This window comes from Momordica charantia (genome assembly GCF_013281855.1).
Source record: "Momordica charantia cultivar OHB3-1 chromosome 1 unlocalized genomic scaffold, Mcharantia_2.0 BLBB01000001.1, whole genome shotgun sequence".
Classification (NCBI taxonomy): Eukaryota; Viridiplantae; Streptophyta; class Magnoliopsida; order Cucurbitales; family Cucurbitaceae; genus Momordica; species Momordica charantia.
Window position 1 is genome coordinate 8,713,131 of NW_028275157.1, and position 71,831 is coordinate 8,784,961.

Sequence of the window (71,831 nt, forward strand, 5' to 3'; positions counted from 1 at the left end):
TTCGTAGAGATTAATTTTGTAGGTCTACAATTTACTTGAAAGATAGATAATTAAATTAGATTTGCAATATTATATTTGAAAAAAAAATTGATTTTGTTATTCCAAAATTATTTTTAAGGTTGGTAAAGTTTAGAAACAATAATACTAAAATAAAACATAATAATAAAACATGGATGCATTCGAGTAAAAATAATAATCTATATCTATATCTATAGTCTATATCTATAGTATATATAAAACGGGCTATGGGGAGAAACTTTTTCTCCTGCCCTTTTAATTTCAACATTCCTATAGATATTTTGAGGGCAATTTTATCTTTCAAATATAAAATTTTCTCTCTCACTCCCCCATTTCTCTCCCTCTCACGCCACTTCCCCTTTTTTTTCATTTCTTTTAAAACATTTAATCTCCATGTTACAAATTTTACATTTCTCAAATTAATTTTCTCTTTCTAATAACTCTCTCTCTTAAAGGTTAGAATGTAAATAGTTAAAATATTGAGGGTTTTGTCTCTTTATTTCTAAGTTAAAAAGTTATAACTTATTTTGAATTATAAATAATAAGGAATTTCAAAATTTTCGTAACTTTTTATTTTCTACAACCATATAAAGAATTTTTTCTTACTCTTTCTCCCAACATTTTCTTCATCAAAACTTGAGTTTCTTTTCTCTCTCGGTATGTAAATTTTCTCTTTTAGTCAATGTTTGTATTTTCTTATATTTAGTTAGATTGTTTGATTGAATATTCAACTTTTTTAGTTATTTTTTTTCCAAACGACTCAATCAACTGGAAAAAGGAAATTGAAAATGAGTGATAAGATCGAATCACCTTGGACGGATGCACTTTAGGATGACACTTGGTAACCGTGAGGACTCTCTCAATGACCTTCTCCTTGGTAAGATGATCATCGTGTGATGAAAATAGCCGGAGCAATCCATCGGAACATGACTGCGGTTGGCATTCCCAGCGAGCTAGGGCAAGGAATTGGACCGGAACTCAAACATGGCAAAGAATGGCTGCGCTGAACGCATCTCTATCTCTCACTTTTTTTTTTGTCATTTTATTTTTCAATGACTCAAATAAGAAATTGAAACAGAGTTGTATTTACTTTTATGTATTGTTATGTTTAGGGAAAAAAAAGATGAAAAATCCATGAATATGTGTTTTTTTTAGAAAAAAAATTTAAGTAATTGAAGAATAATACTTTTAGTCACACTAACCACATCAGTGGGTGATGAGAATTATTGAGATGTTGTTTTATGAGATAAACATTGAAAATATGAAAAAACTTGGTGAGGTAAACATTTAGAGATAAAAAGACCAAATTATATTATAAATTTTAACTATTTAATTAAATTTTATATTTTTAAACATTGAAATAAAAACTATGAAATTTCACGTGTACCACACGTGTTTCTTACTAGTAATAAATAAGTTAGAACAAAATGAATGAATGCATCAAGCAAATCTAAAATAGAAAAAGAAAAATCTGTAATGAGTAGTTATAGTCTGTTTATTTCAGTCAAAATTATCATGGAATGAGAATTTGGACTGAGCAGATTTTTACTCTATTTGAAAAAATTTAGGTTTTCTACTTATACCTATTTCATTTTTATGTAAAATTATTTTTTAGTACAACATGTGGGGACGAGGGATCGAACTCACAAACTCTACCAATTACGATAAAAATCATTGCCTTTGATCGTTTATATGTAAAATTCACATTGCCTTTCCTCTTATTTTTCTCTTTCTTCCTCTTGCCATTATTCTTCCTCCTTCCCTCCATTTTTTTAGTATGCCGCCACTTTTTTATAACAATAAGAATCAAGTGTCGATCTCTGTATCTCTAGCTGTTGGTTAGATCTCGCTCTCGCACTCGACCAGATCTCGATCTCTCTGTCTTAGATCTCTTTAACTTTGGTTCAGATCTCTTTCGCTCTAGGTCTTAGCTGAAGACTCTATACACTCAATGCCGATGAGGACTTGTAACGCTGATAGTGGTGATAGCAGCACCCAAGATTTTGCAGCAGTTGGAAGAAAAAAGAAGACTACACAGTGCTTCAAAAACCAGAAACTATTTTTTCTCAATCTCAAGGAAAAAACTGAAAGAAAAAGTTATGCTCGTGTTTTAGTTCACAAATTATACACATTAAATAAAAAAAATAACTACTATTTTTTAGGTGCCCCTCGACAATCAAAGTAGGATTTCGCAATTTTTCACCATAAATGGAAGCATAATTTTTTGTAAATTCAATTTTTAGTCGATTTAGAAACCCCACTATAATATGAAAAAATTTCTTTGTTGGAAAAATTCTCCTTGTAAATGGAATTTGCTACTAAAATGAATTGTCACATTAATTTTATACTTTTTTTTAATCAATTTGAAAAAACCAAACGAGAGAATAAGAGATTTTTGTTGGAAAATTAACGGTTCTGCATAATTTCTCTTAAAATATCCAAACACAACAAAAAAAATATGTAAATAGGAAGAAAGTTGTAAAAGCACAAGAATAATAACATAGCAAATTTATTGGTTCACCACTAAGGGCTACGTCCAGTCTTCCACCGATGTCGGCAATTCACTAATAATTGTTTAATGATTTGAATACAAAACTCTCCCAAAAAATATCTCATAGAGGTTCTAACAAAAGCCCCCTAGTTCTAAGTATTTTAACACAATTAATACTTAGGAACAGGAATGAAAACTCACCAGAATCAAGATACAATTACCCCGAATATGTTAATCTTGATCAATCTCAAAACCTCTGCCAATGCCCGAGCCTCTCCCTTCAAACTGCCACCAAAACCCTCTGAAAATCGGCTGAAACGACTCCAATTTCGACTGGGAAAACCCTAAATCTCGAGAACACGAATATATAAGCATCGACACAGCACCATGACACTACGGGCAGAGCACAAAGGTGCAACTGCGCGCACCCTCATCTGGACAGCGCCACGGCCCTGCCTTCTTGGCCCGTGTGGCCTGTAGCTCTCAACTTCTCTGTTTTCATCCCCACTTCGATCCTGATGCGACCCGACTTGATCCCAAATCATCCCTAGCTCGTTCTGACGTCGTTTTGGTTCCACCAATCTTAACGTTTTAGCATTTTCATGGAAAAAAATTGAGGACGGAGGGAGAGAGAAGGAAAATGAAGAATGGGAAGAAAGAGAAGATGAGAGATGGAATTCTTTTTAGAGTTGTGGGAAGAGATAAGAATAGAGAGAAACCAAAGAAAAAAAATGTAACATGTGATGTGTAACATAGGTAAAAATGTAGAAAACTTGAGTTTTCATAGGTAAGAAAAATCATTTTTTCACTGAAAAAAAACTGTCTTGCCGCTAGAGTGAACTCTTTATTTTATTTATTATTTATATATTTTTACCGACAGAAGAGAGTTAAACATGAGGAATTAGTTTAAATTCTTTTACCCTTGATCATTTAAAAGATGTGAAATAATACTTATTGGTGGGGAAATGAGCATGGATAGTCTTTTTTGGCACACAAGATTTGTGCCCAATTTTTTAGAACAAAAGTATTCTATACATGCTTGTCTTTGCGAGGGAAACTATGACTTTTACCCTTCTTCAAATTACTATTCTTTCTTCTAGGACTTGGTCTACTGTTGCTTGTTGCTTGCCATTGTTAAGGTATACACCGCAAGTCGTTGGAAGGATACGTCCTCTAGTGAACGACACAATGGATCTGCTCATTGATGTAATTGTGCTTACTACAAAATGAGTATCTCTCGCTACACCACTTTACGTGTCATAAGAGAGGGAGGGTAAGAGAGAAGGTGAGCGAGAGAGAGAGAAAGAGGGAGAGCGGGGAGCAGGATAAGATAAAGAGTAAGAGCGAGGAGCAGGAGCTAGAGCGAGAGCAAGATTAAGAGAGAGATTTAGGAAAACTGAAAAGATCAAGATTTCATTATTCCCCAAATTTTGTTTCAGAGGGTCGAATAGGATTTAATAAGACTCTTATAAACTTTTGAATAAATTTGGACCCAATTAAACAAATTAAAACACTGCGTTGGAACATGCAATTTGATGACCAATCAACGACCTATTTGGTTGACCATCGTGTTTTTAAATTAACATTTTAAAGTTAGAATTAATTTTTTCATTCGGAATGAGAATCAAAGGGTGGACTCACCCGCTTTTTTCATTCTCATTTTCTAAAATAGGCAATCTCATTCTTCTCCTACACCTCCATCAATCTTATTCTCATTCCTTATTTCGTGGGCCTACATATTTATTACTATTACTTTTCTACTTTTACTCTTTCTCTCCCATGCTTAATGATTAATGAGACCCATAATTTTTTATTTAATTGTTTTATACTTTTTTATTTCGTTTTCATTTATACTACTAATAATTTTTCTTTCAGTAAAAATTTATATAACTTTTATTAGTGGATGTAATTTCATTATAAAATATCATAAATTTATATTATTTGTTAATATTAGTATTAAATAATTTGTTATGGTAAAAAAATATTTATTATCAATAATATAGTAATAAAATCAATTATTATTGTAATTAAAAAAATTAGCACGACAATGTATTTGTAATTAACTAGAAAGAATAAAGGGGTATACTAGTAATTGTTATATATCTTATTTCGATTTCAATTTCAGTTTTAGTAAACAACATCAAATTAGTTTTAATTTCGATTCCATAAAATTTTTGGTAAACAGCATCGAAGGAATAACATTCACATTCCGATTGATTTTCATTTCTGATTCATTCTCATTCCGATGGCAATGTTTTCAAATTCTAAATTTGAAACTTTAAAATGTAGAATTATATTAAAAAAAGGTAAAAACTTTTATAAATATATTATTTCATGTTATAAACTCATTTTATTTTCGTTAAAATTAAAATATAATATATTATAGATTATATGCAATTGTAAAATAATAATTATACAAAATTTAAATAAATTAATTGATATTATTGTAAATTAAACTAGTAACTACTATTAGTTTATAAATATATTTCTAAATACAATTTTTAACTTGAAATTCAATTTTTAAATTTGCTACTAAAAATATATTTGAAAATACTGAAATCGAAAAATACAATTTTGTCTTTTATTATATTCATTATTTTGAGATATTGTTTTCTGGTCACCAACCAAACCAACCCTAAAACAATTGCCGCATAACAATTTTACATTTCCAAATCAAAATTGAATAAAAAATTGCTATTGTTCTAAAATTGGTATCCACTGATAGACCAGACACATAGAAGTACGCACGTAAAGGACGGCGGAGGTGACGTGTCGAGCATCGGCGGTGGAAGCGGCGGCGGAAAGGCGGAAAGGGGACGACAACTGAAACACATGATCGCACAACTTTCACGTTCCAATTAGGAGAAATTTGAGATAATTCAATTTAATTAAATTTTTGGCTTGACTAACGGAAAAATAACATACCATCTAAGGCGTCGATTTAAAATTAAAAAATAATAATAATAAAAGTCAACTAAACCTAAATTAATAAAAATTATCACCGCATCTAAAAATTGACTCAGGGGCTAAAGTATCGTTTTTTGAACAACCAAATTTACACCTAGCTAAAAATTTAAGGACTAAAATATATGTTACCCTAAATTTTATGTTCAACATTTCTTGTTCTTTTCTACTTCCCGCTTTGTTTATGGAAATTCTTTGAAATAATTTCAACATTTTCTCGATTTTATCTTTTATTTTTTAACATAATGATAATATATTTTCTAAATTAAGAGAGTTGGGATAGAAGGAGTGATTTTGAATAAAGAGATCTAGATATAAGTGATTTTTCAAAATCACAGTAATTCTAGCAAACTCCTAAACACATTCTAAAGTCTATTGTTTGTGATTTTTAAAATATAAAATTTAATAGATATACCTTAGGAATCATTAATAGGATGGGACGTAGGAACGGGTGTGTTTGGTTGGATTCAACCCAAAAAAACATACTCGTATTCGCATTTTAACCATTTTCATATGAGTTTGATAGTTGATTTGAAAATTAAATCTCAAATTTAAAATTTGTTTAAATATGTTTAGTAATATATTATGTTTAAATATGTTCAGTAATATATTTGTAAAAGTAGTATAGTTATTAACTAATTAAATATTTAGTTCGTTCTCAAATATTATTTGTTAATTTATAAATTTTGTATAATTATTATTTTACAATAATTATATAATTTATAATATTTTATATTTGAAATGTTTTAGTTTTTTTAAAAAATGATGGGTTATAATTATGAAAGTTATTACATAATTCTATATTTAAAAAATTCAATATTTAAAATATGAAAATATAAAGATATAAAAATATTGTTTTAGAATGGTCAATTACATAATCTAAAAATTATTTTCAAAAACAAATATGTCAAATAATAAATTAACAGAATATGTATTGCAAGAACTTTCATATTAGGAAAGAAAAAGAAAATTAGGATAAATACATAAAACTATTACTTATCTTTTTTAAAAAATATTAAATCTACAAATTTTGTTACTCAAGTCTAGAAAGTTTAACTCAATTATTGTTTTATTAATATTTTTAGATACGTGAATATATTACTGAGTAAAAACCTAAATTGTAACTGTGTGACTAGGGGTGTTCACTCGACCAGGTGGGACCAAGAAAAACTTTTAAGAGATGTTTGGTTCCCTCTTTTTAAAACGGTATAGAGTTAGTTAAGTCAAACTCATGTTTAGTTCACAATTTTATAAATCCATATTTGTTATGGTAACTACTATTCTATCCCTCAAGAATTCTGGTGAGAGCCATCAACGAGATGAGAGGGAGGGCTCAAACGACGATTGTCATCCGAGAAAGAGGGTGAATCGAGACTGAAGAAGTTCTAGGTGAACTGAGTCAACAAGTTTTAGAACGAAAGGAACAACATGTTCGGGAACGAGAACAACAAGGAAGCAAGTTTGCTGCTCTGAAAGAGAGAGTTGAAGGAATGCATCAAAACTTATCTCTCATTATGAATAGATTAAAGTAGCAGGATTCGAGACAACCTATATTGGTTCGAGATCCATGAAAAGACAAAGCCTCGATGATCGACGATGTTTTTTGGAGTCCACGACCAAATTATTAATATATATATCAGTATTCTTTGTTTTGTAAGTCAACATCAACCTCTATGGTGCAATATTTGCATCAATAATGGTATTTTTTTTCTTTTGAGTAAAGGCCATGGGAGGGACTATAGAGATAGACATAAACCGACCAAACTAATTGCTCGAAACCAACAGTGGTTGGTCAATTTGTAAGAAGAGAAAAAAAATATCATCGACCAATCGACAACCAAAGGGTCGATGGTCGGTGTCAGTTTTGGCAAAAACCCAACATCGACCCACTGATTTACACCCCTATTCCAAAGAAGGTGGAGAGAAGAGACATCAACAAAAAAAAAAATGCAAAATATATATTTTTGCTATGTCAAAAGCTAAGTTTACTTTCGGTCTCTATAATTCCGTTAGTGGAGATATTTATTAAACCTATTTCTAAAAATTTAGAGCTTAAAATTGACCAAAATGATTCATAAATAAAAATTAGACTTTTCCATAAATACAAGCATTGGTAGTTTGTAAATTTGATGATAGTTTAGTGGAAAAGACGCCTATTACCATTAAAGTCAATGGTTGGATTGCTACCCTAAAATTTTTGAACTAACCAAGCTTAAGTTTAACTTGATTAATTAACACATAATCATAAAAATGGGAGGCTCAAATCTTCATCCACTCAATCAGAGTGGTTCATTGATGCAAAAGGACTATGGTAAAGAAGGAGGGAACGAGTTCAAACCGATCATCTATTTTAAGAATTAATTAATTGCTCAAGCGGTAATATCAATCCATTGACCCAAAGCATTTATCAATTCTTTCCCTTTCATGGAACATAGCTTTCATGTGGTGGCATCAAGAGGTAGCATTCAAAATCCCAACGAAACCCCACGCCATGGGAGAAACAGTTGAAACACTCGCCCCATTTCCCCCTTTTTCAAAAATCCAATCTCCTCCTCTCACGAACTCAGATGGGCGAATCAAAATTCGACCCTATTCCCTCAGATGTAACGAATTAACCCCACAGATGCTCTTCAGGACCCACTGATTCCTCCAATCCTCTGTTTCTTCTGCGTCTTCGTCTTGTTTTCTCCCTCCTCTCACGTTTTTCTTCGATCCCTCTTTTTCTGGAGGGAAGAAGAAGAAGAAAAAAGGAGAAATGGAAAGCGTGGCGGCGTGGCAAGCGGTGGCTTTATCTGGGTTCCTCTCGTGGATTGGTTTAGCCTCCTACATTAACATTACCCAGAAGCTCAGATCCTTGCTTCAGCCTTGGGCGGCTCGACATGTCGTCAATGGCGCTCCTCTCGTCCTCCGAATCCAGGTTTGCGATTATCGAGAACCGATTGTGTCGTTTTTCTGTTCTCGTTTGTGGTTGGATTTGTTGTGTAACGGTTTTGTGGTGTGCAGAAATATCAGAATTGGTTCTTGGATGCGCTGTTTTCTGGGTTGTCTTGCATTGTTTCTGTGCCCTTCTACACTGCTTTTCTTCCTCTGCTATTTTGGGTATGCTTTAAGTCTCTTTTTAATTGTTATTTGTTGATCCCTGGCTTAGTTTTTTGATGGGCTAATCTTTTGTATGGAAAATGTAGAGTGGGCATGGAAAATTGGCTCGGCAGATGACCCTTTTGATGGCTTTCTGTGATTACTTAGGGAATTGCATTAAGGTAAATAGCCTTGTCCTTTTTGTTTTTCTTTTTTTAATATCTCATGAGTTTCTCCTCTTCCATCCAACATGTGGAGTGCTTTTGTATTTTTTAGGATGTAGTATCAGCTCCTAGACCCAGTTGCCCACCTGTTAGGAGAATAACTGCCACGAAAGATGAGGAAGAAAATGCCATGGAATATGGATTGCCCTCTTCTCACACGTTAAATACAGCCTGTTTATCTGGGTTCGTGGTTCCTATCCTTCAACATGGTTCATTGGCTTGCTATTTCCTTTCTGTTATCATATTGCTTGCTGGGGTGTTATTTAGCTAAAATCTTTTCTATGAAGAGTTATGAGACCCGATCCTCCACTCAGATTTTGACATGGGTGGTACTGATGCTTATAGTGACATGCTGCCTTTTGAGCTTCAGTTAAGTTTGTGTTCTGAGCTTATAAAGGTGATTGACCTGAAGGACATATCTTTAGGCTTTCTCAAGAATACCAAGACGATTGGCAGACAGGTTTAGCCCCTTTTGTGAGGGAGACATAGGAAAGATAAAGCAGAGTTGTGCCTGCCTTCTTTTTCTTATTGTGGATTATTTGGATGCAAAGTGTTTCTTTCTCTTCCATTGAAACATAGGTTTGGTTAGCTAGGATGCTCCTGAAGGTGGTTTACCTGTGAGAGTAGTTATATGCTTACATGAAACCTTTAGAAGAATTTCTCCAAAGAACATAAGGAAATGGAGAATAAAGTAAAGGGTGATCGATATCCACTAAAGCCTTTTAACGAAGGATGCATTATTTAGGTTGGAGACTTTTTGAAAGGCTTCTCATATCATCATGATCATCAAATCAACTGTAGTAACCTTGTTATGAACTTCAACTTTTCAAATATGCTTAAATGTGTGGGCAAATAATGGATGGATGTAAAGTTAGTCAAGTATCAAAAGAACTTGCAAGTAGCAAGTGGATTTGAAATGAGTTCAGACACTAGACGCTTTTATCATGGAAAATAGATCTAGATAGTTGAGGAGAGAAGTTATGTCTTGTCTTTGGCTTCTCTGTCATTGAGGTTTCGCTTAAAGATGAGAATGGAAGGGTTTGTAGTTCCAAAATTCATGTAGTGGAATTTTGCAACCAAGGAAAAGAGAAGAGAAAGAAGAATCTCCTCATGATCTATGTTACCCAAAATGAATTCTCCCCTGATTCCTTTTTTTATTATTATTATTAATTATGAGAAGTTGAGCTTTCATTGAAAAAATTGAAAGAATACAAAGGGACATACAAAAAATCAGCCAAACAAAAGGATCCAAACTAAAATAATGTACTCCAACCAAGCAAGATCAAACATAAGGATTTGATCATTGAAAGCCTAAAGGGAGACATGAAACCGAATGATGGCCCACACCTCCTCCCTCGATCTCTCTACCCCTCTAAAAGTCCCATGGTTCCTTTCATACCACAATCTCCATAGTACAACAAAGAAACCTGTCTGCCACAGAAATCAACCAACTGAGGGTAATGAGAGCCTCCTTGAACCTCAAACTACAACCTCTGGCGCGAGCAAGGTGAACCTCAAAAGTCTGAAACAAACAATCCCACACCGACGTAGCAAACTGGTAGATCTAAAGGAGGTGATCAGGACCCTCAGCTGCTCCCCTGCAAAGAATAGTGTTGAGGCCCACTCAGAAAAGAAGAGTGCCTCATAAGTCATAATCCGATCCAAAATATTAACCCTATCATGTAAGACCTGCAAGACAAAATCTAGTCTTCTTTGAAATCTTGACCTTCCGGAGCGAAGAAAAAACGAAGAGGCGAAAGGGGAGGGGTAACTCTCCCCCATTGTTGAAAGTGAAATAAATATACAGAATTGGCTAAACAAATAAAAATGAAAAGAAATAAATAAATAGATATAATTGAACTGTGAACGCCTTCAACAATAAACTTCCAATTACAAGATATAATTCTCACGCCAAATTAGACCTCCATCTGGTAAGCTTTTGGTTTGGAGCCCGTTTCTTTAGGGGTTTCCTGTTACTGGGCTGTCTTTTTGTATGTCCTTTGTTTGTTGTTTTTATTCATTTATCTCAATGAAAGTGCAGTTTCTTATAAAAAAAAAAAAGAAAAGAAAATTAAGAAATTAATTATCTCCCAGTTTCCTTCTTCTCAAGAGATTGTCATCCACTTTGTTCGTTGGCTAGAAACGGTACAATTTCTTCTTTTTCCTGTTGGCAACCCAATTGAAAAAGTTGATGTTACCAATTGCTCTAACCCATTTAAACTTGGATTTTGTCTCTGATTAGTTTCCATAAGGTGATTTACTTCCAACTAGGTTTGATAAGAAATAATTTCTTTGATAAATGAAATGTAAAAATAGAGAAAAGCCCCACCAGCTGGGATCATTAGAAGCTGCCCAATTCAAGATAATAAAGAAAATAGAGTAGTATTTCTCAAAATAATATAACTTGATAATAGACAAAAAAAAAAAAAAAGTGTATGTATTTACTCAAAAGGTGGAATAAGTGGGGTACTTTGACTTTCTACATAGTTGTGGTTTTTTTTAACATGATACGAACTTCTCTGATGTAATGGAAGGAAAAACAAATGTTCTAAAGAGACAAACTCCTAGGAGTGAAAAATCGAAAAGAGAAAAATAAAAACAAAGCTCTAGAAATATTACAAATCTTTCAAACCCAAGGCCTTGGAAATATATATAAATAAGCACGGGTGATCCAAACAAAAATCTTCCATGACTTGCTATTTTGAAAAAAATCTATATACACTAGAGAGTGACAAAAATGGGGGTACTTATTATACTATACTCTTCTCCTGGTAAAATGATACCAAAGACATACTACAAGAGAACGAGATTGATGAGAGAAAGGGGTAAAGACATACTACAAGAGAACAAGATTGATGAGAGAAAAGACCCCTGTCCTGGGATTTCCATTAAATAATGAGCAACTACACACATCTAGTATAACCATCATGGGATGACCTAGTGGTCAATGAGAGCCAATGTAAATAGCAAAGAACTTAGAGGGAATGGGTTCAAACTATGGTGGCCATCTACCTAAGATTTAATATCGTACGAGTTTCCTTGTCAACCAAATGTAGTAGGGCCAAGCGGTTGGCCCGTGAATAGTCGAGGTGCGCGCAAGCTGGCCCAGACACACGTATATCAAAAAAAAAAAAACTACACATCTACTATAAAAGTACTGGTGTCACTCAGTGCATTTGTTTTACTACAACAGAGTCTACACCAAGAAGAGGCAATCTAAACTCTTTAAGGGCCCCAAGCTCACCCCTTTGCTTCTCTATCCCTTCGAATGCTCTCTATTCCTCTCAATCCTAATAAGTTGAAGCATACTGTACACCATTCTCTTCCAGCTAATTTCTAAGATTTCTTCATTCCAACTTCGGCTTGTTCATCAAGACCATTAGTTTCTTTCACCTGTCAAATAACATTGTGCTGTAGATCTTCAGCTTTTCTATTCAAAGGCCCCTAAAGCTCCTGGCCATCAACTTGTCCTCCTGAAAGCTGACTTTCTTGTGATCCCCAAACCCTTTGATGAAAAGAACATGGAAGAAATTCTCCTTGTTTCATGTGTACAAGAGATTATTGCAACCTTACGAGAAACACTTTCATTCATATATGAGACTAGAGATACAAAAGGGAGAACAAAAGGGTGAAAAACACTTTCATTGATATATGAGATTAGAGATACAAAAGGGAGAGCAAAAGGGTGAAAAACACTTTCATTGATATATGAGATTAGAGATACCAACTTCTTTCATAGATGGACTTCCTCTCGCAAAAACAGACTCTGCCATTGAAAATGGAGATGGTTGTCTCCTTACCAATCAGAAAGAGATTGAAACAGAGATTCTTGATTATTTTGAAAAGCTTTACACTGTTAGAGTTGAAGAGGGCTTGATTTTTTAGAATATTGAGTGGGCTCCTTTGAATGAGGCCTCCAAAGGTTAGACAGAAGCACCTTTTACAGTCGATGAAATTAACAAAGCAGTAAATGATCTCGGGTGTTTGAAATCGCCGGGGCCAAATGGGATGACCAATGATTTCTTTAAAAAGGCTTGGAACAACTTTAAATCGGATTTAGTTAACGTGTTCCAAGATTTTTTCGAGAAAGGTATCATCAACAAGTGCACAAACGAGACCTATATTTGCCTTATACCTAAGAAAACATCCCCAACGAGAGTTAAGGATTTTAGGCCTATAAGTCTTGTCTCCTCCTTATTAATATAAGATCATAGTGAAGGTGTTGTCTACAAGACTTAAGAAAGTCCTCCCCTCGATTATAAGTGATGCTAGTGGAAGGCCACCAAATCCTAGATGCAATTATTACAGCCAACGAAGCGGTGGGCAGCTGGAGAAAAGATAAGAAGAAAGATTTTCTACTGAAACTTGATTTTGAGAAAGCCCATGATAAGGTTGACTGGTCTTTCCTTGACGCGGTGTTGGAAAACAAAGGCTTCGGGAGTCGTTGTAGAATGTGGATAAAAGGCTGTATGTCCAAGACAAACTTCTCGCTCATAAACAGAAGGCCTCGAGGTAAGATTATAGCTCAGCATGGGCTTAGGCAGGGAGATCCTCTGTCTCCTTTTCTCTTTACATTAATCAGTGATGCTCTCAGCCGCTTAATCCATTTCTGTATGGAGAGGAACATTCTTAGAGGTTTCAACTTTGGTTGTAACGATGTGGAGTTGACTCACCTTCAATATGCAGATGACGTTCTAGTTTTTTGCCCTGATCACCTGAATATGTTGGGAAATTGGTGAAGGCTCCTAAGACTGTGGTTATGGCTCTGGAGAAATTATTGAGGGTTTCATCTGGAAAGGAGGTTCTGGCAAGAAAGGATGTCACCTTGTCAATTGGGAAACGACTTCTTTGCCATAGAAACAGGGAGGTCTCGGGATTGGCTCTCTTAAACAGAGGAATCAGTCCCTTCTTTACAAATGGCATTGGAGATTTGCTCACGAAGAGAATAGTTTGTGGAGGTGGGTCATTGGAGCCATTTATGGGGTTGAAGGTCATGGCTGGTTTACTAAGCCCACTTCTTTATCACCTAGAGGTCGCCCATGGGTTGATATAGCTAGAATCAGAGGTTTTTTGAAACTCATCATTTTCAAAGTTCCAAAAGGGGAGAAGGTGAGATTTCGGGAAGATCCTTGGGCTGACTCCTCCCCATTGTCAGTCACTTTCCTCGAGTTCTACAAGCTCTCGAGCAAGCAAGGGTGTTCAGTTGCAGAGTGTTGGGTTGCAGCTTCTTTAACTTGGGACTTGGGGTTGAGGTGGAACCTTTTTGATAGAGAACTCATAAGATGGGCTAGCTTTACAGAGAAGATTGAATTTTGGCAACCAGGTAATGGGAAAGACGTGGAAGGGGGATGGCAGTGGGGTGTTTTCGACGAAATCAGCTTTCATACTTCTTTCAAATCCCTCCCCTAAGATGGAAGGGTCTGTGGCTTCTTTTACTTGGACTTTCAAGGTCCCAAAGAAGGTGAAATTCTTTCTCTGGTCCCTTTTCTACAGAAGCTTAAACACTGCCGAGAGACTTCAGAGACGTTTTCCCTTTTGGTGTCTTTCTCCATCAGCATGTCAGCTTTGTTTGCGTGCAGCGGGGTCGACTGACCACCTTTTTCTCCATTGCCCTTTTGCTTCTATGGCCTGAATTGTGCGAGATCAGAATTTGGTATTATGTTCTGCATTCCTAGAAGGATCGATGATTTGTTTTTGGAAAATTTTGGGGGGTCGGGGGGCGGGGGGGTTGCCCAAAGGCAGAGCTTTTGTGTTATGGAATTGTGTAGTGAGGGCGACCCTCTGGTTGATTTGGAAAAGCAGAAACAGCAGGATTTTTTAAGACAAACAGCCCTTCAGGAGGTTTTTAGAAGCAATGTACAGCACTATTCTTCGTGGTGGTCTTTAAACCACACCAATTCTTTTGTAATTATAGCCTACACATGTTAGTTAGAGATTGGAAGGCTGCCATTGTATAGTCTTTTTGGGGGAGGTTTTTTTCAACCATCTACCTTTAGGTGTCCTTTTTGGATAGATCAATGAATTCCTTGTTTCTTACCAAGAAAAAAAAAAAGAAATCCCTATCCACGGGAGTTACAAAAAACATCTCGATATCAAATCAGTAAAATATAATGCTGAAAAGGAGAAGATTTACACCATGAGGCAACCAAATAAACAATGGATTCAAAAACACGATTAAAGGGGGGCTCCTTTTCCATGGAAAATCATATGATTTCTCCCATCCAAATAGACCAAAAGCCCGCTCAAACAAAGTGCGTCCAAGGGAGCTTTTTCTCCTTTGTGAAAGGGTGGCCCGTGAGAAGGAATGTCAGAGCACTGTTTTCTTCAAAGGGCAGAGGAGTCTACCATCCAAAAGATGAGAGGATTTTGTTCCAAAATTTCGTAGAGTAGGAGCATCTTGTAAATAAGTGGCCTTGTAATTCTCCCTTTTCTTTACAGAGAATACACCAACGAGGAGAGATTTGAATATATGACACTCTCCTTTGCAATTTGTCTTGTGTATTTGTGGCATTTAAACTAACCTCCCAACGTAATAACTTAATCTTTTTAGGGTAGTGATCACTCCAAATAGACTTGTATAAGGGGGCTGCTTCATTCAGCAAGGCAGTAGAAAGATCACTGGTCAATGAGCTGGTTGTGAAGAGTCCCGAAGATTCCAAGTTCCATATAAAGATGTCTTTGTGAGCAGTGGGCTGTTTATTGTTCAAAAGTTGTAGGAGGGAAACAAATTCAGCGAATTCGGAATCTTCTCCAAAACATAAGATCCCAAGAAGTCCTCTGTTCATCCCACAATTTTTCTACTGAGATCGACTGATTATTGCAGCCTTAACACAGAAACAGCTGTACGAGGAAAGAACCTTGAATGGAGAAGAGGCAGCTTTATAGAGAGATAAAAGGAAGGGAAGGGAAAAAGAGAGAGCGAGAGGGAAAACAAAGGAAAGGAAAGTCTAATCTGGTGATACAAGGAATAAACAAATAAAGAGGAAATAAAGAATGAGTATTAAGTAACATGAATGTTTAAGGGGTGACAACAGCCTCATGCTTAAAACCTAAACGGGTCAAATTTAGAGGGGCTGGCTCCATCTAAAATTTTGGAGTCAACTATCATTGATTTGTCCTGAGATGGGGGTTTGGTAAATATTAATTTAGTGTTAGGGAATGTATTCTCCAATTCCTTCAACCTATTATCTATCTAATCTACCACAAACTGTGGCTAGACCGGGTGATCACCCAATCTTAACTCTTAATAGGATATTTCAAGAGATAATAATACATCATTGAAGCTGTTGGAGTCCTCTATTTTTGTGTACCATACGATGGTACATTTTTCATGAGCAATGCAATTGACACGGAAATACCCTTCCGGGCACCATGCATAGGCTGACTAGCTCTCCTTGCTCTTTCCAAAGTTCATATTTTTGTCAATATCAAGCAATTGGCATTAACGATTCTAGCTCATGTCAAAGAATCAAATGTTTAGTTTTTCTTCATTGGACCTTAGTTTCAGAAATTTTTCATTCATGAAATTATCGTCTTAGTTTCGTAGCCTTTTAAGAGTATGCCTCCTTATCTGAATGTTGCCTTCTGCCTTTTTTTTCTTCCCTTATTGAAAAGAAGTTATATTCAAGCAAATGCAAATTCCTTGTAAATTTTGGGCTGGTTAACTTTGGAGACTTTTGTTTTCTTACTGCTAATTTATTATTGCCATAAACTTTCAAGTCAACTAAGTTATGTATTGTGATTTTATGATCCATTGCCTCTTTGCAACCTATATTATTGTCTTGACACTAACTATTTTCCACTGGTATGAACGTACAGATTCCTCTTGTATTATATCCTATCTTATGCTCCAAATGTAAATCCCGCCTATGAATTTGCGGGATTTGCCCTTGTTTGTTTGCTTGTAGGCCTCATTGGCTTGGGTAAGTTTTATCTTCTAACGTAAAGTTTTGTCAAGTTTATACATTTTTGGTTTCTCTTCCAATCTCATTTTTGTTTTTCAATGGCAGGAAGACTATACCTGGGCATGCATAGCCCAATTGACGTCATTTGTGGTCTTGTTTTGGGCTTGATGATTCTCTTATTTTGGTTGAATGTCCATGAATACGTGGACAGCTTCATTACCACTGGCCAAAACGGTATCCTCTCTTGTTCATACTTCAGCTTTTTCTTTTTCAGGTTAAGCTTAGTTTCTACTATGAAGTAAGTAGTGTTTTAAGGAGCAGACAAGTTTTACAAAGGGAGCTACAATTATCATGAATTGAGAAAGGCCGTAGTTACAAAAGGAACTGAAAGTTATACACCACAAAGAACGCAAAAATCTAACAGTGTCTCAAAGGTCATTCCAATCTTTGGTGACATAATCAATGAAGTTGGTGTATATTCGGGATCGAAGTTGGACAATGCTCCTTGACCTTATAATCTAATAATCTATCCTAGTAATGTGTCCTCAAGTGACTGTGAACCAATAATTATTAGGCATAATCTGAAATCCCTTTTTACGGTCTCCAGTCCAGGGGGGGATGGTAAGATAGTACTGAAAAACAAGCTCTAACCTATTTTAGTTGGAAGAATTTGGAATCCGAAATGCTGGACTTTTCATGAGGTAGTGAAACTTGAGATTTTTGCTCAAAAAAACAGAGCTGGGTGGATCTTGACTATTGCATACTGAAAAATTGTTGACATTTAAGGGGCATTTGGAGCATGGGTTCAGTATCTTAAGCTTGAAAATGGTAGAAGTTTGGGGTCTAAGTGGATGATTAGAAGGCTTTTATTTAAATCATCATGAGTGGTTCATTGGTCTAAAGGGACTAGGGTTAATTAAGAGGGAATGAGTTTAAACCCCATGATGACCACCTAGTCCCGTGAGATTAGTCGAGGTGTGCGTAAGCTAGCCTAGACATCATGGATATAAAAAAATAAAATAAAAAATAAAAATACTAAAAGGCTTTGATTTAGGAAATATATATGTTAGAGTGCATGTTTAGAAAGCGTGAGTTTAGAAAAACTGTGCGAGAGAGTGGATTTCGGTGGGGAGTAGGTTTGAGGTACCGTTGTGACAACCTTCAGATTGGCAAACTCGTGGACAAATATGGGTTCAATGTCTTAAACCAAACACACCTAAATTTGAATTCTCACTCCAAACACCCGTTACAGTTTAGTGTCTGTCGGGATTCATTACCATTTCAACATAATGGTCATTCTGCTAGTGCTTCACTAATCCATTTGTTGCATGCCATTTCTGAGTGCAGTTACATATTTCTGGGGTGCCCTAAGCATTCTGTTACTCTTTGCTTATCCTACTCCTGAGTTTGCTACTCCAAGCTTTGAATACCACACAGCTTTCGATGGCGTTGCACTTGGAATTGTAAGCAACCTTTGCTTTTCAAAATGGATGTAAATCTGTTCTTATTGGTGTCATTTTAAAGGAACATATTGTCAAAACTCCTTGTCTTGTCTAATTTTGCTTACCTCTTGTAGTCATGCTTTATTTTGTTACTCAAATATATAAGGTTCTGCCGTCCAGGTAGCAGGAGTACAGCAAACATACCATCAGTTTCACCACGAAGACGTTGCACGTATATTTACTGCACAACTCCCCTTTCCCACGTTTCTTGGGCGGATGCTCGTCGGTTTACCTACTATATTAACCGTGAAGTTCTGTAGCAAAGCTCTTGCTAAATGGATCCTCCCCATTGTTTCAAACACCTTGGGCATGCCCATTAGATCAACCAGCTATATTCCACTGTTAAATTCATCTTCAACAGGTAAGGTGGATGGGACCAAACAACATGGTCATCTCTATAAGCTGTTCTTCTTCCCAAGCCAGGGCTCGTTTGACATCGACACGGGCATTAGGTTCCTTCAATATGCAGGCCTTGCGTGGTCTGTGGTTGATCTTGTTCCCTCAATTTTCTCTTATCTGAACTTGTGATATGTTAACCCAAAGACAGATCGGTTCAATTTTTACCTAATTGAATCCTGAGTTCTCTCCATATATTTCATTGTACTTAGCAAATGTGGTTCAAGAGCTCATGAAATTATTCTGTAAAATGAGATGTGGTAGTTTTGTTCAGCGACTATATATGAGAAATATAGCTTTGAAAAACCAATGTTTTCCCCCAAGTCAATTTTAACCACTTCTAATTAAACTGAATGTTTAATTTTTAATAAAAAAAATAAACTTGCATAAATGTTCCAATTAACACTTGCTGAAAACTAGATAGAAGATTGTCCATGATCCAACTAAAAAATCAATCCAACAAAACACTTACAATCATGTCATAAGAAATATCCAAACTCAACCATGAAAATATAACCAAAAAGTCAAAAAATTGCACAAACTTAGGAATACTCAAATCCAACTAATTCAAGGCACATGATTAAACAACTAATACCTGAAAGAATCGTGGATCTTTTAGAAAGAAAAAAGAGTAATTTCACCACTTATTCAAATATTCCATGGAACAAAATCCCCATTGATAGCTTGACCTTATGGAATTGAAGCCCATTTGGTTTCCTTGATTCAAACTTCTCAAGCATATGGTCAAAATTATACTTCATACTAAATTTTTTGAAACAAAAAGTAACAATTCCAATAGTTTTAACAGCCTTTTTCAAACATAACAAGAACTAATATACCAACTAGCTTACACCTAGTAGAGGAAAAACACCAGCACTATAATAATTTACTACAATATCAAAGTGTTGTACCAAAACAAAACTACTTGAGAGGATATTATAGGGTGGGAAGAAAAGGACCGAGAGGGCAAAAGAAAGTTGAATATCTTTGTGTCTCGAGGATGTCTTGATCTTCAAATACAAATCAGAGATTTTTCTATGTAAAGAGTCTTGGCTCGCAGGCAAAGCCACCAATGCATGGCAATGGCAGCATAAGTTCACAGGTTCTCTGCCTACATTGATGCACAACCCGTTATGGTATACAGGGGAAGGATTCGACTTAGCTGCCTTATAAGAAGTAATCCGGCGTTCTCCGAGTGACATCGGGTTCTCCTCTTCTGGGTGCTGGCTCAAACTGATAGAGACAAACATGAAGTTCAAGAACCATGCAGAGAATGAGACTAATCATTCAGCTATGGATAATTATAACATTGCAGGAATAAAGCAAAGATGCGTATTGTTTGTGCATAATCATCATTGTGAATGATTATGCATTGTGCAAGTGCTTGTGCCGTGGTGCAAGACGTTGTGCAAAGAGTGAGAAAGAGACCTGAATAAATGTATGACTCCTGCAGTCATCGACCTCTAGAATTGAGGCCATGTTCCCACAGCGATAACAATAGTTAGGTGCACTAAATATAGTAACCACCTTTTGTTCCTGTACAAAGAAAAGGAACTTCATACCAGAAACCTTTAAATAAAACAAGAAGAATACAATAAGAGATTTATATGGCAAATTTTCAAGGGGAGAAATTATCAAACAAACGTATTACATGAGCCCAATTAAATCCATCCATGACCAGTTGATGAGCTCTAGCTATCAACTTCAAATTATTCATGTGATTGAATTGTTCAGAAATATCCTGCAAAGTAGGGTATTAAACATGAGAATGAGAACCCCTTAATTTTCCTTATCTTTGCATAAGGGCAAGTATGAAATAACAAAGGCCTTGATGCACAGTTACGAATTACCTGACCAAATGTATAGCCAGCACCCCGAGGTGAAATCCCCCAGCCGCACCGATCATCTGGATCAGACCATAATAAGTCACACATTGGGCCTTCATGAGGAACCTCTTGAACACGGTCAAAGTTTCGAATGTTATCAAGGGTTTCGATGGATGGGGACAACCCACCATGGAGGCAAAATATCTCAGACTCAACCTGAAAAGAAATATAAGAGCCAACGGATAAACCAATTGCATCAATAAGATGGCTCCTTGATAACAATTTTGTTCAACTTCATGGTTTTAAGACTTATGTTAGTGTACTAATAAATTTTTTGTTTTCTAATCAATTCCTTAAAGCGTATTTACTATCTTAGCGAAACTAAAAAAATTGCTTTTAAATTTTGGTTTTTGTTTTCTGACTACTAAGTCTAATATTGCAGAAGTATTTTCAAAGACATAGCAATTTTTTTCTTTTTATGAAAAACCAAGTTCCAGTTGGAAAAATGAAATAATAGAGTAGTACAAAAAGAATCAACCCACCACAAACGAAAGAAAAAAAGATTACTGCAGTTGAGAATGAGATGCGGACGCCCAAAAGGAAAGCATTGAACTATAGTCCACACCTCCCCGAAGACTCAACTCCTCAAAAGAATCTCCTATTCCTCCCAAAGCTAAATGTTTCACTAAGATAGCAAGAGAAGCTACCCTCAGAGCACTTCTCCCTCATCCCTAAAAGATGGAAACACCACTTCCTCACACAACCTCGAGAAACAAGATCTATAACAAGCGAAAAGCAAATTGAATATTTTCCTATATATATATTATATATATATATCCCAAAATCAAAGCCACAGCACATGATCCAAAGGGCCTAAATTGTAAAATTATTTTATTACACGTCATCCTTCAATCACATTAAATATACAATGTAAGAGATGCACTCAAGGAGCAGGGTATGAGGTATCAAGAAGATATGTTGTGCAATACGAGCAATAATTGACAAGGAAAAAAAAATCACTAACCAAGGCAGTCAAAGGAAAATAGTCAAAAAGATCTGTAAAAGTCTTCCATACATTAGCACTGCCATACCTGCAAGTACAGAAGAAAAAGGATCTCACTCCCATATATTTTTGCAAGAGAATCAAGAACAATTGACCTTCCGAAAAACAAATTTAGACGACTTCAAAGGTAATCACAGGTTGAATTTAACCTCTACCAACAAATTATGTCACAAAAAAATATTTAGCAGCAGATAGAAGAAAAAAAGGTAATATAATTTTTTTTTTTTGTATTCGTGAGTGTCCATGCCAACTTACGTGCACCTCGACTAATTTCACGGGGCAACCGACCCTACAATATTTGGTGTCAAGAAACTCGTAGGAATTACTAATTCTAAGGTAGGTGGCCATCATAGGGTTTGAACACATTCTCTCTTAATTAACCCTAGTCCCTTTGGACTAATGAACCACCCATGATGGTTAAAAGATAATATAATATTACCAACCATCTTGTGATCATTACAGACTGACAGGAATGTATTCTCACCAAAAGCACAGTCCCTACCCCTTTCTATAGTAAAAATGAGCAAGGTCATATCCATGAAGCTAGGACCAGCATTTGTGACTTATTTGACCATCGGTTGAGTAGTTAGTCAAAATCCAATGGTCCCTTAGAATTAAACCTACTCCCCCTCCAGATTCCAGCTAGTCGTGCAACTCTACCCAATGGATGTGGAAGTTCTAATCAAATTCCTTATTTATTAACAGATTTTTCTTTTATAAGAAACCACCCCAAAGTTGACTTTTAACAAACAGAACTATGGCCTCAATTATATGTTTTTCTTTTAGTAAAAAAAATAGCTTTCATGAAATGAATGAAAGTGGGGTGGAAAGACCTAATTAACAAGGGGACTACAAAAGAAGTATAACAAGAGAATTAAAGAAAAGAGCCCCATTTTTGGTAATCAAAAAAGGAATATAATTACCAATAAAAAAAATATTAGGAAAATGAACTCATAGTGCCCAGCCAACTATGACATAAATGAATTTAGTAGATCCATAAACACTGGTTTTGACTACCCATAATCTCAAATTAATTTTTTGGTATGGGTACTAAATTTTGATTCCAAGTATTTCCTGTTTATATTTTTCACTATGAGAAATAGAAATACAGAATATTATTCTAGGAAAACATCATTCCCTATGAATTCGTTTCCTACTGATCATGCCTCAAGCTTGACAAAAAAGTTCGTGTGTGTGGTTGTTGACCGGTACTCAAACTTTGACAGAAGTCTCTGATTTTGAATGGTAGGTGGCGTCCAGTTCTCCACTTACCTATTCTGAGCATAACTGCCACTGGTAAGGCCCAGAGGAAGAGAAAACTTAGATGTCCTACATTCTACGATCTCCAAATGTAATTGTAGACATTACCTAAATAATCGGGATTTAGCCTGCCTGAGAATTTCCTGGAAACTTAACCAGGTTCATAATCCTCAATGGTCTCTAATCAACAAGTCCAAGCCTTCTATGGATGGTATGAACAGTGAAAAAGGCAGCTGCCTTTTTTATTCTAATCACCAAATTATTAATCTCTGAGAACTTTGCTGAGAAATTATTCTTCTCAACTTGGAGGCAAGCATTCAACTATTTAGTTACCATAGCCTTTTTTATTCTCATCACCAAATTAATAATCTCTGTGTACGTTGCTGAGAAAATTTTCTTCTCGACTTGGAGGCAAGCATTCAATTATTTAGTTACCATAAAATTTGGCTGAAAGTTTTCAACCAAATGCCTATACACAGAACTCTCATTTGTTAATTAACAGTTGATGGTTTAAGAGAATCTGGGCATTACAAATAAGTTTTCTTTCAATTGTTCATAAGATAATTAAAAATATATATTAATGTCTTATTGCCGGGTTATAGTTGAGTTCCTCCTTGGCTTTGAGTAAAATACTTGAAAAAAACTGGGAAGACTAGTTTTTTTTAATTAATTCTTTAGTTTCTTTTTCACACACACACAAAAAAGGGAAGGAAAAACAACTTTTATTTTTCAAATTAACTTAAGTAAACACAATCCATTTTTCACGCAACAATAAGCTTTTTCAAGACGTTTGAATCTAAAATTCAGTTTCAAAAATTATAAACCAATTTCTTTCATATATGATGAAACAAAACAAAACAAAACAAAAATATTTGTTAATTAAAAAAAATAAAAAGAAGCATGAGATACAATCATGTTTCTATTATTCCCTTTCTCAAAGAAGTTTGTTTACAAATTGTGAACCAAATAGAGATTTGGAGATTTATCCAAAGGTGTTTCACCTTTGACATCAATAGAATTATCTAAAGTCATGTTTACTGGAAGGGAATGAAAATGAGAGAATGAAAATCATTTTACTTTTTGGAGTTAGTTATTAATCAGATTCCCACAAATAATTTCATTATCTCTACCTAGTTATTGTAAAAGATAACAAGATTCGTCGAACTAAAACATCGATCATTTAATACACTGCATCTATGTTTGCAATTGGTAATTGGATTTTATAAGAAATTAGAAGTTTCTCCAAAGCTCATAATATGTAGGCATGCAGCATGAGAACGGAACATCAATGGATAAGCTAGTCCTACAATATCATAGGTCATACACATTATCCCCCAAGAGAGAGAGAGAGAGAGAGAGGAAGGTATAGTGTGGGTATAGAAAACTCACTTCCTTAAACATTCATCATAAAAGCCATAAACCTGAGTGATCTGAGAATCAAAAAGGAGAGAACATGAAATGATGCAAGTCAATTCCAGTATTCAACTTCAACATTATCTCTGAACATGTCTAATTAAATGAAATAAATCCCCAAAAACAAGACACAATGAAGTGCAAATAAAATACAATTACGCACACGTGTACTGGAAAAAAATTCCACTATTCATTCTACAATGTAGTAGACAAATGGTAGAAAACTTCAAAGCAGAAAGCAGCTAGATTTTTTTTTTTTTTTTGCACCCTCTCTCCCTCCCTCCAATCCCAATCCCAACTTTCTGGATCAAGCATCAATAAAAAATCACAGGATTGGCATTTGAAAAAAGAAGCAAAATTGCGTGCATCATTTTTTGAAACATATCCACATGTCCTGACCAAAACATAGAGTGTAAAATCGTACCTGACGACTTTCGTGATTTCCTCGAAGAATGGTAATCCGGTGAGGATAACGAACCTTTAGAGCCACTAATAACTGGATGATTATGGTAGACAACCATATATATTAGCTCAAATATCATCCAGCGAAAACCTACAAGTCTTACATTATACGTGATTTTTCTTATTAAAAAAAACTATTACATAAGTTATGATGGGTATGGGATATATGGATGCCTTGATAGAATGAAGAAGAGGAAAACTAAATAAGTTGGTGTTATGTGCATACCGTGACAGTTTCAACAGAATAATATCCCCGGTCCACATAATCTCCCATAAACAGATAATTGGTGTCTGGACACTGCAAAATATTATGTAATAGATTCAGACCTGATCCAGAGGATGCTCAAAAGAAAACCAATGAACAAATATTATTTTAATTTATAAGTAGAAAGCATTTTGAACAGCAATCTTCTCTCTCTATCACTTTGTTCCCTTATTTTCACAAAAAAAAGGACCCATAATTAATTCAAGATTTAAATTAGTCCCTAAACGTTCCTATGCATTTCATTTCCATCTCTTAACTTCTAAATATTCTATTTCAGTCCCTCAACTTCCAAATGCCTTTATTTTAATCCCTAGCATAGGAAACCTCTTAAAGTTAAAAGATGATTACGTCAAGTAATCATCCTAAGAAGGGTACGTTTGGCCAAAGTTGGTCAAACACTCCATTGGAACTCAAATTCAAAAAAATGTATGAGACGCATGAAGGGAAGTTTTAGGTCTTCTACAAATTGGCTACTTTTTCTAATTGTTGTTCTAACTTCCCTTAAAATATCTCTTCATAATAGATAAATGGTTGGGACAACTGACAACAAACATCCATCTCGTTCAATTGTATTTTGGATGGTTCCGCTTTTATTAAAAAAATACCAACTTAGTTTTCTTTATTAATCCCCATCAGCACTCAGGTTGAAAATATATCTTAGATTCTTAACTTATCTCCCTTTGTACAAGCTCCATTAATAAATAGCTACTGTTGTTCTTATCTTATCTTTTCTTTTCATAACGATTCCCCCTATTATTTATTTAAACATAGAAAAAAAACAACATAGTTTTCTTATTTAATCTCCCTTGGCTCTCAGGTTGAAAATAAATCTTATCTTCTCTCCATTTTGTACATGCTCCATTAATAAAAGGTTAAGTTTCAGTGCGGCAAAATGGTTCTTCCTTTCTTGCAAACAAAATATATGAATACTAAAATAGCATAACTTATACCTTCCCTCCGATTTGGAAAAGTTCTGCAAGATCATGAAATTGCCCATGAATATCTCCGCATATTGTTACTGGGCTCTTCACAGGCTGAGTGAGGAGAAAAAAAGATTCCATATGTCAAAGAAGGCACAAAAAAGACGGATACAGTAATCGTGATAACTAAATAATCATGTGCTATTCCAGAATTTAAAATGAAAGACAAGATGCTAGTATCCTCATTTAAACTCAACTCCAATTCATTTTCTCAGATAAGAAAAAGTTGCATTAATAATAAAAATTACAAAAGGGAGAACGGACTATGTGTTCTCCATCTCCCTAGCCAAATGGCCACAATGATTTGAAGTTTGAACCATACAAAAATTTGGTTTCTCAAAGAAAAAATAAAAATAAAAATGGAGACCGGTTGCCCAAAATAACCTGCCCCAAATGAATTGGTTACAAGTTTACATTCAAACTTCTTGCAATGTTCAGAAAGAATGATGCAATCCTTACAATAAAGCATGCATGAGATAATTGCAATAATACAGAGTTAGTGTACATGATACGGTCCACTGTTCCAGAATGAAGACAGAACTTGTAAGTTGTAGACATGGAGGACCTCTAGTTTCAAGGTGTATATGTTTCCACCAGTAAGAGGGCTCCAATCAAGAGATCTTTCTAAAAAGTAATATCAAAGATGGATCAAATAATATAAAGGTTTGAATTGAAGGCACAAATATAATACCTGTACGTTGCTCTCTTCCATTAGAACCTCTTTGGCTTTCTCACATAATGCCCTAACCTACATAAACAAATAAATCATGTTATATTTACCTCCAAAGGATAACCACAAATGTTTCATATGGTCAAATTAACCTGACTTAGGCATGGAACAAGGTAAAAAAAACATGCTAAAGTCAGTCAAAAGCTCATGGGTCCAACAGAAGGACCATGAATTCTGATAACCTCGCCTCCCTGTAGCTCCCTTCATAACCAATCTTACAATTATACCCGTGTTGTTATTCTTGCCAATTCTCTGCAGTCTCCTTGGGTTTCTTGAGGATTTCATATGAGAAATTAATAAAAAAAATAAATGGACAATACTGATATCTGGAGGGGAACATAAACACGGTAGAAACTCGTTTCTAAAATAAAAATGAAAGATAACACCTTTAAATCTACAGAGTCCAGACCCACTAGTTGAAAGGGGCATATTACCAATATATACATATATATAATACTGCTTCAAAAGCAGCAGAATCTCCATGCAATCCGAGCACGAACTCTATTTTCATTTCAACAACACGCCAACGGTAATGTAGAAAATTTTGAAAGATGACACCTACCAGCAACCCACGGTAATGGTATCCACTCCCACCATAAAGCCTAAATCTAGTGCTCTTTTCCAGTCAACCAGAAAACAGTAAACAAAAAATTCTCACGCAATCAAATAGCTGTCTCCTAATTTCCCTCCTTCCATCCACAAGATTCAATTACCATCTTCACTCATCAGAGAACCCGCAAAGGCCCCGAATCCCACAAGCAAGATCTCCCGGGTATCTCAACCCAACAAATCGCAATTAGAAAACAAACAAAAAGAGGGAGAGACAGAGACAAACCAACAGTACCCCATCCTCCACAAATTCTTCTAGGTCAAGAAAACCCACCCCATTTCCCGAAAAAACAAGAACCATCGAATCGAACCCAGAAATCAAAACGAAAAGATCAATCGAGAGACGAAACCTGTTGCTCGGAGAGCGGCTTGCACTGCATGAGCTGCGAGATCTGCTCATCGAGGCTGCTGCTGGCGTCGGAGGACATCGAATCCGTGCCCATAGCCGCACCGGATCGAGGCGAAGAAGATGAAAGAGGGCGTGGCCGGAGCGTGAGACTCCACTGCTGCGCCGGGCAGTGGACAGAGGGAGGAAGAAGAGAAGAGAGGGAAAAGGGAGGTGCGCGTGAGAACTGAAAAGGAAGAGCGAGTGGCGATTTCAGGTTGAATTATAGAAAACCGGCAATGCCAATGGGTGGAGGGAAATAAATTATTATCAAAATTAAAAATATATATAATTAATAATTTATTCAAATTAAAAATTAAAGAAAAAAGGTTATGGATTGCATTCTGCTACGAAAACTTCCACGGGAGCTCACATGCTCTGGACCAACCACAGCGCGCCACGTCAAATAAAATATCTTCGGATCTTCATTGAATTAATATGAAAGAAAAAGTTCCTCTTGATGCTTTCTAAAATACTTGTAATCCTATATTGGTCACATAGATTTTACCAATATTATATTACCAATATTATATTAGTAACATCAACTTCGAGAGGGATGTGATAAAGATTAGAAATTAAATTCACTATATAGACATAAGACAACATAAAAGTTTAATTTCGCGAAATATAATTTCTCAAAAAATCTCGTGTGAACCATCATTTAAAACTTTATATTCAACAAGTAATGAGTAATTACTACAAAAATACTTACATAAGAAGTGGTTTTATTCAAAAAAAAAAAAGAAAAAAAAGGGGACAAAAGTCATACAAAACACATTATCTTCTAATTGAAAAAATAAAAATAAAAAAGGACAAATATATCAAGTGACCCTAACTTTTTAAGGTTCTTAATTAAGTATTTGTGTTAAAAATGGTTAAGTTTTGTTTTTCAAAAATTGGTATATCGTTAAATTATTATTTTATTAACATATTTAAACATACTTTTTTTGTATTGTCAGTTTTCTGCAAAGACATAAAAACATAGATGTCTAAGCAGCTATGATAACAAAACAATAAAATTGTCACATCAACTTTCTAATAACCATTTTTAATTGAATGACTTAATTGATTAAATTTGATTTTAAATAGTAAGAGCCAAAAATATGAAAGAGCATTCGATATATATATATATCATGAATAATACTCTTTAAATGATGGTACTACTCAAAATAATTTGAAATTTTTTATATTTGTCGGTAAAACCGTTTGTATAAAATATGGTTGTATTGAAATATAAAGATTAAATATGTGTTTTAGTTACGAAGATGTTTTCACAATTCTAAAAAAATAATTTCAGCTTAGTCCTTGTATTTTAATATTTTCTATTATAATGTTTTCATGGACATGTTAATTAAATAACTACGTTTTTCTGATTACAAGTGAAATATTTATTTAATAGACAATTTCAACATTATTCTCTCTCCAATAAAATAATACTGAGATGATAATAAGTACCTTTATTTACTGAGCTATATCCGAACTAACCCATTGAAATCGTCTAATCTTAGCACGATTTATAAAAACTACCATACTCCCGACAAATATTTTACAAACTACCATACATGTCTATTTAATTGGAAAAAAAACAACTAACAATGTATTTTATACAAGAATCCAAATTAGTTTGAAATTAATTAAGCATACAAAATAAAATCCACAAATGTTATAATTAGTAGCCAATAAAACATGTCTAAGTTAGGAAGCTTGTTCGTCTTCTTCCCGAGTCTATTCATTTCTATCTCGTACGGTCACATTGTCACTTTTGTCTTGTCTACTAAAAGATAAGTTTGAGACGATTTTTGAAAAGAAGATTTTAAGTTAAACCGTTTCTATTAGGAGTAGTTTCAAATATTTGTGAACTAAGTATTTTCCCTATAGGTATTTTAAGTGTTATTTTAAATATTTTTAGAATTTTAAAAATCACTTTTGATTATGTGAAGAGTTTTAATATTTTGAAAAGTAATTTTAGTGAGAAAAAATTTTCCCCTTTCTAAAAAGTTATCTCAAACTCACCCTAAATCAATCCGGTAAATAATATTTTTGGAGTAGTACATCCCAAAAGCAAACCTATAATATTTGCTTTTGCTATGATTCGAAATAAAAGTCACTAGAGATTCAGAAACGGCAACAAAATTATTCACAGGTAATTAACATTTTATGTAAACTTTCAATTGCTCAATGTTGTTTTAAGAGCAAATTTGTGTAGTAACCATGAAAACAAAGGACGAGGCAGGGGTTTTCGAGTCTTGTGTTGACAAAGATCAAGATCCTCAAGAAAGTATTCGTTCACGAATCTCAGTTTTTTATGTGATTGCAATAAGCTTGCTTTTTTTTTTTGCGTCAAGATTGGAGGCCAATGGACTGTCCTGTTTGGATTAATTTTCTAGATGATTTTAGAGAGCTAAGAGTGTTCTTTAAAAATAAATAAATTGGTCAATAACAAATAAAAATCACTTTTGAGATAATTAAATTGGTTTATAATATTTTTTTTATAAAGAATCAATAGATGATTATCCAAAAAGTGATTAACTAAAATCACTCTAAGAAAGTGTAACCAAATCCTCAAGTATTTAACTTAAGTTATTTATATAAAAAGTGTTTAAAAAGATTAGTTTAAAAACTATTTAAATGAGAAGGTGGGTGGAATTCACGGTAAATTTATTTGATTTTTGTTCGAATCTGTCACATAGATGGAATTTTCATCTCAGGGATAAATTCAAAAAACAATTAAAAATTTAGGAACCAATTAAACATAAGAATCGACATTGGATGAAAAAATATTATGGGACAAATAATAATAATAATTAAAATGGTCGAAAAATAAATATTTCAAAAATTAAGAGACTAATTTAGGGGATTAGAATGAATATTTTAAAAATTCACAATACCAATTAATTTGATGACCACCTACCTTAGGAATTAATTATTATGTATTTTTCGACACCAAATATTGTAGAGTAAGATAGTCCGTGAGATTAGTAGCAAAACCTCACAAGAAGATTTTGTTGCAGCCCATGTAAAAGTTGGTATCTTTTCATCCTTTTTTTTTCCCCTGTTACTTCAATTTCTATTGCCGCAATAAGAAGCATTATATTTTAAAAGAACATGTGTTTCTTCAGGTCTCTTGAGCCAAAACTTGAAACTTATTAATGAAGTGAAGAGAATGTTGAACCAATTAACATTGCTTCAAACCTTCCCGCAGCCTTACTTGTGTAGAAATTATAATTGATAGTACTGATAACAAAGCAGAAATAAAGGTCACAACACTTATAACTCTGGAATCCGATCGTTTACCTGCAGGTATCGACCATGTAAGGTCAGCCTCGGTGCCATCGGTCTGAAACTTAAATAAACAGCTCCGATTATGTGATCTTTCCTGGATGCTACACTGCAAAAACAAGTCTGGTGCCTTCAATCTAACTTGCACATAACCGCTTTCATCCAATGGCTGCAAACAAGAAGGAAATTTATTAGAAACTATCTAAGAAGCACAGACACACAACGTAATTTCATAGAGTCGTTCGGTTTGAATGCTACATGAAGAACATAAGCCAGATGAAGGAACGGGAAGACCTAGGATGTAGAAGATCATAACATGAGTGATTCGGTAGATTTGGATTCCTATATATCCACTCATGTGGTACTTTATTGTACGATATATACAAGATCCATATGTATAGATATCATCATCTACATCCAGAAAGCCGTATGCTTTGGAAGAAGCTTGTACAGTTTGGGGAGGGGTTTTGATTGATCAAAAAGAAGAATCTACTTCAACCGATATGCCCTTAGGCACGGCCATACATAACATAGAAATCACACTTGGGAAGGGGGGACAATTAGCTCAAAACACTAACACGACACGGTGACATGTTAATCTTTAAAGATTTAGGATACAAATATGGCAAGGACATATTTATTAAAAGAACATATTATTTTTATACAGTTCAATGATTCTCATACTACAAAATTGTATAAATTTATGATGATTATACATTTATGATCCAATGTTTGATATCAAACTTCTCAAGATAAACTCAAACCAAGTGATCGATTTTCTGAATGATTAAACATCTTTGTAAAAAGAAAATTTAAAAGTCAATAATGCTAATGCATTCACCAACATGAGCTTAGCTCAGTGGTATTTGGCACTTCTAACCAAAAGATCTGGAGTTCGAATCCCCACACCCCTATTTGTTGTACTAAAAAATAAAAAAAAAAATAAAAAAATAATGCTAATGCTAATGCATTCCTATCAAAAGAAAAAAAATGCTAATGCATCGGTATGTGTTTCACTCTCAAAATGTTCATGAGTGTATAATACTTGTGATGTAGTTAGCAGTTCTGTTTTAGTTATCTTTAGTTGGGTTGGTTAGTTGGTTAGTTGTTTAGTTAGGTTGGTTATAGTTAGAGCCTTCCTAGCTTCCTTGCTTATAAATAGCAAGCCTTTTCTTTATAAAGGATTATCTTATCATTCTTAATAAAATTCTCTCTTTGGGGTTACACCAAATTGGTATCAGAGCATCAAGAATCTTGGGCTCCTTTTGGATATGGCCGGCAAGAAAGTTATTCCAGCTGAAGGAGATTCTTTTCTTGCCGATAAAGTGGCGGAAAATGCAACCGTACTCTCTCCACGATCATCGACCAATCGTTTACTGATGGTTGAAGGTGCTGTAGCGAATTTGCAGCGGAATGTAGCAGAGATTAAGTAAATCTTGAGTGTTTTGGTGGACAAGATTGATAGCTTGCAAGAACAGCAAGATCTGCCAAGAAAGAGGAACGGTAAGGACATTAATAGGCAAGGAATTGTTATTGAGAGAGGGGAACAACAAGCAATCCCAAGAATGTATCAAGAACCCCTCCCTTTTCAAGAACCCCCCTCCTCGGCGTACCCAACCCCAACATGATCCTACACTTGAATTAGCACAAGATGGCCCAGGTATGTTCCAAGATCCTTTTCCCGCCCCATTTCGGTATCCAGAACCTCGTCGGTTGTGCAACGATCCACGCCAGAATCATATGATTAACCGACGACAGGGTGCTCCACCTGATTCATCGAGTGAAGATGATGAATACCCCGAATGGGAAATGAATCGTAGGGGCAACCCACGACATAACCCAAGGTATCGTGAACCTAACGATTACAAAATGAAAGTTGACCTCCCTGTTTTTTATGGTAAACTTGACATTGAAGGTTTTCTTGAGTGGATCAAGAATGTTGAAAGTTTCTTTGGTTATATGAACACCCCATATCATAAAAAAGTCGACCTTTTCGCTTTAAAACTCAAGAGTGGAGCTTCCGCTTGGTGGGAGCAATTGGAGACAAACCGGTGGGAAACAACCCATAAGAACATGGGAGAAAATGAGAAAGTTAATGCGAGCAAGATTTATTCCTATTAACTATGAACAGGTACTTTACAACCAATATCACAATTGTAAACAGGGAAGCCGATCCATTGCCGACTACACTGAGGAATTCCACCGCTTTGGGGCAAGATCAAACTTGGGGGAAACTGACCAATATCAAGTAGCGCGGTTCGTGGGAGGCCTACGGATTGACATCAAGGAACGGCTACAAATTCAACCAATTGGATTCCTAGATGAAGTCATTGCCACAGCTTTAACAATTGAAGAACAAATTGGCAACCGGTTTAAATACCAATATCAACGTCGTGCCACTGATGCAAATGTGGCTGGATTCAAAAAAGGCTCGATAACCATGGATAAACCCGTAAACCAAGGGGTGGCTTCTAGCTCTAAAACGAAGGGGTTTGATGACATTAACGTGGGGGAGCAAGCCAAGAAACCTAACAATACTTATGGCCGACTCACGTTGAGAAAATGTTTTCGATGTGGCAAAGTTGGCCATTTATCAAATGAATGTCCTAAAAAGAAGGGCAATCAACTTCGTGAAAGATGGTGACAATCTTGACCACGTTGCTGATCTAAATGACGAGGAGGATCGCTTAGTTCTTGAACCCGATGAGGGTGATCCCGTTTCGTGTGTTTTAGAACGCATCCTACTCACACCTAAACTGGTTTCCTTTCCTCAACGACACTCCTTGTTTAGAACTCGTTGCACTATCAACGGGAAAGTGTGCAATGTTATCATAGACAGTGGTAGTACCGAAAACATTGTCTCTACTAAGTTAGTAAATGCCCTAAACTTGAAGGTTTCTCCTCATCCAACCTCATACAAAATTAGTTGGATTAAAAGAGGAGAAGCCTAAGTTACTTCTATTTGCACAATTCCCTTATCCATTGGGGGGAACAACTACAAAGATCAAATAATTTGTGATGTTCTAGACATGGACGTATGCCACATACTATTGGGAAGACCTTGGCAGTATGACACCCAAGCAATACATAAAGGCCGTGAGAATACTTCCGAATTTCTGTGGACGGGAAGGACAGTGGTTTTGCTACCCTTGACAGGGGAAAACACTTCAAATACTAAGAAAAAATAACAATTGTTTCACCTAGCTAAAGGGAAACACTTCTCTGTCCAACCAAATGAGCTAATTCTTGGCTTAATCATCCAGGATTTTACCCCTACCAGCAGTAACCAACTGACCAAAATTCCTCCTGAAGTTACTACTCTACTGGAAAATTTTCCAACTATCAACACACTACCAGCCACATTACCACCCCTCCGAAATATTCAGCATCATATTGACCTTATACCGGGTGCCACATTACCTAACTTGCCTCATTATCGCATGAGCCCCGTTGAATATAAAATCCTACATGAGCAACTCGCTGAATTATTAGACAAAGGCTATATTCAACCTAGCTTGAGCCTGTGTGCAGTACCCGCCCTCCTCACTCCAAAAAAGGATGGGTCGTGGCATATGTGTGTGGATAGTCGAGCTATCAATAAAATAACCGTTAAATATCATTTTCCTATTCCTCGTATTAATGACTTATTTGACCAATTAGGGGGAGCATTGATCTTCTCAAAAATAGATTTGCGCAGTGGATATCATTAAATACTTATCCGACCAGGGGACGAATGGAAAACCGCTTTCAAAACCAACGAAGGACTATTTGAGTGGCTCGTCATGCCTTTTGGTTTATCCAACGCCCCTAGCACCTTCATGAGGTTAATGCATCAGGTTCTTCTTCCTTTTCTTAATAAATTTGTCGTGGTTTACTTTGATGATATTTTGATCTATAGTACCTCTAGGGAAGACCATTTACATCACCTTCAACATGTCTTTACTACACTTAGTGACAATAACTTAGTGATAAATTTGAAAAAGTGCAAGTTTTCGTTTCTGAGATATCATTCCTAGAATTTATTATTAGTGGGAAAGGCATTCATATGGACCCTAAGAAAATAAAAGCAATAATGGACTGGCCTCAACCTAAAACGGTAAAGGATATTCAATGCTTTCTAGGACTTGCATCCTTCTATAGAAAATTCATACGCAATTTTAGTTCCCTAGTGGCCCCATTAACCAACTGTCTCAAAAAAGGAAAATTTTCCTCGGGTACGGAACAAACCGGCAGTTTTGAAACTATCCAACAAAAACTTAGTGAAAGTCCTGTCCTTAGGTTACCACACTTCACTCAACCATTTGAAGTTTCAGTAGACGCTTTCGGAGTAGGCAAAGGAGCTGTTTTATCCCAGAACAATCATCCCATCGAATATTAGTGAAAAACTAAGCCCTGCACGCCAAAATTGGAGCACCTACGAACAAGAACTCTACGCGTTAGTCCGCGCTCTTAAGCAATGGGAGCACTATCTATTAAGCAAAGAATTCATACTCTTTACTGATCATTTTTCCCTTAAGTTCCTTCATACTCAAAAAACCGTGAGCCGAATGCATGCTAGGTGGTTGGCTTTCTTTCAACGTTTTGACTTTGTTATAAAACATAAAACCGGGATAACCAATAAGGCCGCCGACGCACGAAGTAGAAAGGGAAGTTTACTAGCAGTCCTACGAGGGGAAATTATAGCCTTCAATACCTTACCTAATTCATATGCCACAGATGTAGACTTTAAAGACGTTTGGCACAAATTCTCTATAAACGATAACTCTGACGATTTTCATCTTCTATAAGGGTATTTATTCAAAGGCAATCAATGTATCCCTCATACATCCCTACGGACAGCCCTTATTCAAGAACTTCATTCGGGAGGGTTAGCAGGCCATTTTGGGCGTGATAAAACTTTCACCTTGGTAGCAAATCGGTTTTTCTGGCCACAGATAAGGAAGGATGTGTTTAGCTTCATTTTTAAATGTTTTATATGTCAAATAAATAAAGGAACAACTCAGAACACCGAACTTTACCCTCCATTGCCCATTCCTCAATCCATTTGGGAAGACCTATCAATGGATTTTATCTTAGGATTACCCAAAACCCAACGTGGATTCGATTTCATCCTAGTTGTTGTAGATCGTTTCAGTAAGATGGCACACTTTTTAGCTTGTAAGAAAACTTCAGATGCTGTTTATGTGGCCAATCTTTTTTTCAGGGGAGTTGTTCGCCTTCACGATATTCCAAAGACTATTGCTTCGGATCGTGATGTCAAGTTCCTTAGTCATTTTCGGCGAACTTTATGGCGCAAGTTCGACACTTCTCTTAAATATAGCACCACTAGCCACCCACAAACGGATGGACAAACAGAAGTAACAAACCGCACTCTAGGCAACCTAATTCGTTGTCTATCAAGCGACCATCCAAAACGGTGGGATCTAGCTCTTGCCCAAGCTGAGTTTGCTTTTAATCATATGCAGAACAGATCGACGGGGAAGTCCCCATTTGAAGTAGTATATACTAAACTCCCTCGCTTAACCGTAGATATTACTAATTTACCATCTTCTATTGATGTTAGTTTGGAGGCGGAGCAAATGGCGGAAAGGATAGCAAAATTGCATCAAGAAGTCCGTGATCATATTGAGGCAGCCAACTCCAAATATAAAGAAGCTGCAGATAGTAAACGAAGACCAGTACACTTCCAAATTGGAGATCTAGTCATGATTTATTTAAGGAAAGGCAGACAACCTACGGGCAAGTATAGCAAACTTAACAAAAAGAAGATTGGTCCCTTTCCAATCCAAGAAAAGTGCGGTGACAACGCCTACAAGATTCAGCTGCCAGCCGAGTACAATATCAACCCAATATTTAATGTAGCAGATATATTCCCATATCAAGTGCTGGACTCCTTCAAGCTAGCTAACTAAGAACTCGAGGACGAGTTTGTTTTTCAAGGGGAGGAAAATCTGATGTAGTTAGAAGTTCTGTTTTAGTTATCTTTAGTTTAGTTGGGTTGGTTAGTTGTTTATTGTTTAGTTGGGTTGGTTAGTTGTTTAGTTAGGTTGTTTAGTTAGGTTGGTTAGTTAGAGCCTTCCTAGCCTCCTTGCTTATAAATAGCAAGCCTTTTCTTTATAAAGGATTATCTTATCATTCTTAATAAAATTCTCCCTTTGGAGTTACACTAACTTGTTTATTGAGCTTAACAAGTATTTGATATTTGATAAACAAGTTCAAACTTGTATTCAATTTGTTCAAGTATCTGATACGTGTCTATCTACTGGGCTTAAGTGTCCAACATGTGTCCCATTAAGTGTTGGAGTGTCAAACATGGATATGTTATCCAAACTGATAAGGATGGTAGTTAACAGTAAGAACTTGTAAAGTTCCATCCAAGATCCCAGATTTTTGTTTTTTTATTATTTTTTTTGGTAAGAAACAATTTCATTGATGGTACGAAATTACAAAAAGAGGGGATCCTTCAAGACCAGTCCAAAATGCCAGATTATTCATAACAAACTTAAAACGACATTCTAAAAATATTTTTCACACTTACTGGATATCTTGAATGCAGAGGCAGATCAATGGCAAAATGAAGCAAATTATTGTTGTGTGATAAGATATTGGGACCAACATCCTTGTGAACCTCAACAACAGAGCGGTTGGAGAGGACAGAAGGCAATTCCAAATTTGTATCTCCAAAAACAGTTACATCACTAAATACTGCCAAAAGAAGAAAAGATAATAATAAGAAAAGAGTTGAACCTATCAAAAAGACAAAGAAAGCAATGGCTTTTGCCTAGGCTAAAGAGTGGACAATTCTGAAAAGAAACCAAGAGATATTAGCTCATGTTTTACCAGCACAATGTAGAAGATGTTCCAATTCAAAAGGGTCAGTAAAAACTCCCGAGGGCAGCTGTTCAATGATAATAATCTTACAATGATGCGTGGGAACTTGAGATATAGATTTTACGATGTTGAACTTGACCATAGATGAAAGTTGACGATGAGAACCTTCACCCTTAATCTTCCACAGAACCGAGAGACTTAACACAGTATTTAGATCACGTGGTAGAACATCACATTTGTTGACAGGAAGCTCTCGAGTCAGGAAATCATCAAGAAGTGAATCAACGAAGCTTTCATATTTTTCATAATAAGATTCCATAATATATCTTCCAACCTGACAAATTTTAGTACAAGAGTAAGAATCGGAATGTGAAGATAGCCTGTTGAGATGAACAAGACTAGTGCCTTCAGAACATTTATGATGCTCTTTTCCACCACTACCAACACATCAAATAATAGCAAACTGTAAAAGTATCAAAAGGAAAATATATTGGAATATATAAGAATGTTATAACTTATAAGGATATTAGTAGTGGAAAATTCGTAATTACCGAGTGTTCCGGTTGGAGGTATAAATAGGGGGAGTTAGGGAGTGTGGAGGACATGGATTCTTTTGGAAAATCAGTCCATAATTGGTGGATTGTGGGAGAGGGATAGCCTTCTCGAATGGGTATTGTTATGTTGTAATTTCTCTTCGATACTGTAATATTTGTTTCTTGTTGTTTTCTTATCATTGGGATCCTAACACAAACTTTTATGTAATTGTAAACCTCAGTTCCATTTACATAAAGAGGAAATTGCACTTTTAATTTTTAATTTCTAATTTTTTTTATTGTCACAATTCATAAACAAAGAGGGTTAATTGCAGAAAAAGCTTGCCCCTAAGAAACAGCCCAGTTGGCAAGGACTTAGGGTCTCTTAGTCATACTGGCTTACAAGTCTCAAGTTTGAACCTTCTGGTGGACTTAATACCAAAACTCTTGATGTCTCCCGGGTCCGAGTTTGAACCTTCTGGTGGGCTTAATACCAAAACTCTTGATGTCTCCCGGGTCCGAGCTTTGGGGGAGGAGGGGGGCGCGGATGCCCCCTGGGTATAAGGGAACAAAGCTCTGACTCCCAGTTAAAAAAAATATGTTGCAGAGAAAGCTCCCAAACTAGGTGATGGCCACTTCGGTTTCCAACCTTTGTTTAGATCATATCTTAGATCTTTTTGCATTGCCAGTTTGCTGCAAAGGGTTGGTCCTTTGTATTCAAGGATTTTGGTTTGATGATGTGCTAGCCCAAAAGGGTGGATGGATGATTGACTTTTTGAAACTCTAGGTGGCTAGACTTCTAAAGGAAAAGGAAGATCATTTTGAATAAGCACTATTAGGGCCCTTATTTGGAATGTTTGGAAAGAAAGAAATCTTAGGATATTTGAATATAAGTCTTCTTCTTTCGGTTCTTTTTGTCTTAATGTGCAGCATGGTGCCTCTTGATGGTGCTAGAACCACACAAAATTCTTTTGTAATTAATTGATGATTATTAACAATTGGACGGACCTTCTTAAGTAGTTCTTTTGGAGGGAGTTCCCTTTACCCGGCCCCTTGGCTGTTTTTTGGTGTTTGTTTAGATGAATTTACTTATCTCAGTTTCCCATAAAATAAAATTAAGAAAATAAAAAGATACAAAGAGGGCCCAAAGTTATCTGGGCCATGAAAGCTTCAGCAATAACAATAAGGTTCTATTCAGTCTGAGACTCTGAAATAGGTTTTTTATTGGTAACAACCACAGAGAAGATAGCTATTTGACAAAAGCATGCAGTTTCATTTTCTATGCAGTTTAACAACAACAATAACATGAACTTTTATGCATGCAATTCTATGCAAATATTACAAGATGCAAAAGCCTTTGGTTACTAAAACTATGCTTTCCTGCAGCAATTAATTATAATTTAAAACTAATAATATTACGTATTGAGGTGTCTTGTTTCCTTAAGAGTGCACGACACTTCATAGATGACTCAATAGTCAATGTAATGATCTCTTCCTTATCTAATGACCAATGACTAATAGCACTCGACCAACTCAATTACCTTCCAGGTATTCTACCTAAACAACATCAACATTGCATAAAAGCACCCCAAGTTTGACAAATGTACTATCAATGAAATAAAATTTTGGTTTCCACATCAATGTTCTTTTTCTTTTTTTCTTTTTTCTTTTTGATATGAAACGAGAATTTCATTGATGATATGAAATATACAAAAGGCCACATAGGCAATTACAAAAACACCTTCCAATTATGGATAAGATCGTTGAGAGTGTAACAATTGAAGGGTGAGTGGAAGCTTTTACACCAACCAAGAGCTAAAACAGTAACTCTATCAAAAAAAAGGATCAAAAGGAAGAGATTTATCGTTAAAGACTCGATTGTTCCTTTCTAGCCATAGACTCCATAGGAAGGCTTTGATGAAGAGGGTCCAAAGTGTTGCACGATGCTTAGTGAAAGGATGACCCACCAAAAGATAATCAAGGAGGATGGAGGGGTTGTTGTGAAATGCTGTCTTCCATCCAAATGAAGAGAGGAGGGTCACCCAAAATTTGGAGGCATAGCTGCAGCTGAAAAAAGGTGTCCGGGTGTTTCATGTGCCTTGACACATAGGTGGCAGCAGTTTGGGGAGAGGGTGATATGGGGCAGCCTTTTTTGAATCCGTTCAAAAGTATTTAAAGCTCCATGACTAAGTTCCCAGCAAAAAAACTTGACCTTTTTGGGGCATTTTCCTTGCCAAAGAGTAGGGTAGAGGCTGGAAGTGGCATTGCAATTGGACATATGCTTAAAAACAGAGTTGGTGGTGAAAGATTTACTTGGTTCCAGGGTCCAAAACCATCTGTCTTCTTGTGGGGGAGGGTTTACAGCTTCTAGGATCTGTGATAGGTCCAACCATTCTTCGAACTCCTCGTCTTTGAGTGGTCTACGGAAGCTGTAGTCCCATGTTGTTGTAGTCTTGGACCAGTGATCAATAATTTTAGCATCCTTATTTGTGGCTATGGCAAAGAGCCTCGGATAGAGGTTGTTAAGAGTCCCTTGTTGAAACCACCTATCTTCTTTTCCAAAAGTAGCAAAGACTGTTTTCCCCCACCTTGCAGAGAACAAATTCCTTAATAATATGTGTATGATTAAGAATAGAAGACCAAGGACCTTTAAAGCAGGTGTAGCTCTTAGAGGGCCAAGTATCAGATAGAGAACCCATATATTTTGCTGATATTATAGTCCTCCAAAGATAGTGTCTTTCACTAATAAACCGCCAAATCCATTTTGAGAGGAGAGCTGTATTCTTGTGCCTGATATTACCCACTCCTAGACCACCCACATTAATGGGAAGTTGAACCTGCTTCCAGTTAACGAGATGAGGCTTTCCATTATTGGTTGAGCCTTCCCATAGGAAATCCCTAAAAAGCTTGCTGATCTGTTCTTCTGTTCTCCTTGGTAATTTGTATAGGGCTAAATAGTATGTAGGAAGGTTGGATAGGATTGATTGTAGAATAGTGTGTCTCCCACCTTTGGAGATAAATAGGTTTTTCCATCTGCTCAAACGGTTCTGTATTTTCTCAATAATAGGGCACCAAAAAGAATCCATTTTAGGATTGCCATTCAACGGGAGACCCAAGTAGGTGCAAGGCCAAGCTTCCTGTTTGCAGCCCCAAGCAGTGGCAATAAGAGAGGTAATTTGTGGGTCAATGGAGACACCATGGACGCTGGACTTGTTGTAGTTAATATTGAGGCCCGAAGCGATCTCAAAAAATTTGATGATTTTGTGAAGATTTATTACCTTGGAGGGGTCCTTGCTGGTGAAAAGGAGAGTATCATCGACAAAAAGGAGGTGGTTAACCTTAATATTACCACATTTGGAGGAGTATCCTTCGATCTGTCCTTTGTGTTCTCCATAAGTGAGCAGTCGGCTTAGGACATCAGTGACTAAAATGAAAAGAAAAGAGGAAAGGGGGTCCCCTTGTCTCAGTCCTCTGGTTGCTGTGAATTTGCCCCTAGGCTTGATATTAATGATGATGGAAAAGCTTGTTGTGGAAAGACATGCACGGATCCATTTTCTCCATTTTGTCCCAAAACCTTTGTGGAGCATCACAGTGTCTAGGAAGTCCCAATCAACCATATCGAAGGCTTTTTCAAGGTCTAGTTTGATCACAGCACCTTCAAAGTTCAGAGTTTTCCATTCATCCACAATCTCGTTAGCAATTAGGGAAGAGTCAAGGATCTGGCGCCCCTCAACGAAGGCTGATTGGAACTCCGTGATGGTGCTAGGCAGCACCTTTTTAAGCCTCTCGGAGAGGACTCTAGCTATCACTTTGTAGGCACAAGGAATAAGGCTGATAGGGCGATAGTCATGGACTGTCTTGGCACCTTTTTTCTTGGGGATGAGAGCGATATATGTCTCGTTAAGGGCAGCATTAATGACTCCGTTTTTAAAAAAATCTTGGAACAATACCAGGATGTCGGACTTGATGATGTTCCATGATTTTTTGAAAAACTCTGCAGTGAAGCCGTCCGGCCAGGGGCTTTATCAGATCCAAGGGAGATGACAGCCTTGTGTATTTCTTCTTCTGTGAAATCTTGCTTTAATAGGTCCCTGTGTACAATGGAGATCGGATCCCATGGCAAATTGGTTGGACAGCACCTATAACCTTCCTTTATAGGATAGAGAGAAGTGTAGAAATCAATGAACTTTTTTTCAATATCATTAAAATGAGTAAGGCTAACACCTTCTCTGGAAAGAATTTCAGAAATGGTACTTCTTCTCCTTTTGTTGTCTAGAAATCTATGGAAGAATTTTGTGTTTTCATCCCCCCTTCAACCAAATCTGTTTGCACCGCTGGCGCCAGTAAGTTTCCTCTTGAGCAGCAAGCGCTAGGAGGTCATCTCTAGCCTTGTTCCTCTCCATAACTTGAGCAGCAAGTTTAAGGGATTTGAGTTTCATCATCAATCCATGACCTGGCCATCCGTTGGTTGGGTTGCAATGCCACCATCTTTCAAGGAAGGGTGGTTGCACCGCTGGCGCCAGTAAGTTTCCTCTTGAGCAGCAAGCGCTAGGAGGTCATCTCTAGCCTTGTTCCTCTCCATAACTTGAGCAGCAAGTTTAAGGGATTTGAGTTTCATCATCAATCCATGACCTGGCCATCCGTTGGTTGGGTTGCAATGCCACCATCTTTCAAGGAAGGGTGAGAAGGACTATGGGCAAGCCACATATTCTCAAATCTGAAGGGGGTGGGGCCCCAGTTGTTTTGGCCAAAGTCTAAGAGGATGGGGAAGTGGTCTGATGTAGTTCTGTCCATTCTCTTGGCCAAGGGCAACCCAAATCTGTTGATGCAGCCGTTAGATAACAGAAATCTATCAATAAGGGAGAAAGATCTGTTATTAGACCAAGTGTACTTCTCGTTGCTCAATGGGATATCCGAAAGTCCAGTGGCCTCAATGAAGGAATTAAAAAGCCTCGTGCTTTTTGTGAGGGGTCTACCGTGAGATTTTTCCCAGGACCATCTGGAAACATTGAAGTCCCCTGCAAAAATCCACTGTGCCTCACAAAGATAGGAGAGATCTTGCAGTTCTTTCCAGAAAAGGTGGCGGGTACCAGAGGAAGAGGGACCATAAATGCCTGTGATCCAGAAAGAGAAGCCATCAGCGAGACAAAAATTAATGGAGAGGGAGAAATCACCTTCAATGATCTCAGCCACAGCGAAGTCAGATTCGTTCCAAAGAAAAAGGATCCCTCCGCTAGAACCCGCAGCATTGAGGGCGGACCAACTGATCCCATGTGAGCTCCAAAGGGACTTGATGATGAGGGGGTCAACATATGCGAGCTTAGTTTCTTGTAGAATAACAAGATTTGGATTATGGCGGGAGATTGACTGTTTTATAAGGGCTCGTTTATTCCATGAGCCCAACCCTCTAACATTCCACGATAGAAGCTTCATCTGATAGATGAGGGCCCCCCAAGTATTGTCTTCCTCTTCTCGTAATTAATAGAGGTGGAGAGATTCTTCAGTTCTCTGGCTCCTGCTTTAGTCTTTTGTTGTGGCTTTGTTTGTGGCCTGTGTGGTGGGATCGTCGGAGGGATGGTCGTGATGTAAAGGCCCATCTCTTGCAAGTAATTGTCTAGGTAGCGCTTGAAACGGTCAGGGGAGAAGAAGGCCTTAGCTATTTCGTTATCAACAAAGTCTATGTTCAGCGGGTTGGCAGTGATAGGTTGTGCGTCAGAGTCTTTAGGTTCCAGCAGTGGGATAGCATTGGAGGGAGGGGGGTTGGTGTGATGTAAGTAGCTTCAGCTGGGTGACTGGTGGTAAGGTTATTGGTGATCTCGTGAGTGGGCAAATCACCAAAAAGGATTTTTAGGATGATGGGTGTGTGAGGGCTGCTCTAGAGGGATAGTTTTGGGCTTTCCTCGAGGAGGGGGCTGGAAAAGTAGTCCATATCCTCTAGGTCTTCTTGTAGGGGGCTAATGGGAAGGGGGCTAGGTTTCCCTTTATATGTCAAAGAAGGTGGCAATAGTTTATCCCTGACAGCAACATTTTTGCTATTTTTGTGTATCATTAAAGGAGGCTATACCCGAGGTGGGGAGCTCGAGGGAAGAGGGGCAGAAAAGTCCATGACTTTTTCCTTCCCTTTGGACTTTGTAAGGGATGTCTGTCGAGACGTAGAGGACAGTGTCGGGACTCTAGATTTGTGGGCCCATGTGTCAATCTCAGCTGTAGCGGCAAGGTTGGGAACCGCGACGGCGAAGGTCTGGCTCCGAGAGGGAGGTTTTCCGGTGGGTGCTTTTCCGGCTGTTGATTTCGGGGGATTTCTTTGTCCACCACGAGCATAGTGTCGGCGACCCACCAGGTTTTCGACAATGAAAAATGGGTCAATATGGACGGTGATAATGTCTTCATGAGTAAGGGATGGAGGGAGCTCGATGGTTGCCGGGACAAAGCTCGTGTTGTTGCTCTTGACCTTAATCTTGAGTTCCATGAATGGAGGCTCGAGGCTGGATGAGGTACCAGAGACTGCCAAGAAGCCGCCACATCTATCCCCAATGAAAGGAACAACCGTGTCATTCCATAGATGGAGGGGAAGGTTGCGGATGATGATCCAGCCATCGTAGGAGGGGCTTGGCGGTTAGAGTTTATGTTCTTGGTACTCCATTGGAGAAAACGGAGCTGGAAAGGTCCAATGTTTTGCCAGTCGGGGTTTTGGGTAAGGGTAAGAGCTTGTGAGCTATCCTTGCACCTGAGGAGGGATTTGTCGGCATGAATAGGACTCAGGGAGCGGTGGTCGCTGATGGACTCTTGTAAGGCCATGAGGATTGGGTGCCAATCATCCTGAAACGATTGGCGCTGAACAATAACCCATCGACTCCAGGCAAATAATTCGGGAAAAAGGGAAGACTTGGTGGGTTGGTCCAAAGTCAAAGTGTGTGGTCTTTGTAACATGGGTGTCGGGGGAAGAGGGAGGGTGGCTTGTTCCCTAGTTTCAGTGGCGGGGGGATGATCAGTGTTGTGGGCATGCTTGTCCAGGGTGTGTTCCCCATGGCCGCATGTCCAAACCATCCTCACCACTCGCTTTCCTTTCATGTCTTTAAAAGCTTTCTAGTGTAATTTTCTTGTAACGGGTTTTTGGGGTTGTAGGTGGAATTTGGCCGAGCGGCTTTGGAACTAGGTGTGTATTAGTAAGATATGTAAGCACGCCAAATTTCAAGCCAATCGGAGTTCACACGGGCCCTGTAGGCCACCGAGTGACTCCTCGCCACTTAGGACGTCTACACCTGCCACACCAAAAATGCCTTATAATGTACCTTAGGGGGGACCAAGTAGTCATCAAACCTCCCCCGACCAAGTGTTGTATGCTTTCTTGCAATCAAAGCTTTCTTGCATCCAATGTCTACAATGCTTGTTTTAAAGATGTTTTCAACTGTTTTTCTCTCTCACGTTTTCTAAAACCAATTTTCTCCTAAAACGTGAGCGGAGGCTAGACCCACGACCGAGATTGTCCGCAACTTACAGTTTTTCCCGGCTGACTTGCTCGTTTGAGCTAGAGCAAGTGCCGCACAATCGCTCGAGCTGCTTTGAAAAGGTGCGATTGTGACAAGTGGTATCAGAGCTTAGTTAGCTCCTCGACCCGAAAAAGTTCGGAACCATGTCGGCGACAAAACAACTAAGCAAGTCGCACGTCGACCGACTGGTAGAGATAGAAGAACAACTTCTCTACCTAAGAGAAGTCCCAGATTCCCTCCGTCTGCTGGAGGCACGAGTTGATGAATTCTTCGAGAAGTTTGGAGAAATAGACGCAGTGAATGCCCGTGTAGACGGGTTGCCGATACAAGATGTAGCCATGAGGGTTGAGGCCCTAGAAAGCAAAGCTACGCGTCCTGGTAGCTTCGAACGTGGAGACAGCTCCACGAACTCAAACACAGATAGAAGTACGTATGGGTGAGTTAAACAATTCGCATTCGGCAATGATGCAATTGTTTAACGAAATGACAGAAGACTTCAAAGTAACCATCGACACCCTCCGAGCTGAGATGACTGAAATAAGCACTAGAGTGAACCTAACCATGCGAGCCGTGGGAAATCAGGCTCCCAACCAAGCGAACATGGGGTTCAACAAGCTGAAGGTCCCAGAGCCCAAACCATTTAATGGCAATAGAGACGCAAAAGATCTCGAGAACTTCATGTTCGATGTGGAACAGTACTTCAAGGCTACTGGGACAACGTCAGAAGAGATGAAAGATGCATCTTACTGATGATGCAAAACTGTGGTGGAGATCTAAAGTCAACGACATTCAGAATGGTCGATGCACGATCAACAGCTGGGATGATCTTAAGAAGGAATTGAGGGGTCAGTTCTTCCCCGACAATGTCGAGTTCATGGCTAGAAGGAAGCTACGTGAACTCCGACACACTGGAACAATCCGAGACTACGTGAAACAATTCTCTGCCGTGATGCTGGATATTCGCGACATGTCAAAGAAAGACAAGGTGTTCGTCTTTGTCGAAGGACTGAAACCGTGGGCCAGAACCAAGCTGTATGAACAAAGAGTACAAGACCTTGCCACCGCCATGGCCGCTGCCGAAAGATTGCTAGATTATAGCAGTGAGCCATCCCACCCAAAAAAGAATGCTACAAACCCCACTGGGGGAAACAAGACGTTCAAACCCTTTACCCCAAAGAGTGGGGGAGCTGACAAGAGACCTCAAGGCCCGAATCCCGGTCCTTCCCGAGGACCCTATCCACAAAGTCAAAATGCTCAAAGGCCGATATCATGCTTCTTGTGCAGGGGTCCCCACCGGGTAGCTGAATGCCCGCACCGAGCTGCCCTTACTGCCCTTCAAGCATCCGTTCAGTCGTGTAATGAATCTGAAGTTGAAACGGATTGCGAGAAGGAAGAAGACGAAGAAACACCTAGAATGGGGGCGTTAAAATTCCTATCGGCCATTCAAAAAAGGGTCAATAGACCCAAAGGAACGTCCGAAAAGGGGCTTATGTTCGTAGATGCTACGATCAATTCTAACCCTGCCAAGAGCACCATGGTGGATTCGGGTGCAACCCACAACTTCATATCAGAACAGGAAGCCCGCCGACTGAAATTGACTATTGAGAAGGATACGGGTAAGATGAAGGCCGTCAACTCTGAAGCTCTACCCATTGTGGGAGTTTCTAAAAGAGCGATGTTGAAACTGGGGACGTGGACAGGCAGTGTCGATTTCGTAGTGGTTCGCATGGACGACTTCGACGTTGTACTGGGGATGGAGTTCCTCATCGAGCATAAAGTCATACCGATGCCTTTGGCCAAGTGTATGATCGTCACTAGTAATAGTCCCACTATGGTCACAGCTAGCATCAAACAGCCTGGTGGTATAAGGATGATATCCGCGTTACAGTTGAAGAAAGGCCTCAACCGGCAGGAACCTACCTTCATGGCCATTCCGATGGTCGAACAGCCGGTGGAGACAAGAGATGTCCCACCTGAAATTCAAGTTGTCATGAGAGAGTATGTTTACATAATGCCAGATAGTTTACCGAAGACCTTACCCCCTCGACGAGGGATTGACCACGAAATCGAGCTCATTCCAGGAGCTAAACCTCCGGCAAAGAATGCTTACCGGATGGCTCCACCTGAGTTAGCTGAACTCCGAAAGCAGCTAGATGAGTTGTTAAACGCTGGGTTCATCCGTCCAGCTAAAGCTCCCTTCGGAGCCCCAGTGCTGTTTCAGAAAAAGAAGGATGGGACGTTGCGTCTGTGCATTGACTATAGAGCCCTCAACAAAGTCACGGTTTGCAATAAGTACCCCCTCCCAATCATAACCGACTTGTTTGATCAATTACATGGAGCTAAATACTTCACGAAATTGGATCTCAGGTCGGGCTACTACCAAGTGCGTATTGCAGAAGGTGACGAGCCTAAGACTACTTGTGTGACGAGGTATGGGGCTTTTGAATTCCTCGTGATGCCTTTTGGATTAACGAATGCCCCTGCCACGTTCTGTACTATGATGAATCAGGTCTTTCACGAATATCTCGATCAGTTTGTGGTAGTCTATCTAGACGATATAGTGGTTTACAACCCGACGCTGAAGGAACACCAGATCCATCTCAGATTGGTCTTCGACAAACTAAGGCAGAATCAGTTATACGTAAAGAAGGAAAAGTGTGCGTTCGCACAAAAGCGGATCACGTTCCTTGGCCACGTGATCGAACAGGGGCAAATCAGTATGGACACAGATAAGGTAAAGGCGATCCAAGAATGGAGAGTCCCTACTTCTGTGACCGAGTTGCGCTCCTTTTTGAGGTTGGCCAACTACTACCGACGATTTATCGAAGGATTCTCAAGGAGAGCCACCCCAATGACAGAGTTACTGAAGAAAGGAATGACCTGGATGTGGTCAAAGGAAAGTCATGACGCCTTCGAAGATCTAAAGGCGGCCATGATGAAAGGCCCAGTACTTGGGCTAGCCGATGTGACGAAGCCGTTTGAAGTAGAAACGGACACTTCAGACTACGCTTTAGGTGGTGTCCTTCTCCAAGATGGTCACCCGATCGCTTACGAAAGTCGCAAGCTGAACAATGCGGAACGACGTTATATCGTATCAGAGAAAGAAATGCTAGCAGTCGTTCACTGCCTCAGGTCTTGGAGGCAGTACTTGTTGGGCTCATATTTTGTGGTAAAGACGGATAATAGTGCAATTTGCCACTTCTTCAATCAGTCTAAGCTAACGTCCAAACAGGCCAGGTGGCAGGAATTGTTAGCCGAGTTTGATTTTAAGTTTGACCACAAGGCAGGAAAGTCCAACCAAGCTGTCGACGCTCTTAGCCGTAAAGGCAAACATGCGGCCCAATGCATGTTAGCCCACATTCACGCCAGCAAAGTGGACGGGTCGGTCCGTGACCTCATCAGAGAATATCTTCAAAGAGACCCCTCCGCCCGAACTGTGGTCGAACTGGCTAAGACCGGGAAGACCCGCCAGTTCTGGATCGAAGGGGACCTATTATTTACAAGAGGAAACAGACTGTATGTGCCAAGAATGGGAGACCTGAGAAAGAAGCTCTTACACGAGTGTCACGATACTCTATGGGCTGGTCACCCGGGGTGGCAACGGACTTATGCCTTGCTGAAAAAGGGGTACTTTTGGCCAAATATGCGGGAAGATGTGATGCAATACACGAAGACCTGTCTTATCTGTCAGCAAGATAAGGTAGAAAGGACTAAAATAGCTTGGTTGCTTGAACCCCTACCAACTCCTACGAGACCATGGGAGAGTGTGTCGCTCGACTTCATCTCCCACTTACCCAAGGTAGGAGAACATGAAGCCATTCTTGTCGTCATCGATCAATTTTCCAAATATGCAACCTTCATTCCGACTCCCAAGACGTGTTCCGTCGAGCTGACGGCGCAGTTGTTCTTTAAACATATAGTGAAGCTATGGGGAGTTCCGACGAGCATCGTTAGCGACCGGGATGGCCGTTTTACAGGAACCTTCTGGACTAAACTTTTTTCTATTCTGGGTTCAAGCTTGAACATTTCCTCGAGCTATCACCCACAGACCGATGGTCAGACCGAGAGATTCAACAGCATGCTTGAGGAATACCTACGTCACTTCGTCGATGCCAGACAAAACTGGGTCCAGCTGTTAGATGTGGCTCAATTCTGCTTTAACGGCCAGACAAGTTCTTCAAAAGGAAAGAACCCCTTTGAAATTGTGTGCGGAAGACAGCCGTCTATGCCACATATTCTTGACCACCCGTATGCGGGGAAAAGTCCTCAAGCCCACAACTTCACAAAGGAATGGAAGCAGACGACAGAGATTGCTCGAGCATATTTGGAAAAAGCTTCCAAGCATATGAAGAAATGGGCCGACCGCAAGAGACGCCCTCTCGAATTTCGAGTAGGCGACAAAGTCCTTATCAAGCTGAGGCCAGAACAGATTCGTTTCCGAGGACGCAAAGACCAGAGACTCGTGAGAAAGTACGAGGGACTAGTGGAAGTCGTTAAGAAGGTAGGGAGTGTCTCGTATAAGGTGGTATTACCAACTTGGATGAAGATCCACCCGGTAATCCATGTGAGCAATTTAAAACCTTATCACCCCGACCTTGAAGATGACGAACGCAATACTGTTGTGCGGCCCGCCATCGACTTGAAACTGAAGGAAGACAAAGAAGCAGAAGAGATCCTTGCAGAGAGAACCAGAAACGTGGGGAGACCCGTTCGAAAAGTTCGAGAATTCCTCGTCAAATGGAAGAACCTACCTGATGCAGAGACCAGCTGGGAACGAGAAGAAGACCTTGAAGCCTGGAAGACGAAGATCGAGGACTTCAAGCTGCAACAGTTGACAGGGACGTCAACCGTTTAAGTGGGGGAGAATGTTGTGGGCATGCTTGTCCAGGGTGTGTTCCCCATGGCCGCATGTCCAAACCATCCTCACCACTCGCTTTCCTTTCATGTCTTTAAAAGCTTTCTAGTGTAATTTTCTTGTATCGGGTGTTTGGGGTTGTAGGTGGAATTTGGCCGAGCGGCTTTGGAACTAGGTGTGTATTAGTAAGATATGTAAGCACGCCAAATTTCAAGCCAATCGGAGTTCACACGGGCCCTGTAGGCCACCGAGTGACTCCTCGCCACTTAGGACGTCTACACCTGCCACACCAAAAATGCCTTATAATGTACCTTAGGGGGGACCAAGTAGTCATCAAACCTCCCCCCGACCAAGTGTTGTATGCTTTCTTGCAATCAAAGCTTTCTTGCATCCAATGTCTACAATGCTTGTTTTAAAGATGTTTTCAACTGTTTCTCTCTCACGTTTTCTAACTTGAGCGGAGGCTAGACCCACGACCGAGATTGTCCGCAATTTACAGTTTTTCCCGGCTGACTTGCTCGTTTGAGCTAGAGCAAGTGCCGCACAATCGCTCGAGCTGCTTTGAAAAGGTGCGATTGTGACAATCAGCAAACAGAGGTAGCCTTTTTTATTGTTGAGTTTTTCAAACCAGAGGGTGTAGTCATCACTCCTATGTTCTCGAAAGAACTTGTGTGTGAGTGGGGTGTCGAGCAGCAGGCTAAGGGAAGAAGTAACCCAACTTAACCCTATTTACAGAGGCCCAAGTGAGAGATAAGGAGAAGGATCAATCCCTTCCAGCTTCAGTGATCCTAGCACGACTCCCTCTGTAGTGCTTATCAACGTTGATGGTGAAGGATTTCCTATCAATAACTACATTACAGGGCTGGTAGTTCCAGGGGTTCATGTTGGTGGTCGGAAGCTTGGGAGAAGAAAAAAGGAAGTTTAGAGGGGAATGGTGGTCGGAAGATGGGTACCATGGTTAGCGGCGGTGGCGGCGGTGTGGTGGGGGAGGGGGGAGAGAAGATTTCTCATGATCCATCCTAACACGTGAGTCATTCTTTATCACAGGAACAATGGGCAGGCACAGACTCTTAAAGAACATCAATGTTCTTTTTCATTAAACCAAAACATTGATTCAGCATCCTTTTAGTCCAATAGCTAAGTTAAATCAAGCCACTTACATCAAAGGAAAGCTACGGTCTACTGATTCCATCAACTTCAAATCTTTCCCTCCTATCAATTACAAGATTTTTTTTTAACAAGAAACAAACTTTTCATTGATAAATGAAAGGGAAGAAAAATGCTACACCAACAACTTGAACAAGAGAAATAACAACCATAAGCATTTGATAAGAGCACATATCGGAGAATGCCAAACAACAGAGTTATTTATGTAGTAGTAACAAATATATGCAAGAACAAAGGTTTGAACAAAGAACCTGTACCACGGGGAAAAAAAGCTAGCTGGATAAACAAGACAGGGATCGCCCGCTCGGCAATGCTACCTTGGGGAGGAGACAAAACACTTTAATATAACAATGGAAACTCATATTCAAAAGCTTAGGTGGCCAAATGCTACCAGCAAATGCCTACAAGTTGCTACCATTTGAAGATCCTGATGTGCACGATTAAGGAACCAAAAATTCAATGTGCAGAGAGAAAAACCTTTTGTATAGGATAGAAGTTGCACAAGGTTGTTAATGAAGATTTATCGGAGGTTTCCTAACAAAAGAATTTAACTTACTTTTTGCATAGGATAACCAATTACACTCTTCTATAAAAATGGATTTCATTCCATCTCCTCCTCGGAAGGAGACTTTGGTGGTTAAAAAAGCTTCTTGCGTAGATAATCAAAGTTTTTTTAAATATTTTGAAGATGTAGGTCTTGCCCTAGTTCCAATCACTGAATAGGTAACCTTTAATTAAGGGCAACAGATTTTTGGTTGGTTCTGCTTTACAGCATTTTTTAGGGTTGAGATATTATCGTTTTCGTGTCTTCTCTTGGTGGAGGGAGGTTTCAATTTCTTTACTTCTGGTGATCAGCTTGTGTTAAGTGATTGTTTTGGATATCATTTTCGTGTCTTCTCTTGGTGGAGGGAGGTTTCAATTTCTTTACTTCTGGCGATCAGCTTGTGTTAAGTGATTGTTTTGGTTTCCTCCTCAGCAGTCGGTCCTTTTGAATTGACAAGCTTTATTGATAACAATTTTCAGCATTTGTTCTTGGACTTCAGATCTCATCTATTTCATGGGTTTTGGGTTTCTATGTTCTGTTTGTTTTTCTTATTCTTTTTCCAACAGTGATTGCTTTGGTTTCCTCCTCATCAGTCGGTCCTTTTGAATTGACAAGCTTTATTGATAACAATTTTCAGCATCTGTTCTTGGACTTCAGATCTCATCTATTTCATGGGTTTTGGGTTTCTATGTTCGGTTTGTTTTTCTTATTCTTTTTCCACTTCCTTTGGAAGCTTGTATCCTTGAACATTTTTCTTCCTTTTCATATTATCAGTGAAAAGTTTGTTTCTTGTTAAAAAAAAAGTTCCACAAGACATTCAGGTGTCGCAACCTTTAACCAATACTCAATAGACAATCCAAAAAAAGAGTTAAAAGGATATACTACGACTTGAAATATTTGTAGAACCTGATCCATTAACAAAATGTCCTTGTTAATTGCCGATTTGCCCCTTCTCCTTTTGCACAAAAAAGAACTTGCATGTTTACGTAACCAAAGTTTTCCATCCAAAAACTCAAGGAGATTTCTAAAAATATTTCAACAAAAGCTAGAGATAACACTTGGATCGACTCTACTCCTTTGTCTGTCTCTTTTCCTGATTTGTATGCCATTTCTACTAAGAAGGAAAAGTCAATTGCAGATTGCTGGATTTCAGAGGCCATGACTTGGGATATCGGAATGAGAAGGAACCTTTTTGATAGAGAAATGGAGAGATGGGCAGTCTTCATTGGAAAGTTAGAAGGTGTGGTTATTGGTCAAGGTAGAGATTCGTTATGGTGGAAGGCGGACAGCAAGGACACCTTTTCAGTGAAATCTGCATTCTTTGCCATCACTTCCCCCTCCCCTAAGCTGAATACTGCCACCGCTTCTTTTATTTGGAATTTCAAGGTTCCTAAGAAGGTAAAGGTTTTACTTTGGACTCTCTTCTATTGGGGAAGAAATACTGCAGATAAAATACAAAGGAAGCTTCCTCATTGGACTCTTTTCCCTTCAGTCTGTACCATGTGCATTAATCGTGCAAAAACGGTGGATCACCTCTTCCTCCATTGTTCATTTGCTACTAGGGCTCGGAACTTTGTGGCTTCTCTCTTTGATCTTGCTGTCTGCGTTCCGAAGAGAATTGATAATTTTGTGGCTGAAGGTTTTGGTGGTTCTAGGCTCAAAGGAAAAGCTTATGTTCTATGGAATAGTGCTGCTAGAGCTCTTCTGTGGTTGGTTGCTTTGGAATGAATGAAACCATAGACTTTTTGAAGAGAAAGAGGCTTCTTTTGACTCTTTTAGTGTGAATATTAAGCATACCGCTTCTTGGTGGGCTTCGATCCATAAGAAGGTTTGTTGTAACTATGGGTTCTTTTTTATTCTTCAGTGTTGGAATTCCTTGATTGTATAGTCTCCTCGGGGAGGGTCCCCTCGACCCTCTGCCACTAGGCTGTCCTTTTGCCTCCAAGCTTCTTTTGATTTTGAATACGATCTTTTTGTTTCTTATCAATAAAAAAACAAAAAAAAAACAAAAGCTAGAGATAGAATTTTTTAGATACAAACCATGCATCCATAGAAAAGTTAGCGATAGTTTTAAAAGTGGGATTTCATTCATCCCTTCTATCTTAAAATTCATTTGATGTTCATTAAGTAAAAAAGTATGTAATATCTAAAGGAAGGCTATATAAGGTAAAGGGATCCATTTGGTCCACATTTGTTCCTAGTTGTTATCAACTCCCATTTGCCTACAATTCTTGCATTACTCCAACATAGAATTGGCATTGTTGTAGCCAAAACGAAAAAGAAGAACATAAGTTCCCATATCTAATTAAGAAAACTCAATCTTCATCAACTCAATCCAATTGTGAACCAGGTGTGCAAGTGCAACATTCAAATTCCTACAAGTAACCAGGTGCGAACCAGGAAGCCTTTCTTTAGCTAGTGCTTCCCCTTGTCAGGCTCTTGTTTTTTTGTCTGCCGGTGTTTTTTTTGTATATTTTTTCATTTATCTTAATGAAAGTGCAGTTTCTTATTAAAAAAAATAAAAATAAAAAAAATCCTACAAGTAACTGAGTTGCACAAAATAATAGATGTAACTCTTGAACTCATACCATCCAGCTACAAGCTAATATAAACCAGCTAAGAACGAAACAAGAAATAATCAAAGCATAACAACTTTAAAATATGAGTATCCCCCAATCGGCCTGAGATTAATGCCACCTTGATGTTTTATACTAACTTGCAAGTGTATTGAAGAAGCTAGGCTAGCTAACAACATGAGATGAAGTAAATTCTTTCCAAACTCATAATGCACGCATGATAGAACCCCAAACACATTTTCTAAATAGCTTCATATCTGGTTTGGCATACACTCTTCCTACTTTTCATGTTGATTGGAGAATAAAAATAAAGGAAAAACCATTAGGAAATCTATTATTTAAAAAAAAAAAGGGCGACGCTATAGAGAAAGATCACAATTTTTATAGAACAGCTACATGGAGCAAGAGTTCACTAACAATTAAAGATATAAAAACTAATAGCATAATTCTAACCTAAACCCAACAAATAACAACTTTTAATTAACAATGGAAAATAGTGAGATATGAAGACCAAATATAGCATATAAAACAGTCATACATGTCATATCGTAGTTTACACAGAAAAAAGAACATAAATTACTAGGGCTGACCTTACTAGAATGTGAAGAGCCATCAAGGCAAGCACCGAATATAGGGTAGAATATCAACGAAATTCCCAAGAATAAACAAATACAAACAGGAATACCTTGCTCGGTCTTCATCACATAACTGAAAAAATGAGTATAAAATGTTAAGGTTTGAATGTTTATCTATAACGCCTATAACAGTTCTGTGAAGGAAATGATAATAGTAGCCCCGAATCCAAAACTATAGATAGAAAAACAAAAGAACACTTTGATTCGCATGATTTGCAAGTTTCATAAAAGGATTGTGAACCTTTCCCAAAAGAAAAGGGAAAATTGAAAACTTTCCATTTTCCCCTTTCTTTCTCAGAACGAAGCTTGCAAATTCAATGAACATATGAAATTATAAATGGAGAGATCGACCCAACAAAAGCCTAGGAATTACCAAATACGAACCCCAGTTAACAAAAACTAGAAAGAAAGGTTAGTTTAAAAAAAAGTTCAACAACTTACATGAATAACATTACTCGATCTACCTGCTTAAGCCTTCTTCCCAAGGCAAACCCTGAAGAACATATCTAAACCCTGTGAATTTCTCAACCAAAGTATAAGCGTAACTTGTCCTCAATGGCATTCCATACGTAACTCTCCTGTTTAATCAAACAGTTCAATCAACAAATAAGCAAAACAGCTGAAATTATCTAACCAACAAAAACAAACTACTGAACCCCAAAAAGAAAAGAAAAAAAAAACATGCAAAACGATGGATAATCCAATTAAGTTCTTCCTACACACAACTCAATCAACCTATCCTATTAACAAAGAAAAATCGCAGCCTAAGGTTCTCCTTAGTCAAGCCTCCTCCATGTGATCACCATGTTCATAAGCCTGGTCATCGGGGGTATTAAAATACTCTATAAGTAGCTCTCACTAACTACACACAATCAACATGCTTATCGACACAACATCCAGCAGAACATGTCAAGTCAGTAATCATGCTTAACAGGATATATCTATTTAACAAACTCAACAACATACAGTCAGAATACACCACACAAGTGTTCTCAGCTACAAGACCCACTAAGCCTTGGCTCTCTCAAGCTTTCCAAACTTATCTCAAGTTCCTACTAGTTACTCTCCAACTCACTAAGCTCTCCAAACCCCTGACCATTTGTACCCAAGGCTCGACACTTCTCCACAAAAACTTGACGCTCAACGTTTGACCATTTGTACTCAAGACCTCGATGACTTCACAACTTACTGGCTCTTGACCCTTTGCACCCAAGGCCCCAATAGTTGTTTTCCCTCAAGACTCATTGTATCGACCATTGACCATTTGTATCCAAAGCCCCGATACTCATCTTTGTCCAACTTTGGCATATCATCCCCTTGACCATTTGTACCCGAAACTTCGATACCTAATTTGTGACATATTAGCCCCCGACCATTTGCACCTGAGGCCCTGGCATTCACCCATTCTCTTACCACAACAACCAAGTACTTACATTCCACTCCTAGTCTGCAACTAGGATTCTTGCAACTAGGATTTTTGCAACTAGGATTCTAGTACATGCTCTCTAACCATGCTCATAACAAGGCGAAACTTCACAACTAACTAGCCCACCATGCTCTTATCACAACTTAAGAGAACTCACAACCACATAAGTTTTAACAACAACCTGCACGTTCTCATCACAAAGAGCACAAGTATATGGGTCCTCAAAAAAATTAGAATGCCTTACCAAGTACAGCCAAAACAAACAAACAATTTCCACAACAAAGTTTCCACTCCAATGAAAATAAACACAACATTTCTCAATGTGCTCAGCATGCTGTTGAGTCAACAGGTAATCAACACAACATATGATTAGCACCAAGTGGGTTCTCAAAATTATCCAGCTAAATACATTAAACAAACAACTTAATCATCCAACTACAAAACATGCTTACAGCCAACCATAACAAAAACATATCAAGTGAGTATAATCATATGAGATATAAATGTTAGAGTTAACAATAACATATAAAAGCACTCAACACACACATGCCCTTAGTACTGCTTACAACACTCCTAACGCTCCTAACTCTTGAGTTGGTTCAAAACCTAGGCAAAAAATTAAAAAAACAGCATGTTACAACTCGACTTCGGCCCTATTCCTTGATTTTGTATAAAAAAATAGGAAAATTTTCATATGCAATTTATCGACAAAGATAAGACCTTAATCATGAACCAAATCAAGTGGGTATTGATTCTAAAGGGGTTCGAAAGGAGTCAGTTACCCACTAGCCCTTACCAGAATCGAATGGGTCCTTGCTGAACGGCGTCGATCGAGCTTGGAAAAACAATGTCGACAAGGGGTGGGTAACACAGATCCGAGCTGGTTTGAGCTTAGGTCTGTGCCGTACGTCGTCAAAAAGGGCAAAAAAGCCGCGGGTCTCGGTCGGAAACGCGTGAAGCTCGCCGGAGGAAACTGCCGGAGGACCGCCGCTGCGCTGGAGAGGAGACGCCGTCGCTCAGGTGCTGCACCGCCGTGGGTTCGAGGTCACCGCCGCTGCCCCTGCTGCCGTGCTGCTGAAACCGGAGCGCCGAGAAAGCCAGAACACACCGCCGTCGAAGGAGATGCCGGAGAAGACGTCGTCGCCGGAGAAGGAGGGTTGGCGGCTGGATATTCCACGATGGGGGGTGGCTGCTCAGAGAAAAAGAGACGGGGAGACCAAAGCTAGAATTTACTGTTTTTTTTTAAATTAATAAAAGTTGCTTTTGATTAAGATTTTTGTTAAATGCCTGGAAATAAGATGTTTAATTGTCTAGGATTAAGATGCTTGAATATATCTTAAAAATATGTATTTTATGTTACTCTAAACATTAATTAATAACTCATCAAATTAAATTAAAAATAAATAATATAAATTAAAGTTTTAAAAAAAATATATATATATATAAATTAAAATAATTAATTATTTATATTAGTATTTTAAATTTTAATTTGACAATTTAACACAACAATTAATAGTAAATATTATTTAACTAAAATTCAATATATACATATTTAACCAAAATGCCAAAATGATAAATAAAGCTTTAAAATGGATTTTTAAGCTGAATAGTCGGTCTATTATAAAATGTGCCCCGGTAAACATTTGCTAACATCCCGTCCATTCTAAATTACTATCCTACCCATCCACTAATCTACTTAAAATTTTTACTTTTCCATCTTTTTTCATTTGAATCTCATATTCTCTCCTTCTCCCTCTTCTCATTCTTCTTCTCTCCCTCGTTCTTTTAGATTTTTACGGATTTCAAATTCTTTTTTTAGATCTGTTGCATTATTTTTTTTTTTTTGAAAAAAACAAATAGAGAAAGAAAGAGGAAAAAAAAAGAAAAGAGAGAGAAGCGAAAAAGAGAGAGAAGGTTATTTGAATTATGTTACTAATTTTAAGCGGATATCAAGGAATCCTATCCCGATTATTTGAAAAATCAATTACTAATTTAATATTAAAAAAATCTATGAAAAATTGTTTAAATTACAAAATGGGATGATTAAATATTTTAATGAAAATCGAATTTCATAATCCCAACCCAAAATGAGTGTGAAGATTTAATTAAAAATTGGTCATGATTCTATGAATCCGCGCAAGATTAAATAAATCCGGGATTTAATATCAAAAGTTACATGCCCAAGATAAATTTTAGAAAAAGAAAGAAATTGGATGAATTTCCGTGAATCGGTCAAGATTGAATAAATCCGATATTTAATTTCAAAAGATGGCAAGATTGCATGCCCAAAATAATTAAAAAAGAATTGCACAAATTTCCGTGAATCCGGACAAGATTGAATAAATATGGAATTTAATTTTAAAAAAGTGATAACAACAGATATGACCATTTAAAATAGATGATTTTAAAATATGGCCAAATAACTCTCAATTTTCAATAATGGCCAATAAAGATCTCTACTACATGATCCTATATACGGGAGTAAATGGTTTTTAAATAAATATATTATTTTTCCTTTTTTACATGATCCTACATATATTTTTCCATTATATTATAATTCAAATATTTTTAAAATATTTCCTATATTTTCTAATTCAAATCTTTTCCCAACCAATTATTAGGAGAATTATAGTAAGAAAAATATTCATTAAATTACCATCTAAAACAAAATTTAAACAAGAAAAATCATTATTGAAAATTATACTCAAAACATAAAATAGAACAAATACGGTGGAGATACAAGGAAGGTGAATAGAGGAGAGTAACAAGTACGATGAAGGTGAATAGAGGAGAGTAACAAATACGATGAAGGTGAACCGAGAACAGAGAACAGATGAACAAATACAGTGAATACTGTAACAGAGGAAAAATAACGATGAACAAAGGAAAAAAACAATTAATACAAAAATAAAAATATAAAGCATTATACCTCAAACCAAAAGCAATTTGTAGAAACTCAACATGGAGGCATCTCTCTCATTGCAACTCATCTCTATCACAACCCAACTCTATCACCAACCACATTGCCCCATTGTTCTGTCTCCCTCACCATACCATAGAGTTTCTATCTCCCTTACCATACCCTTAACTCGGCTTCGATAGTCTCCCTCGATGCCATGTCTCTTTAAATTTAGTTAATTAGGTGTCTACAAAGTTTATAATAAATATTAAGTTTATAACAATAGTTGTTGGAAAAAAAAACTAGAATCAAGTAGAGATCTAGGATAATAGAAGTTAAAGATATTTTGTTTTTAAAACTAATAACTAAATAGCAAGGATAAAAGTGTCAAAATAAAATCTGCAAAGTAGTTAGAAAAATATAAATGGACATTTTTAATTATCACGGATCATTCGGCCATTTTTCAAAACGGCGTGACAAATAAGGACACCTGCTCTAAATTCTCTTATCTTGAAAAGGGGTGATTGCATGCCCAAAATGATAATAAAAAAAAGAAAAAGAAATTTGCATGAATATCCCGGCCCGGGATTACACAATCTGGGCCTGAGTAGAACAATCCCGATTTGGGATTATATTTGTATTCAATTTCGGTCCGGGATACATGTTTTCAATTTTTTTTTTCTCTTTCGAATCCGATTTGCCTATTTATTTTTTCTTGATTCTTATTTGTCCGGGATTCTTGCTTTCCCATTTGTGTTGTACGGTTTTTCTTTTATATTTTTTTCCCGTATATTTTGGGGTCTGTTTTATGAGTTTTTTTTAGGAATTGAATTGGAAAGAAGCCAAACTAGAATTTTGAGGTTACGTGTCTTGATTTTTTTCATATTAAAAATACGTAATTAACTAATGATTTAGATTTTGTAATTAACCAATTTATTAATTTTATTAAAAGATATTATATTTAAAAATTTTGAAACTATTGCCTTTATAAATTTGTTTAATGATGACTTATAAAAACTAATTCAATATTTTGAAATCAAATCTCCGCCTCAATTGAAATCAGTAATAGAATTTAAAAATTGAGATTTCTTTTTCTCGCTCTCCTCCCTTTCTCTCGCTGTCTCTCCTTTTCACGCCCTCGCTCTCTTTCTCGTTCTCCCTCTCTTTCTCGATCTCTTTCTCCCTCTCTTCTCTTTCTCTCTCTTCTCATTTTATTTCTCTTTCTTCCCTCTCTTTTCTCTTTCTCATTCTCTCTCTTCAATCTCCCACAGTCAGCTTTAGTTCTCCCACAATCAGTTGATTTTATCGTTAGAAGAAAATGAAGTTCCTTATGTACGAGTACTTCATTTTTTCATTGATTCATGGAAAGTGATTTTTCGTTGATTCATGCAAAATAGGGAAAAAAATGAAATAGAGAAGAGAGGTAGAGAAAAATCTAAAAATCTGTACATTTTATTTTAAAGAAAATCTGAAGAAAGAGAAAGTTTCAAATCCATAAAATTATGAAAATTTTGAAGAGAAAAAAAAATGAAAGTTTGAAATCTGTAAAAATCTGAAAATTTAGGGGAATGTTTAAGTATGTTAGTGGATGGGTAGGACAGTAATTTGGAATGGATGGTGATGTCAGCAAACGTTTACAAGAGAGGGGCCACATTTCATAATGGGTCTTTGAAAAATGCTATTCAATCAAAAAAACTTTTGTCATGAAACAACACTAATTAGGATGGTACTTGTTTATGCAAGGATGTGCACAACAGCGTATTTCAGATTGCAGCTCGAACTCGGCCTGCGGACCGACCTGAACACTTGAGCGGACCTGCACAAAAAGGTGAGCACTCCGACGATCAAGTCAGTATAGGTCGGATTCCCAGTTTAGTTCGAGGCTAGAAATCATCGTACCTGATCGTGGAGTGAAGTCCTCTACTTATGGGTGGTAGTCCCGCTAATCTCGCAACGGTTATACTCGGTAATCTCGGGATTGTCGGTTACGCCCGGTAATCTCGGGACCGACGATTATGCCCGATAATCACGCCGCTGACAGTAATTCGCATCGGCCCCCACCGAGCTTCCCGGTAGGTCGGACCTCGACTAGGTTCACCTCGGCCCTCATACTTAGCATCTATCAACGCTAGTAGTGGTGATCTCGGCCGTCCGAGCTGGGCATGACTCATGAGTCATCTTGGAGCACCAATAGGGGTCCTCCACGTGTCCAGGGTATTCCCTTCCCCAAACATTGGCCCCCTCTCTGTCTGGTCCGATCTCGACCTGGCAGAGAAGTTCATTCGATTTGCTTTGGACGCGTGGCGACTTCCTATTCGTGGGAAAATATAACCGTCGCGGAAGATTTATCGTCGGAATATTCAAATATTCCGACGCTTCGGATCTTAGGGAGGATCCTAGCCGCTCGTTGATTACACGTGTACGGTGGGGAAATTCTTCCGACGGGCTATAAATGCCCCCAATCCTTCAGGTCATACCTTACGTTCCCTGAATTCTTGGAGTTCGATCTGAAGGCAGCTCGAACCCTTGGTAGGTCGGTCTCTTCCCTCACTTTCTCTTTCGAACGTAGTTGCCATGTCGTCCTCTTTTAGCAGCAACTTAGGATCCGATGAGGACTTAGCTCGTAGGTTAGAGTCCGAGCTCGAGGAGATAGAAAACTTTAGGTTCTCCGATGACGGGGAGGATAGTGACGCCTCCACTTCAGGTCAGGGTTTGGAATACCCTTCTAGGATACCTGAGCACTACCTCGGATCCCTTCGTAGGGGGTTCGCTATCCCTGAGAACATCCTCCTCAGGCTTCCGGAGGAGGGGGAGAGAGCTGACAATCCTCCAGAGGGATGGGTCACTCTCTACTTCAAAATGTTTGAGTACGGCCTCAGACTTCCCCTTCACCCTTTTGTCCAAGAATTTCTCTTCCGGACTGGGTTGGCTCCGGCTCAAGTGGCCCCCAATGGGTGGGGTGTCATTTTCGCTTTGGCCATCATTTTTTGGCTACGAGCTCGGGATAGTGAGGAGGCCGAGCTGTTGGACGTAGACCAGCTTCTCGCGTGCTTCGAAGCGAAAAGGATAGCTAAGAAGCCTGGTCGGTTCTATATGTGTGCAAGGAAAGGCGCAGGCGGTATAGTTAAAGGGCCGACCTCCATCAAGGGATGGGTGAGGAAGTGGTTCTACGCTTCTGGGGAATGGCTCGCAAAGGACGAGTCAGGTCGTTCCTTCTTCGACGTCCCCACTAGGTTTGGGAACCTAGGTACGGAGTAGTTCTGGCTTTTTGTATTTTTCTTTTGTCATTCAGGTCTAACTCGGATTTTGTCTCCGTGCAGTTTCGATCCGACCAGTCCCCGAGCTTACGCAAGCCTCCTTCGACACGTTGAAATATTACAAGGAGCGTTTTCCGAGGGGTAGGAAGGTCGGAACCCTGGTGACCGACGAGCTGCTGCTTGAGTCCGGGCTGCTAGATTACAACCCTGCAGTTCGTCCCATCGAATCCTCAAGGCCGAACTCTGAACTTGGTATGCCGAGCTTGCCTCCCCCTTTTTCCTCTAACCTTGTGATGACCCCTGTTTTTATTTTGTAGCCATGGTTTGCAGATTTGCAAGCAGCGTGAAGCGCAAGTCCAAGGGCCGAGCCCATGCTCTTGAGGCCGCCCAGAGTTCGAAACCTACCACCCCTGCTGTGGCAAGGCCTGCCTCGGAAGATCCAGCCTCAGTGATCGAGCTGAAGTCTTCTGGGAGTCCCTCGAGGGAGAAGCGCCCCAAGCTCCGACCGAGGCGGTGGACGCCCTGCCTTTGGGCGAGGAGGTGAGGGAGGAAGCCCCTCTGAAGCGAAGAAGGAAGAAAAAGAAGGCGATCTCCTCCTCGGAGGTCGGAGCTTGCGGGGTCTTGCCTGCAAGTTTCGCAGATCGGGTGGACGATCCTGCGGCCAGGATGGGCGGGACGTCCGACGTGACGGCACAGTTCAGAGTTCAGCCGTCGAGTGCCGGGGTGAGGGACCAGGTGTCCCGCATTTCGGCTGCAAGTTTGGACCGCTGCTTAAGGAGGGCATCCAAATTTGTGAGCGACCCAGGGTCCGTTCTGCAGAGGACCATTGACTACGCCGCTGAGGTAAGACTGGTGTCCATTTTGGCTCAATTTACCTAACAGGTAGCTCGGTCTAACTTTCTTCTTTGTACCTTTTCTCAGGCGTTTGTTGGTTCCATTCAATCGGCTCTGGCCGTAAAGGCCGAGCTGGATGGGAGGGAAGTTCTGGCAGCGAGGGAGAAAGAGGAGTTCTCTGCTGCCTTGGAGGTTGCTTCCTCCACCATGAAGGATGAGCTGCTGAAGGCTCACTCTGAGGTGGAGATTTTGAAGGCCGAGGTGGAGTCCCAGGCCGAGCTGCTGAAAAAGGAAGAGGACAGGCGCAAGGCCCAACTCCGAGCTGCCCACGCTATCACCAGGGGCTTGGAGAAGGAGAAGTTCCAACTCCTGAAAGAGAAGGACGACATGCTCCAGGCGCTTGAAGCGAAGGATAAGGAGCTGGAGCATGCGACTGCCGAGCTGGAGACGGCGAAGGAGCGCCTCAGCAATGGAGTCCTACTGGAGGAATCGTTCAGGCAACATCCTGTGAGTGTGCGACCTTCAACTGCTCCTCCTGGAATCTGGTGACATATTCCCGCAGCGTCTCACCCTCATTCTGCCTGATGGTGGCGAGATGGGTCGCTGTCTTTTTGTCATAGTGCCGAGAAGAGAACTGGGCGAGGAACTCCTTTCTCAGCTGAGAGTAGGTCGAGATCGACCTGGCTGGTAGTCTCCGATACCACAATCGCGCGCTGCCAGTAAGCGCGATCTGAAAGGCGCGGCATTTGATTGCGTCTGATGCCGCTTCAAAGTCCATGAGGCCTTCAAAGACCTCAACATAGTCCTTGGGGTCCTTCGTCCCATCATAAGGCTTCACGGTAGGAGCTTTGAACTTCGAATGGATTGGTGCTTCCAAAACGTCCGAGGTGAAGGGCGATTCTCCCAAGTCGCCATCGTTCAGTGAATCGTCTTTCTGCTCACATTTGGCCTTTAAGGCCTCCACCTGAGCATCGAGCTTGCCCCTCAGCTGGTCGAACTCCTCCCTTGTGATTATCCCTGCGGGATTGTGAGAGGATTCAGCCTGCTGGTTGGAGCTCCTGTGTGAGCGGGATGGTGACTGCCCTTTTCGGAGAGACGAGCCTCTCTTTCTGTTGAGATGCTCACGGAGGTCTCCCCTCTAGCGAGTGTACCCCTCGCTCTCGTTGTCTTCGGGACGTTCCTCCTCGGCTGGGCCGAGGTGGGAACCCCTTTGTTCGCGTACGTCCACGAGCGTCACTCGATTTTCAGATCGGGACCCTGCGCCTGCAGCTAGCATCATTTCGTTATACATTTCCTCCATGGAGCGCATTTGTGTGCGCATTGCCTCCTTCTCTCTCTGGAGTGCATCAAAGTTCTCGCTTGTTGGAGCCGGGGCTGGACCCCTGGCGCCCTTCTTAGAGGTCCCACCTCGGCCACGGGTGGCCTTGGACGTCCTCGGGTGCGCAGGCGGTAGGGCAGGCGCGGTGATCCGCGCCGACCTGCGGAGGGGTCCTGTGGCTAGGCCGTCGTGACCTTGCCCTTCTACCGCTGCTGCTCCGACCTCCCTCTGGTGGGCATCGCTGGCAGCTAGGGTCCTTCGGTCCGTCGTATTGGTCGAGTTTGCGGGTTGAACCATCTTCGTTCGCGCAATGGTTTAAAAAGATTGAGATGACTTAGATTGTCGATCCCCACAGACGGCGCCAAATGTTTATGCAAGGATGTGCACAACAGCGTATTTCAGATTGCAGCTCGAACTCGGCCTGCGGACCGACCTAAACACTTGAGCGGACCTGCACAAAAAGGTGAGCACTCCGACGATCAAGTCAGTATAGGTCGGATTCCCAGTTTAGTTCGAGGCTAGAAATCATCGTACCTGATCGTGGAGTGAAGTCCTCTACTTATGGGTGGTAGTCCCGCTAATCTCGCAACGGTTATACTCGGTAATCTCGGGATTGTCGGTTACGCCCGGTAATCTCGGGACCGACGATTATGCCCGATAATCACGCCGCTGACAGTAATTCGCATCGGCCCCCACCGAGCTTCCCGGTAGGTCGGACCTCGACTAGGTTCACCTCGGCCCTCATACTTAGCATCTATCAACGCTAGTAGTGGTGATCTCGGCCGTCCGAGCTGGGCATGACTCATGAGTCATCTTGGAGCACCAATAGGGGTCCTCCACGTGTCCAGGGTATTCCCTTCCCCAAACAGTACTCATCACACAAATTACTAGTATATCCTTTTGAAGATCCACCTCTATATTAAATAATTTTTTAAATCTAGAAATGGTAAATTTGGAGGTTACAATTTAAATCCCCGTGCTTAATTATACTTTCCAGAAAAAAAATCTCAAAACCCCAAAAATCCCCAAAACCATCCATTTTCGAAACTCATTTATTCTTCTTTCGACCATCCGTTTTTCTTTTCTTCCTCCGATCGTCCATTATTCTTCCTCCAACCGTCCGTTCTTCTTCTTTGACCGTCCGTCTCTGTCTGCCTTCCTCTCCGGCCGGCTCCGTTTTTCTCTATCGCCCGTCTCCGTTTATCCCGTTCGAAAGGAGATTTCTCTCCTTCCTTCTTCTCCGGTCGTTTCTACCTGTCTTCGTCCCCGGCCAACGTCTGCATGCCTTCATCTCCGGCCGCCTCCATTTTTATCTGTCGTCAGAGCAGTTCGTCTCCGTTTATCCCGATCGAAAGGTTTTCATTCCAACTATTGTTTTCGATTTCTGGTTTCGTGCGAACTATTGTATATATGAGGATATATATTATAGTGAGTTTGATTAGGATATGTCTTATAACTCAACTTGTATATCTGCGGATATGCGGATATATACTATAGTGATTTTGAATGTATATAAGTGGATGTATCTTATAATTCAACTTGTATATATGCGGATATGCGGATATATACTATAGTGATTTTAAATGTCTATATGCGGATATATAAGTGGATATATACTATGATTTTGAATATGCGGATATATGTTTATTGAGAATTCAAAAGGTGTTTGTGTGATTTTTAATGTCCTTGAAGATTGAGCACAAATGTGGGAGTGAATTAAGGGAAAATCATGAGTAAATTAAGGTTTTGAATAATTTGTGTTGAAAATTAGTATGGGACCCACAATAATTAAAGATTATGATAATAATTTATGAAATTAAATATTTTATATTAAAAAAACAAATAACTATAATAAATGTAAATGCAAAAAATAAGGGTAAAATGAGAATTAAAATAAAATCGTACCTGCAGAAATCTAAAAGTGTAAAATTAGAAAATTTTAGACATTTGTGTAAATAAGTTTCTAAAACAGTCATCCGAAGACATTATCTCATCCAAAATCTCATCCAAAAACCCCTTTAAAATTCATCCAATTAACTTCCGATCATTAATTTACATAAGTTTTATTTAAGTTAAAATATGCAATTATGTTTTAATTTAAGTTTCATCCATCGATAAATATATTACAAATAATATATCTAAATTTATGTTGCTGATTTTATTTAACAATCAATCTTATTAATTATCATAAAATAAATGTGTTTAAAAAAATTAATCATTTTCATCCATTTAATTACATCATTTATTATATTTTTATTTTATTTTTAAATGAAGTATATACTTTAATAAATTAACTTATTACACTAGAATGCTTAATTTAATATATTATTAGTAACAATTATAGAATCAACAATTATATATACATATAAAAAAATAGCATAAGTATACTAACGAAAGGAATCGACAATTAACCCACACATATAAATTAACCCACACATATTAAAAATAGGAAAGAGGAAATTGTTATTCACTTGTCCTTTAATCTCAACAAAATTATCTCCTAATTTTCTTAATAGAATATAGGGTAAAATATACTTTTAATTCCGAATTTTAAGATAAGCTTTTAGTTGATCCTAGTTAAACTTCCGTTAGTATTAATGCCGACGTGGATGGATGGATTGGATACTTATTTAATTTTATATTATTAAAAACATATGTATCTTTTTTTTTTTGTTCCATCTCTTTCCCCATCTTCCCCTCCTCTCTCTCTTTCTCTCTTCCCTTCGAACACAGAGAACGACAAAATCTGCACCCTCACCAGTCTCTTAGGCTAAGCAACCAATTCATGCAGCGAAACTTTCCAATCCAATCCTTCCTCATCCTCGCAATCGCAGTCCGCCATCGCCGCCGCCTTCATCGTCGTGCTTCGAAACAGATTTCCTAGGTTTTTTATTTCCGTTAGGTTTGAACCACTGCGGAATCGACCGAGGAGCCGATCGCGGTGCAATTGGAAATTGCCGCTGCCGTTTGGCCTGGAATCATTATGCTAGCGGACGGAAAGTGATTCGCGGCGGAAACAGAGCCGACAATGGACGAATCGCTGAAGAACTTGGAATCATCGGAGCTCTTCGAATTCGTTGTTGATTCTCCTTGAGAACGTCCCACCTTCTTCCCCGAAATCGTCGTTTCTGAATGACCGCCACAGAGCGCTGCTCTGCTTGCTCAGTCCAAGATGACGAAACAACATCGTCATCTAATCTAATTGCTCCTGCCCTCCATGGCCAGAGAGAGAGAGGGAGAAAATTAGAGATGAATCAATGGAATCTACAAGCTTCGGGAGGAAGATTTCTGGGGGAAAGAGGGGGAAGAGAGAAAACAAAAAATAAAAAGAAAATGAAAAATGAGGGAGAGGTTAGACGGGCGAGGGAATAAGGGAAGAGGGAAAGAGAGAGAGGAGGGGAAGGGAGAACGAAAAAGAAAAAGAAAATGAAAAAATAGAGACATATGTTCCAAATAATATAAAATTAAATAAATACCCAATTCAACAAGCCACGGCAGCATTCCGTTAGTAACGTGGATCAAACTGTCACTTTTAAGGACCAAATAGAAATCTATCTTAAAACTCAGTGATATTTTACCCTATAATTTAAATTTCGATTTCCTATTTCCTATAGATTTTTTAATTCATAAACTGTGTGGAGTCGGGATTGGGTTTATGGCGGGGATGAGTGGTTTCGACTGAAAAGCGAGAGTCAAAATCACGCACCAAATTACTGCTTCTACTCACTAAATTCATAAGCCCTCCTTACATTTTCTTTTTCTTCCTCCAAATCTCTATGAATGCTTCCGCTTCAACTTTCTCTTCTTTCAATTCCGTTTCCTCCTCTGAATTCCGCTGCTTTTCCTGGAATTTACTCGACTTCGAACACTACTGTTGTCGATCATCTTCGTCTAATCTAGATAGTTTCAACAAGGAAGCCTTCCCCAACAACTTTCGATTTGTTTTCGAAGATGTTCCTCACTTGATCAATTACCTCCCTAACCTCTCGGTATCTCTCTCTTTATTTTTGTGTTTTGTTGCAAAGAGAGCACGAGAAAGAAAAATAAATTTTGATAAGAGAAAGTTAAATTACAAATTTGGTAGTTAATTTTGAGAATTTTTTTAAATTTAAAAATGGTACATAATAAATTTCTAATTTTTTTAGTTACTTCGAGCATGTAACGATTCTTATCCTACGCTATGTATGGAACTACTAATAAATGAGATTTAATTTTTAAATATTGAGGAATTACAAATAACAGAGGCAATTTGAGTAATTATTGAGAAAACAAACACGTAATCGATTAGGTTGAGGTGCAAGTATCTCGTTCTCTTTAAGGAGATCCAAGCCCTCTGCAATGTGTATTTATTTATTAACTACTGGTGAAGCAGGTATTCTCTAGTCTGTCCCCTCCAGGATACAACAACTCAACTGAAATGTTGTGTAGCTCAAACCATCCTGCAACTAGAGATTGAGCTCAAAGCTCCAGAACCCTCTCTTTTGGCCGATCACTATTAAAAAAGCAATGTAGAGAATAGAGAAAGATTGTAGGTTGTGTTGGCGTGTATTTAAAGTGAGGTTAGAGAGGTATTTATACGAGAGGCAGATTTAGTAACTTAATAGAAAAATAAATAAGATTTTTTAATCTCTTTATTCCAAATACTTCACAATTTGTTAAACCTCTCTAACTTTAAACTCTTAAATTAAATATAAAAATAAAACTCATATTTAATTAAATATTAAAATGTTACAACGTTAAATTATATTAAGTCTACTAATCTTGGTCAAAAAGTAGAAGTTGTTACATTAATATGTTTTCTAAATTGAATAATACTTTTTTTCTCACTTGTAATATTTTATCTACTTATTTTCATCACATGTAAAATATAATATTTTTTGTTCGTTTTTTTTAATTACTTTTTTTTGTTTGTTTATAGGTGTTGATGTAGAAATTTGGCTTTCTGGGATTCCGCTAAATTCGTACAAATCTTCTAAAATAAAGGGATCGACGAGACCTGCAAAACAAAATAGCATTAAAGGCTGGACCTACAAAATAGAATAACATGAAAGACCGGTGTGACTCTTACCACACAGACTCCAATGCTTAAGTCAGAATCGGAGTAGTTGAGTATAAAGTGTAAAGTGTTGTGAGCATAGACAAGAGATTTTTCCCCTTTTAGGGTTTGACTTACTTCCCTATTTATAGAAGTTGAATCCTGATCCCTATGGGAATTGTGGAATTTGAATCCTGATACATCTATGAAATCTGGTTATCTGAATCTAGGGAGAATCTTGAGGCAATAAGGATATCTTCTCCTTTTGAATTCCTTAAATAAGGAGAATTCGAATTGTAGAAAATAGAGATTTTCTCATCCATAAATAGCCCCCACTCTCCAAGTTGAAAATTGTCAAAGTTTTGCTTTGAGAGTATTTTGTTGTTCATGGCTTGACTATTTGTGTGGAATAGCCTATCTTTGGTCGTTGTTGATTGTCGTCTTAATTATGCTAACTTTCCTAACCCTCATTCTCTTTTGTTGTAGTTGGCTACCATCAAGTCTCTTAACATTGAGAGTACTTGTCGTTGTCAGTTGTCGCTTCTTATGGGCTGACTGTTATAGCCCTCATTTTCTTTTGTTGTAGTTGACTGCAACCGAGTCCCTTAGTGTTGAGAGTATTTGTCGTTATCAGTAGTTGTTTTTATAGGTTAGCCTGTTATAGCCCTCATACCCTTTTGTCGTTATCGGTTGTCATTTTATGGGTTGGCTGTCATAGCCCCTATTCTTTTTTGCTGTAGTTGCATGCAATCAAGTCTCTTAGGCACCTTTGGGTTTCTAACATATTTGGTTTCTGTCGGTTTTTTACCCCAAGTTAAATCAACACCCTCAGATTTCTAACCTATTTTGGCTTTTGCCACATGGTTTTTTACCTGTGGGTTTCATTGATTGGATAGGTTTGTCTGCTTTCTGTTTTAACCTTGTTGGGCCTGTACGCATGCCTTTTTCAACACATCGAGATTCTTTTCTCTGGTTTCACTGATTAGCTTTTATCGGCCTACTTCTAGGTCTGTCCATGTTCGAGTTCCTTGACCAGCTTTTGATTTACTTACCCATGCTCCCACTCGAGGGATTTTCATTTAGAATAGAAGATAAACGCTCAAGTAGTAAAGATTTAATTATATTTCAAATGTCAAAAGTCTTATTCAGAGAATATATAAAAAGATAATTGCTCAAGTAATAAGGAATTAATTAAATTTCAGATGCTAGGAACTTTTTTAAATCACAAACGAGTAAGTATCTTTGGAAACATACTATCAACATGCAATTACTAAAAAATCAATCCTAAGTTATGCGATCTACCAAATATGCGGTTACCACAAAATTAAACATAAACTCTTGTAATCACAAACAACCAGAATTACACAGCAAACTTACCATCGTCTGAAGTAGAAACTCCGTATGTTAATTAGTTTCTTTTTCTTTTCTGGGATTTGTTGACTTGTTTATCCCAGAGTCTGTTTTGGAATTCGTCGATTTATCTCATCCAAGATCTGTCTTGGGATTTGTTGATTCGTTCGTTTTGGATCCTTTCTCAGAACTCATTGATTTGTTTCGAGTCGTATGACATTTGTCTTTAGAA

The 71,831-nt window shown here is 38.4% G+C and overlaps 3 protein-coding genes across 6 annotated transcripts; 1 reads left to right on the forward strand and 2 right to left on the reverse strand.

The window, feature by feature from the left end:
• Window positions 1–7,954: 7,954 nt before the first annotated feature.
• SPP1 (Phosphatidic acid phosphatase (PAP2) family protein) lies at window positions 7,955–18,850 on the forward strand. The gene is made up of 8 exons (XM_022300353.2): window positions 7,955–8,390; window positions 8,477–8,572; window positions 8,659–8,733; window positions 8,828–8,958; window positions 16,594–16,697; window positions 16,785–16,913; window positions 18,027–18,142; window positions 18,302–18,850. The coding sequence occupies exons 1-8, from the start codon at window positions 8,229–8,231 to the stop codon at window positions 18,707–18,709; spliced, it is 1,221 nt and encodes a 406-aa protein (XP_022156045.1). The 5' UTR covers window positions 7,955–8,228; the 3' UTR covers window positions 18,710–18,850.
• Window positions 18,851–19,318: 468 nt separating this feature from the next.
• On the reverse strand, window positions 19,319–27,807 carry PP2A-4 (protein phosphatase 2A-4). The gene is made up of 11 exons (XM_022300355.2): window positions 27,536–27,807; window positions 26,538–26,594; window positions 25,817–25,900; window positions 24,828–24,899; window positions 24,564–24,635; window positions 24,116–24,156; window positions 21,428–21,494; window positions 20,428–20,619; window positions 20,229–20,318; window positions 20,006–20,113; window positions 19,319–19,810 (listed from the first exon to the last, which is right to left on the reverse strand). The coding sequence occupies exons 1-11, from the start codon at window positions 27,626–27,628 to the stop codon at window positions 19,745–19,747; spliced, it is 942 nt and encodes a 313-aa protein (XP_022156047.1). The 5' UTR covers window positions 27,629–27,807; the 3' UTR covers window positions 19,319–19,744.
• Window positions 27,808–30,694: 2,887 nt separating this feature from the next.
• On the reverse strand, window positions 30,695–58,170 carry LOC111023009 (phosphatidylinositol-glycan biosynthesis class X-like protein). Of its 4 annotated transcripts, none has more exons than XM_088119239.1 (6): window positions 57,703–58,170; window positions 55,945–56,058; window positions 55,436–55,553; window positions 37,846–38,014; window positions 37,388–37,554; window positions 30,695–31,018 (listed from the first exon to the last, which is right to left on the reverse strand). In XM_088119239.1, exons 2-6 carry the CDS (start codon window positions 56,040–56,042, stop codon window positions 30,746–30,748), a joined length of 825 nt encoding a protein of 274 aa, XP_087975365.1. In that variant the 5' UTR covers window positions 56,043–56,058; window positions 57,703–58,170; the 3' UTR covers window positions 30,695–30,745. The 4 variants fall into 4 exon arrangements, with proteins under 4 accessions (XP_087975365.1, XP_022156039.1, XP_022156040.1 ...); XM_022300347.2 differs by having other exon boundaries at window positions 37,690–38,014; window positions 57,703–58,167; XM_022300348.2 differs by having other exon boundaries at window positions 37,690–38,014; window positions 55,922–56,058; window positions 57,703–58,166.
• Window positions 58,171–71,831: the final 13,661 nt, after the last annotated feature.

What these genes read in the sequence shown, in the direction of transcription:
- SPP1 (XM_022300353.2), top strand. Translation starts at nt 8,229, where the DNA reads ATGGAAAGCGTGGCGGCGTGGCAAGCGGTGGCTTTATCTGGGTTCCTC. An exon ending in ACTTAGGGAATTGCATTAAG is followed by an intron (nt 8,734 to 8,827) that starts GTAAATAGCCTT and finishes TGTATTTTTTAG; the next exon opens with GATGTAGTATCAGCTCCTAG. An exon ending in CATTACCACTGGCCAAAACG is followed by an intron (nt 16,914 to 18,026) that starts GTATCCTCTCTT and finishes TTCTGAGTGCAG; the next exon opens with TTACATATTTCTGGGGTGCC.
- PP2A-4 (XM_022300355.2), bottom strand. Translation starts at nt 27,628, where the DNA reads ATGGGCACGGATTCGATGTCCTCCGACGCCAGCAGCAGCCTCGATGAG. An exon ending in TTTTCCAAATCGGAGGGAAG is followed by an intron (nt 24,900 to 25,816) that starts GTATAAGTTATG and finishes AATATTTTGCAG; the next exon opens with TGTCCAGACACCAATTATCT. An exon ending in GGAGTCATACATTTATTCAG is followed by an intron (nt 19,811 to 20,005) that starts GTCTCTTTCTCA and finishes TGTCTCTATCAG; the next exon opens with TTTGAGCCAGCACCCAGAAG.
- LOC111023009 (XM_022300347.2), bottom strand. Translation starts at nt 56,042, where the DNA reads ATGCCATTGAGGACAAGTTACGCTTATACTTTGGTTGAGAAATTCACA. An exon ending in TGGGAAGAAGGCTTAAGCAG is followed by an intron (nt 55,554 to 55,944) that starts GTAGATCGAGTA and finishes TCATTTTTTCAG; the next exon opens with TTATGTGATGAAGACCGAGC. An exon ending in GCTCTTCACATTCTAGTAAG is followed by an intron (nt 38,015 to 55,435) that starts GTCAGCCCTAGT and finishes AAAATTTGTCAG; the next exon opens with GTTGGAAGATATATTATGGA.